The following is a 72089-nucleotide window of genomic DNA, read 5'->3' as shown; positions in this document are numbered from 1 at the left end:
TAGGCCTATAGTGGACCTTTAATTTTAGTAGGCCTAGGGTGGACCTTTAAATTGTTTTACTTTGCAAGCGTATTTAGTCGTTTCTTAAAATGTGCAAATAGCGTAGATTCAAAATGTTGTTTTTTACTTTATAGAATTTTAACGAAAGAATTACATCGAAAATAATAATTTTTTTTGCTTCTTTTCAGATTCCAGTTTCCGGGATTTAATTGGAAGTTGTGATTTAGACTCGAACTTTCATTAATTTTTCTGATTATAACCCGTGTATGAATACAAGAAGGTGGCCTAGACTCAAAATAATGACGAGGCGTAAGCCTATAATACTTGACCAAGCGACTCTCAGACTTAGGCTAATTGGACCATAACTTTCGTTGGTTGACACTTTAGATTTTAACCCTTGGGTGTTCATTTGTCATGCGCCATTTTGCTTAATGTTGGCAAGGTAGTTAGTTGGGGAGATCGAATTTTCATTTTTGCAAGACTAGAATCATTAGTGCGGCTTCCCTCTTGGTGTGTATCGCTTTACCCCAATGGTAGCCTTATGGCATGCCGATTTGGGTACTTTCATGGTTCGTCATGTTGCATTCATGGAAAATCTTTTAGTCCGGGCTTAGGAGTATTTCAAGGAGCGAGTGGCTCGAGAGGACTATGATAGTCGTGACCCAATGTGATCATAAGCCTTGAGGCCATTAATTTTTTTTTCCAATGGTATTAACACCTTAGGTTCACTTTGGGGGTTGTGCGACTATGGAGGAATGATTTTCAGAATGTGACTGTTTCCATTTTGCAAATACTTGAATTATATAATATATTCTTGTTATTGGTGAGAGAGAGTATTGAGGCCGTAGATTCTTAACAAGGGATGACAATTACATATGGGCGCTTATTGATTTCTTTTAAATGTTAGGAAGGGAGACTCAATATGGTTTAACCTTTTAACTTGTAGGACGACACCAAGCATTAGGACCGATTCTATGTATAAGACAACTAAGACTTAGGATTTAGATTGTACTTTGGCATAGCCTAGTCTAGACTCAGATTTATTTATTTTTTATTCGAACATTATTTTTCCTTGAAAACTTTATTTGAACATTATTTTGTTTGAATACTTTGCCCATGTGACATTCAAGGTCATTTAATTAGCGTGCTCGGTTTTGGTGCCAAACATTGTCGTCATAGGAGGCCTAATGACGACACAAAGAGTTGTTTATTTTATAAGTCGTTCTTAGAATCGAGTGCGTTTTTCATACGTCCTCGTAGCAAATTTGTTACGAATTTTTTATTGCTACGTATATTTTGTGCGCGGGCCAAAGGCCAAGCAGCAACTTCAGCGCCCAGCAGGGGCGTTGAAATAATTGGCGCCCAGCCAGGGGCGCTGAAAATGCGTCCCTGACTAGTACTCGTATTCTGTTCGTCTATTTTTTTCGTACATACGACTTAATTTTGCGTGCTTGCCCAATAACGTCCTTTGCGCGTTATTCAGCGTCGTGGGATCCGTTACAGGCCGTCCTGGGCGTCGCTTATTTTTGTGGCGATCGCCCGGGATTGCAGGACACGTATTTAGGTATAACTCTTTGGCCAATTGGTGTTTATGAATGTTTGGGCAATTTTAAGGGTCGTTGGTTTTCTAGCGTTATTTGTCACACACAATCACAACACAATCACGTAATTCGCTACACATAACTAACATTACAACATGAAGCAAAAATAATATGTCACGTAGTTTATAATAGGCTTCTATGGGTAATATTTGCGCCGGCTTGGTACCGCTTCTATCGTAGATCCAACACATGCCCCAGTCGAGATAGTGCATTCAACAGACGAATTTCGTCCCAAGAGGCCAATCACGATGTAAGCCAAGGGGGCATGCACCAATGAGAGGGACCTTAGTGGGCGAGCGATTGGGTTTGGGACGGGTGTATTACTAGCGAAAAGTGCCGAGTGGACAACGTTCGAAGCGTATGCACCCCCCGGTTGGCGATGGGTATCCTTAGTCCCAACTTCCGAGATGAAACATGCCAAGGGAGCCGAGATTCGTTATGCGGTTCTGTCCGTTCACATTAATATGTTGATTTTCAGGTCGTCCCAACTTGATAAGGAAATAAACGCGGAATAGGATCGTTTCACCCTTCGGCTATTTTGATTACCTACGAGCACGAGTATTTCATTAACGTCCCCCAGCGGAGTCGCCACTGTGAGGGGGTCGAAAAAGCACGAGGCTAATGCATTACCTCGTCCCTCGTGGGCGTGACGTCGTCAGATCAAGTGTAGTTAGATTTCCTGTGAGTTTACACCCAATCGACTAGTAACATAGGAGTCGCCATTCAGTTTTTAACGACAATGAGAAAAACTGACAAAACCCGGTTATCGTGACATAAAGGGAGTGCAATTATGCTCGACCACGACGGCCATAGGTTCCCTTGTGATCCCTGGTGTGGGGATCGCTCAACGTACACCCGCAGGGCAGAGATTGGGAGTTCGGGGGACTGTAACTACCGAGAGGAGTGCTTATCGATAACTCTAGAGGCAGGTTATCCTTACTAGCTCAGCATAAATAATTGAAGGTACATGCGTTTAAACTATTAAACTATTCTGAATTGATTTTAGCAATATGCAACACATAATACTAAATCGATCGTGATTATCTTATTTAGATTGATTTAAGATACCTAGCATGATAATTCAATTGTCCAAGGTATTATCTTATTAGGCGTGACAGAGAAATCAAATTAATAGTTTAATAATTTTATAAAAGGGTGATGAAAGCGATTAAATCATGCGAAGGGACACATTACAACGCACCCTTGAGAGGTGCGTCACGGTTCTCAGAAAACTAACCACTTGGCCTTGCTATTTCTCCTTTTATTTAATGAATCTCGGGTTTCTGAGCAGTGTTCCAGTATTTAGGCTTAATTCATCAACTACAAGAGATAGGATACGTTCTGTTCGACTTTTGGGTCGATTGCGACAGAACGCGCACTACTACATAAACGAACTAAAAAGCATTAGAATCAAATAGATGAGCTTTCACATGATTTTCTAGTTTATGGTGCAAGAAACCCCTAATTCTATTTATCTTATACTTCATGTACAAATGTACAATAATTGTGAAAGTAGAAGAAGTTGTCTACAACTAACTAGTCTGCCAAAATAGATGTGTCCATATAGTAAGTTATGTTGACTCAAGAATTATCTCAACATGATAAAGACCGTACCATGACGACCAAGAAGGCAAACAATAACTCCAAGAATGACATTTTCTCCTCACCTTACTTTTCTATACGTTAACTTTCACCATTAAGTTTAGTATGCATCATATATTTGTCAATGATCTAATTGGCAAATTAGTTTGGTAGTTTTGTACCAAGCAAAATGATAAAAAAAATAAACGGAGCATGTACCTGGCATGCCAATCAGACAAGATGAAATCAAAAGGGCTTTTCTTTCGAATATACGCTCCAATAGATATGGATAATTATATCCAACTCCACCAAAAAAGTAATGCGTAAAAAATCAGATCAAAGGCAATAAATGGAATTTGGTCACTGAGTTAAATTCTTGGAATGCCAATTAATACCATAATACTACTTAACCTAGCAGTGTATTATCAATGATAATTTGGTCACTCTGATCTAGTGGCTAGTAGTCAAGCTGAAATCTCCCTACTTTGAAGTTTTAGACACAGGTAGAGAGCAATAGCATGATAACTAATCTTACAGCTTTGAGCAGCATCAGAACAGGACTGTAGAGTCCATCAACTTCAACAAGCTAACCCTACACCAAATATATAGAGAATATGTCAAGTATATCAAGGATGGAATTAGAGAATATTTTAGCAATGAGAGGGAATTTGATATGTGGTATGATACTTTCTTTGAGTGCGAGAGTCGTGAGGTGAATACCCCTGCGCAGACATTCAAAATAGAATAACACTGAACTTATTTTCAGACCAAATGTTTACAAAAACTGTCTGAAGCCAACCTTAGAGGTAACAAAAGAGCAAGAATTCAGGAATCCATCCACTATATCTAGCTCAAAATAAACCAAGAATTTGAGAACATGTCCAGACATATCCAAAAACAAATGATTAAAACTTCAGTGCTTATAGGAGAAACAAAAGGGTACTTGGTCTAATCATATGATTATTAACTTTCTTTCTTTGGATGAAATTCATGAGCTCGATTCTCGGAATGCCCCAATCAATTAGAGTAAGGCAAAGTTTTTTATAATTTTCGTAATAGATCATTCGGATCTAAGCTAATTTTAGGCACAATCATAATTTCACATTTAGCATAACAATCCATACCAAATTAAACCACATGAAGTTCAATAAAAAATAAAACTCACACGCATTTTCCATAGGAAATCATCAATTTGAACAACTTACAAAGAAGAGCTTGTACCTTGATACACATGGGTTAAAACATCCATGAGCTTCAAAATAATAACTATCTTAGTCGAAATCATCTAAACAATAGAAAACCAAAGAACAGTATATCAAAAAAACAAAAAAAAAAAAACCACCTCGTCTACAATAGCATGACCAATACGATTCCTTAACTTTGAGACTTGTGGTTTACACTCTAAAGACCATAGAATTGATAACAAATTAACAACTAGGCCAATTCATTTTTTTAAACTAAACTACTATACCTTCTTAACTACTATGAGTCTCTAAGAAGCATAGAGGAACACAAAGTAATTCAGAACACTTCTATTGAAATTGAAAGAACAATATTACAAATCAAATATTCGAAACTTCAATATTGGAGTGTTAATTGAATTCAATAAATTTAAAAAACTAATTAAACATTAACCCTAAAACCCCCCAAAAAATGTTTAATTGAACAAAACCTGAAATTCCCAAAACAATCTACGTTACTATATCATAATTGAGCACATACACAAGGGGGATAATTAAATCTAAAACTAAGCAATATTATCAAACTGAACAAAAAAATCAATTTCTTAACAAAATTAAGATGGTGATAAACAGAAAAAAAAATACCTCGTTATTATCGAAATTTGAGACTCAATTTTCTCCAATATATAGGAATTTCTAAGGTTAGCCTCCATCAACATCATCAACTTAACCTGAAAACAAGTCATTGATTCCTCAATTAGAGAGAGAATATTATTTAAGGGAAACTAAAAATTAACACTGAAAATTTCAAATTTATGAGGGAAGAGAAAAGAAAAGAACTTGTATAAGGGAGAAGGAACAACTAGCGGCGAGGACATGAGATGGTATAGGCTGAGAATGAACGACTGAAATGATGATCAGCGAGTAGGTGTGTGAGAAGGGAGGGCTTGAGGGAGATTTTAGAAAAGATGGTTCTGGAACCTATGAATTTTGCTCCAAATAAGAGACGGAGTACTTGTATGCTAAAAAATTAATATTTCCTAAGGTGTCTCGATTTGTCCGCCCATTTTAATATTTCCACCGGGGTGCGATGATAACCGTTGCAGTAGATAAAACAGTAGTTGCATTTGAGTGGCTAATACAACGGTCTACTATTACCCGTTGCAAAAGACCGTTACATAAACTTTACTCGTTGCATAACCGGTTGCAATAATCTAAGTTGTTGCATTAAACCGTTGCAATAGCTTTAACCATTGCACTTACCCATTGCATTAGCTTTAACCGTTGCAATTACCCATTGCATTAGCTTTAACCGTTGCAATAAAACGTTGCATATGCTCGTTTATGTAGTAGTGGCGGGATCAATTTTGCAGCGTGAGGCTTAGGCTTAGGGTTGGAGTCAATACTCAGATTATGAATTGTGTGTGGTGTTCACGTCGGTTTTGAGGCTATATTTATAGGGAAAGAGTTCGTGGAAAGATAGATCTTTAGAATCCGGATCCAAAAAGAATTCGGAAACGACACGGCCCCAGGTATTTTCGGCGCCCAGACCCAGGCGTTGAAAATAGGATCTGGGCCGAGCCTTTTGTCAGATCTGGACTCTTAAACACGGAGCTTTTGAGACTTATCCGAGTTTCTTAGTGCGTATTAAATTATGACGGAATGCGTCTGGGCCCGTTACGAACTCTAGATTCGTTAGGAATTCAATTAATACGTAACTCTTATTTTCGAATTATAGCAGGAATAGAATTCCTTTTGCCAATTCTATCTCTTTTAGGACTTATGTTGGAGTGTAACACCTAATTCTGACAGATTTCTATCTTTTATGACTTTGCCACTTTTAAAAACTACTTCTTACGGCAGTTACTATTTTTAGCAGGTTTCTATAAATAACAGTTTTGGCTGAAATGAAAGGGTGATTGAGATTCGTTATTTTATAGGAGATACGTTGCCAAGTGGAGATTTACATTCTCATCATCGAACCTTCCCTTTCGGGAATGGGAACAAAAGTAGGTGTCTACACCCCTTGAAGTATGGTGGCTTAACCTTAGCAAGTCTTTCAAAAATATCCCGTGCAGAATCGGGGCGCTCAGTTCTTTCCTGGGTCAGCTCTTCCGCCAAGAGGCGAATAACAGCAGCTAGGTCATTATTGTTGGCCATCCTAGAGCGCGACCTCAAAGTAATATATTCTACTTTAGGTTCAAACATCACTTAATAGTATCCTATACAACGTCACTTAATAGTATCCTATACAACGTAATATCGCCTCAACGAACAAAATTCACGTAAAATAAACAATCATTTACGAATATGCAACAATCATTTACAAAGGTAGTCCCATCGATCATTCATGAACGATATTCACATAAAGGACATTCAATTGGGGAATAATAAAAATAAAAATTCAATCATCACGAATAATAAGGTAAAATAAAAGAAGAAAACATTTCCCTTCGCGTGCCCAAAATAAACTCTTGGTCCTTTGGATAATCAATAATCTAACTTTTATTCCTCAAAAGAATGTTGATAACAATCCCTAAATCATAACACTATACTTGTCCTAAATAAAATAAAGGTTTTGTGACATAACTTTAAACTACTATTGGGTGAATTGTCCAACATTATTTTCAAACACAACTAAATAAGTAAACAATGCTATAGGGAAGCATCGTCATTTTTATATTTTGACTCATTGTAGTTCTCTGGGATAAATAGTTCATAATCAGTTTCATCCTCACTGTCGGCATTATAATAATAAGCTCGTCTTATCTCTCTTGCGGAACTTCAAGTTGAGGCTCGTCCTCTTCAGACACGGGAGCAGTTTCAACCCTCATAAAAGCATGGTAGATATCCCTTTTAGTTTGACCTATAACACAATCATAATCACGAATTGACTCATCTTCACTATCAAACACACCTACTCGCGCCAAATGCGCTCTCGCTCAAGATTACTATTGTTGCCAGATTCATAATTCATCACATTTTCGTCATCGCTCAGAACGATAGGGTTGGAGTCATCGTCGCTCAGAATGATAGGGTTGGAGTCATCATCACTCTGAACGATAGGGTTGGAGTCATAATCACTCAGAACGATAGGGTTGGAGTAGCTCCTACTCTATTTTCTTCTATGTCAGACATGGTTAGTGATGTATAGCAATCAAACATGATTTATGTTAGTAATTAATACTTTCATTTAAGTACGATCCCACAATACATAATAAGTAAGAACAATAGCAATCATAAAGCATAGGGATGACACAAACAGTAGCAGATAGAGAAAAATACAATCACGTTGAACTAACTATTTAATGCAGACATAATGTTTTTATTCTATATGCCCTTTCCTGTACTAACCAACTCTCATAATAAATCAGAATAAGTAAATCATTGAAGCATTTGAATAATAAAACAAGAATGATTATTAAGAAAGAAATTTTTATTACATGAATAAATAAAATAAAGAATTTTTTTTATACGGCACTGTAGCAGCAGAATTTTTTTTTATTATTAAATTCAAATATATTAATTTAAATTCGAAAAGAAATCACACTTTATTCATATAAATGAAAAATTTTCGAATCACATAAAATAAAATTTGAACCTCACTTTTTTTAAAGATAAATTCGCACCCGTTTTAAATAATAAAGAAAATGTTTCAATCTATTTAATTTAAAATTTGCAGCTTAATTCAACGAAATTCGTTTTAAGTAAATAATTAGTTAGTTAGGCGCCTAAAAACTTAAAACGTAGACACGAAAAGTCAATAAAACCTATAGCTCAAAAATACCACTTTGTAACACCCCGACAATTCTCCCGTTTTCTAGAATAATCCTTTTTATAAATATAACTATAGAGAATTATCAAAGTATTATCGCCCGTGTGAAAACGTAACGACTTATTCAGAATTTTGCAGCGGAAAACATAAACTAACTTTAAATTTTTAAATAGTTAACTACGGAGTCAATTCCCAAAACCAACCAACAAAAATAAAGTCAACGCAACTGATTCAACAAGTTTAAACACCAATTTAAAAAAACCAAAGTTACTTTAACAAATCAAAACTAAACTACAAGCTCTCCAATCCCGAACCCAATGATGCATCATCTTCAAACCTTTAGATGGACAATGGTTATTGATCCTTAGAGACTGCTCACCAAAATGGGTCATCACAAGATCAATAAGGCATAGCCATGATCAACACACACAAACAATGCACGTAATCGGCAAAGCTGAGTACTACATACTAAATCAATGAATAAATATTCCTAACATGATACTAATACGCACTGTGATACTAATAAATCAATGAATAAATATTCATAACATGATACTAATATGTATGGACAACCAAAACATATTAACTTGAAGACCACAGTTGACTAGACTAGAGTAGGCTGGACTAGACTTGACTAGACTTTTATAACACTAGTTGTTGGACCGTGCGCTAGCGCGCACGATCCCCCAAGATATACAAATTTTGTTTCGAGATGATGTTACATAAATTCCGGACATTTACAAATTTATGGTAAATGCAAGAAATATGCTAGCTGGTAGAAAAGTTATGCTAAACCTTAATTTCCATGTAATAGACAATTTGAAACCGGAAATACGTTTACTATGTAGGTGCCAATGAAAACTTGGAGGCACAATAGCAAGCCAAAAAGCTTCCATAATATTGCTAGTGTCAAACTAATTTATATATATATATAAATTATGAAACTTATACATGAAACTATTTTATCTGAAGTATGGTTGAATTTCCTCCGGTTCTTTTGTTTTTTGTTTCTCGAAGCCACGCCGCCACAAACACAACAGTTATAGCAGGAAAAAATGTATAAATTGTAAAGGTTCCTGCAAAGCATGAGGGATCAAAATTAGTCAAGAGATTAATATGCTAGTTAAAGATTACGTACTTTCTCTATCATTTCTTCCGATGCATTAGGAGTACGCTCCAAGAGGGTATTCTAGCGCTATTCAGTTAATTTAAAATCGGGTAAAGAGAACAACATGGAAATTGACGGAGAAAGAAAGAATCACTTCCGCTATTCCAAACAAGTAGCAAGTTTGCAGTTATATATATTGTGACATCCCATGAAGTCAGAAAGTTGGCCATTGTTACTACACTCCCAGAGTCCCATGCTCCCAGCAAGGCCTTTTATACTCGTTGGAAGCATATGTTCAAGTCCAAATGAAAATACAAAAATATCCAGTTCATTGTTATTGCACTAAGAATATGAATATTAGATAGGTTACCAATAACAATATACATCAGAAAATACGAAATGTTTCGAAGTTTTCATGGCTTTGAACAGCTACTCCACAAGTTAATAACAGGAAGTATTTGAACAGGTCGAAGATTTGAAAATGAGTAGTACATGGAATTAAGCATTCATTAAAATCTTATAATATAAAATGGTTTACACAGTAATTCATTGGCATTCCTCATACATAATAAGTCGGGGAATGGATCCCATTCCTAAAGAAAAGAAAACCACCATGGCGAACCACAATTAGAAGAGGCCTTAGTTATGCATAGAGTTTTCATTTTTCCTATAATTAATTTAGGGGTGGGGATGAATTTGATCCAAAAGCATACCATAAGGCCTACTACACAGAGTATGCTAAACGTGCTGTGCAAAACTGAGTCTTTTGGTATGACATGCATCCTGTAAAAATGAAACACCAGGAGGCATTACACAACTGAGTCTATTAGGCATGTACGGGCTGATCTACTTGCCCTTGGCCAACCCCATGATCGGATCAAGATGTATGAATACGAAAAAATGAAGTAATTCATACTGACCTCGAGAAAAAATGCAACTGAGACGAGGAGGAGGCTAACAGTCGTTCCGACAGAGGATACCTATTATGAATCAAGTGGTTAATACTAATATGAATACCACCAACCAGATTCAATAATATCAAGAACGTACTATAAGCAGAACCTTTCGGCCAGTCCTGTCCATCTGCCAAGTTGCAACTCTAGTAGCCACTACCTGTTTAGTTTCCCAAAATATTGACGGTTTAAGCTTTTACCAGTAATAATCAGAGATAAGAACAGGAATATAGATCTAGTTACCTGAATGCTTCCAAGGCCAAGTGTGGCAGCAACACCCTCAGAGATTCATGTCCAGATTGTAGTAAATTAGAGAGCAGCATACTTAAGTAAAGAGTAAAGCATATATTACAAGTTTCAGGATGACATAGAAAATTTTCCAACTTCAACATGTTTGATAGTTTAATACATCTTTTTCCTAACAAATTAATTGGGTGGATTTCAAGAACTTCAGTTGCCTACAGTTTCTAACTTGCCTTTTCAAATATGGTACGGAAATAGAACAAAATGCCATTAGTACCACAGAGATGTTGAAGCAAAAGTAGTCCAATTCCCAATTGCAACATATCAATAGAGCATTAAAGGAGATATTTCAAACAGCCTTGGACGATAATAGAGGAAACACAATCATAGTCCCAAACAAACCATTCTACCATCTATGGGAACCAATATATTTTTCTCTTGAGATATGAAATGTTAATTGTTGTTATTTCAAACCTGGAGTCCGATACTTCCATAATGGAAGTTGTTGCACAAAATTGGCAACAAGAATTCACGCAAGCGTGATGGATCATTTCTATGCAGTATTATGGACATTGACATTAGGAAGAACATAAGATACCGAGAAGTCAGCAACATCACATCTTGTTTGTCACGTTAGAATTGAGTCATTGGTTTATTGACTCCCGGGAAAATGTTGATCATCAAACTCATTAAACAGGCAGATGTTATGACTTAGATCAAGAATATAATACACACGACCTCTTTACAGTATTTAGCGTTGCGCATGGACCTTCTTACAGATCTCTAGGCAATACTTTGAAAACTAAAGGAAAACTAAATGAAAAATACACCATATTGAAAGGAAGACAATCACTATGAACCAAGAATAACAATAGAATGTGCGAGGACATACTGTGATTAATCCTGCCCGAGTTGGTTGTAGTTCATCATTGTTCTTCCTTTGTTTAACCATAAGAGTTTGATTCATAGCTTCCAAATGATTCACGCGTTTAAATCTTTTCATCCAACTTAAGTGTCATCATCATTTCCCAGATGCTTGGTGACTTCTAGGTTTCTTTTTAACACCCTAATTTCCATTAGAAACTTCTGCTTAGCATCCAGCTCCTTTTCTAACAGGAGAATCTTCTTCAAGACTCTGACTGCTCCCTCTGCAATTTTAAATCATAGTAAGTGAGCGAAATAAAATTGAACATGCTTTGATGGCAACACACATAAAATGAACAATCACTTTCAACTCAAAATCTCTTAAATATAGAAAGATAGATCCAAAAGTAGAATATGATCTCATCATAAAATTAACCTTGTATTTGGCTTTTGTACATGATTAGGGATGTTCTCGTCAAAAATTACACATTTTCTGCAAATAAACACAGAATAACACACATTAACACAAGATTTCAACTAATAATTCAAAATCTATTTTTTTATTTTGCAGTTCGAATGAGGAGAGAGAAGAAAGAGAATTACTGGGAATTTAACACCCAATGCTCTTCTCGTTCTTTTTGCCTCATGCCCGAATTTTTTGACCTCTTCAAAATTAATCACAAATTCAATAATCCACCTAAAAAGTAACTAATTTGTGCTATTAATCAAGAAAAAGAAAGAAAATAAAAACGCAATCAATATTCCAATTCAACTAAACCAGCCACAATTCAACAAAATCAACAATTAAAAGCAATAAACAAAACCCTAATTCGAAAATTGCAGAGTAAGGAAAATCATACCAGGCAGAAATAGACGAATTGATAGTGAGGATATTCAGAAGCAGTACGCGTAGTGAGGAAGAAAATGTCAATCGCCGTTCATATCAACGGTCAGTGATTGGTGAGAAAGGTGGATGTGGCAGTGCATAACAATGAAGGAGAGAGGAAGAAGAAGGCGAGAGGAGATAGAAAATGGGGGCGGAGGAGATCGGAGAGAGAGCTAGTGGAACCAGCTGTGAAAGAAAGAAGAAGGGAAGTAGAGAAAGATGCAAGCGTCACATAAACTGAAGAGGGGGTAGAGAAGGCAACGTGGAAGGATCAGGAGGAAGGGCAAACCATGTAAAACAAAGGAAAATAAAGGGCATTATGGGTATTTCACTGTTACAGGAATAGTAACTCATGTTCAAGCCTTTATATGTATTATGATTAATATTATTTTAATTGAAATAGTCAATGGACCGAGTTGTCTAACTAGAAGCCTTCACTTGAACCTGGAGTTTTCCATGATTTATATAGCGGCGGAATTTAAGCAGCGGCGGTGGCTGCGGCGAACAAAATTTGTGTATCGACATCTTGGAGCCTACCAATCAACATACGATATCCTATTCAATTGTATTTCTCAATTTTTAATTTTTAATTGTTGCAAAATCCCAGAATTTTCGTTTGAAAAGATCAACAAAATTTTTGAATTTTCGATCTGAAGGAGAATCACAGGGGTTGGTGAGGAGAGAGAAAATGAAAGGGTTGAAGGCGGCTGGGTGTGGAGGAGAGGGAGAGATTGAGGTTTTTCTAAGGAGAGAGAAATATTAGGTTTGTAGAGATTCAGAGAAATATTATGACGCATAGCCGTTTCTTTTTTTGTTTTAATAAATTTATTATTCAATTATCAAGGGTATAATAGATTTTCTAAAAGGGGACACAAAAAGTGTTGTTACCAAATTTCCCCTCCCTTCTTGACTTATATAATAGAGATAGATACCTCATTATCATTTATTACAATTATTTATTCCACACTTACGCTACACTTGCATCTTACTACCTCCGTTTCGAAATAATGGGGACAGTTAACCTTTCACGCTTGCAAATGTAAATATTTCGACATTAATATCACTAACTTTAGGTTTGTAAAAATTATAAAAAGTAGATATTTCGAAAGTACATATCGAAACGAATCAAACAATACCCTATACGACTATATTTTTCGTTACCCATACATCGCAAAATGATAGTCAAATTGAAATTTGTGAATAGTGTCAAAAGTCAAAGTTTCCATATTATTTCGAAACGGAGGGAGTATTTTAATACTCCATAAAATCTACTTACAAAACACACTTATAAAAGGTCATTTCTAACAAAAATACACTTATAAAGGTCATTTCTAACAAAAGACCTTAATGATGCACTTTCAATTTCTGGCATGTTTTTCTCTTCTTTTAACATTTTCTCCTTACATCATGGGCCCACTCTCACCTACAAAGTATTTTTATTATTTTTTCTTTACATTTTACTTTCTTTAAGTCTTTTAATACCTCATTTATCTTTTATTACAATTGTTTATTCCACACTTACCCCACATGTATCTTATTTTAATACAATTAACTTACTCTTCCTAGACATTTTTTTTTTTGCAAGGTAAGATGAAAAGCCCTACCGGGTCGGAACCCCGCACGGGTCAACCCGCCCGGGTTAGCAGGCTAGACAATTTGAGAGTGGGGGGAGTGATAAGGGGAACCCTCCCTCAAAGTGCCACTAGTGGGGATTGAACCCCAACCTTTTGGTTGGAGGGTGGAATCCTTTCAACTAGGCCAAGACACACATAGTTCTCTTCCTAGACTATGTATCTATCAAAGTGCACTATTTAATAAAATACGGAGGGAGTAATCTATACATCTATACATCTATACCTAGTCTATACCTAGTATTTAAAAAAGAAAACCAAACTTTATAAGAGGACATGTGTCTCAACAAAATCTATATCTAGAAAGACACGTGTCCCATCTATTACTCTCACTTTTAAAAAAAAAATAACACAAACTCCTTCATATTCTGATTCTTCCCCTTTCAATATTCCAAACCAATTAATTCTCCATTAGATTGGCTCATTCATTCAACCTTTAAATTAAGTGTTTATTTATTTTAGTATTTAAAAAAGAAAACCAAACTTTATAAGAGGACATGTGTCTCAACAGTACAAAATCTATATTTAGAAAGACACGTATCCCATCTATTACTCTCACTTAAAAAAAAAAATTAAAAAAAAAAAAAAAAAAAAAAAAAACAACTAACACCAACTCCTTCATATTATGATTCTTCCCCTTTCAATATTCCAAACCAATTAATTCTCCATTAGATTGGCTCATTCATTCAACCTTTAAATTAAGTGTTTATTTATTTTAGTTAAAATTGACAATTACTTCGTTTCTCCAAATTGAAAAATTATTCGTTTCTCAAACTTTACTCTTCTCCTCCTAATTATTTATTGCACCATTTTAGCATATCAATTAGTTGATTCATCAAGGAGATAAATTCGAGACGTTTGGAGTTTGTGAGGTTTGGAGTAGTTAGCTATTAATAGGATTGACTAGTGAGAATATTGAATTGTTATTTTCAGGTACGTGATTAAAAAAAATATAAGTAACTGGATATAACCGCTACGCAAAAATCATATTTTTTTGTGGCTTTGTCTTTAGTATTACCTAAAATTAATATTTTTCCATGGTTTTAATTAGTGCTTTATTTAGTTTGATTGGGCTTTTTTGTTGAATAACCGAGTTTTAGAAGAGTATCGTCATTGTTCTTTTAGAAATTTGGTACTTTGTTGTAAAAAAATTCTTTTAATATTGAAACTTTAGCATACATGATTCAATCATAGAGAAATGTTGATCTTCTCCTGTGTCAAGGGTAGCTTTAAAATTTAAACACATACACAAGAGTACAAGACTACTATTGGCTAAAAAGTACGAGTCGATCATCATTTTGCCTTGGCTTTGTCGAGACAGATATCAACGGAAACATGGGTCAATTAACAGTGGAAGAAGGTGGTGAAAGTTCGGCAAGATTAATATTGATGATAGTGGTTCACCTTCTGGCCTTTTTTTTGTAAGAAATGAAGTTTCAACATTTGAATAACACGATTTACATACATATTCAAACAATTTTAGGTTGTTTCTGTTCACAATTATGCTTTTGGGCGTCTACTTTAGTGAACCACACTAAATAAATTTTTTGCAAGCAAATTATAAGTGAAATTATTTGAGTTAATGGCCGTATTAGTATTACTACGAAGAATATTACGTACCAAATCACATCATGTATACATCCGAGATGGATGATAATAGTACGCACAAAAAAGTTGTTTATAGACCCTTCATTGATTTGAATATCAGTTAAAATATTTAACAAATAACACACACATAAGCTAGATATCCTATATTCTAAAGCTAGCCCGTGCTTTGCACGGGTCAAAAGACTAGTAATGTTTAAAAACTCAAACCATAATGACATGTGGGACATGTGTCCACCTTCTCATCATCTCCATTTTCCCCCTTTATTTCTATTTTTTTAATTGACTCATTATTCAATATTAGTACTTGTATTAAAATTGTGGTAAATCAAAAGACAACTTTGAATATGAAAACAATAAACAAGTCAAAAGTCATCCATAACATAAAACACAGATTTAAATAACCACAAATCAATAAGAATTAGTGCATATACTTAATAATCTTTTTAAATTCTTAACTTAAGAAAATAATAAGAGTGTTATCAATCTCTCATCTCCCATGCCCGTATAAATAAATTTGACTAACAACCTTTTTTGGTTATATCATTTGAACAATCAAGTAATCAACATACATTTTCAGAGGTAATATGCCTTTATTTTATGTATTTTCTACCTTTTCAATAACTATTTTTTTGTCGTACCTTTTTAAATGATTATGTCTTAATTTTTGCATTTATTTTAATTATTTTGATTAACGACCATTTTTTTTGCTATGGTAGAAGAAATTATATTGTATATCACGTTTTCACTATAGTTGATTACTAGATTAGATCCGGTGCACGCACGGATTATGATAATTTTTTTACAAAATATTTAACTAAATATCCACAAACTACTGCATAATTATAAAAAAAAATTGAACATAATTATTTATATTTATTCATCTAATATGCATATTATATATGTGTAATACTCCGTATACTTTGACCGACATATCGAGTGAATATAATTTCCATTATTAATGTACCGATTTGACTAAAATATTATAAAAAAAAAAGTATTTAGCAAAATTATTATTACGTGGTATCTATTATTGCCATATATTATAAATTAATATTTTTTTCATACATAGATAGTTTATAAAAAGGGTAGAGAATAAAATAAAATAAGATAAGATATAAATTTTAGGAAAATGTTTTAGGCGGGAAAATTTTACACCAGGAAGTGACATGTGTCATTCCTGGTGTCTGTTTTAGTATATAGTAATAGATTACTTCTGAATCTTGTTTAGGTTGAATTTATAATAACTTTAAAGTAGAAAAAGAGTAATAAACATAAAGTGTTTCAATTTATTTATAACTTACACTAACCAAATATTTGTGAATGTACCATAATTTTTTTTTTTATACTATCTAAAAATTGTAGGTCGAGGGATGAGAGTTTTCACAGTTATATATATATATATATATATATATATATATATATATATATATATATATATATATATGACCAGGTTCTGGTGAGAATCTCCCTTAAGATGAGAACTATCTTATAATGAGAACCTCTGACAACCATTGGATTAAAATAAAACAGACGGCTGAGATCATATGTTGCAAATTAAAACGGAAGGTTCCTTTTCTCCCTCCTGATTGAACTGACATTTTCTCTCTCTACAACTCACTCCCCCGCGAATTTCTCTCTCCTCACTCGATTTCAAACGCACTCATCTCTCTCCTCACGAATTTTCTTGTGCAACGCTCAAATTCTTCACACAAATCTGCAAACAATTAGTAAATCAGGTATTATTCAGAATTTCTTGTTTAATCTGGCGGTTTTACTCCAAATTTCTTCTCCGAAGACTCAATTCTTCACTGCAAATTCGAGCTCAGAATCTGGTAAGATTATGCTTACAGTAGACAATTCTCAAGCTTATAGAAAAATCAGCTAAAATTTTATGTTGTTCTTATACAATTTGATGGTATGCGTAGCCTAATTTTGAATTAATTGATTTTAGTCAATTTTGTGGAGGTTTTTTGTGAATTTTCGTGGATTTGCGAACAAATTAAGTGAATTTGAGTGAATGTTGTGAATTTATTTCAATTAGGTTTTAGGCTTATAATTTTGTTACTCGTTGCTGTGAATTTACTGCCGGATTTTAATGTTTCAATCGGTTTTCATCTTGACTTTTTTCTGTGAAATTCCCACGCATAAGCCTGGAAGCTTATGAACTTGTTCATGTGATGACACAATCTGATAAGTAACTAAGTCACTCCTAAGTCCTAAAAGTAAACTAAATCTCTCTTAAAGTAAAATAAATGTCTCTTAAAGTAAATTAAATCGGTCTATTTTAAATTGTCTCGTGATACTATTGGTTCTTGAAGTAAATCATTAAGGCTCAAAAGTAAATCATCGAGGCTCAGAAGTAAATAATTGAGGCTTAGAAGTAAATCAATCAGGTCAAAAAGTAAATTCATGCAAAACTATAACATAGGCTTGTTCTAGGTCCTGGTTGTGTAGTTATTTAAGGGTGATGCAGGCTCAGTTGCTGTTGTTGTTTACAATCTGTTGCTGCATTTTAGCACTTGGTTTTGGCTGGGTCTGACTGCAGGGTTCAGGTTCTAAGCTTGCAGTCTGTCTTAGGGTATTGCGATTGGGTTGTTGTTGTTTTTGTTGTTGTCGGTTGTTAGTCAGTTAGGGGTTTCTTTTATTGATGTAGCTGGGCAGGGACTTCTGTGTTTTTGGCTTGTTATCGAGGCAGGACAGTAGGCAGTGCAAGATAATCATCTTCAGTCTCACCGAGTTTTTTCTTCTTGCTTCTTGGTTGAGTTAGGGTAGATAGTTTGTTATGAACGTCAGTATTGTGCCATCTGAACTTCATGTTAGCATTGTCAAGTTAGCTGGTATTGTTTGTAGAATTGGTTGTTGGAGATGTATTCTTGTACTACAGTCTGATGATTTAATATGTCAGTTGGAGGTAAAACTACCATGTTTGTATATCTAGTTTGTTAGATTGTTTTTTATAATGGTTTCTGCTGTTTGAATTTTTTTTATGGTAAACTACCAGGTCTGCTAACTCTATGGTCCTAGGAACTAGAAAGAAATATGGGTAGTTGATATCATCTATGATTTAAATTGACTTTTAAATTAGTTTCATTTACTTTACGGAGTTATTTATCTACTTTTGAAAATGCGATGCAACTTGAGATATCGTTTATGAGATTTGCTTTTAAATTAGTTTCATTCACTTTTCTTAGTTATTTATCTACTTTTGAAAATGTGATGCAATTTGAGGTTTTCTTGCACTGAGTGATTTATCTAACTCAAAAGTAAAGCAAAAACTGAAAAAAGTAAATAGAAATGATCCAAAGTAAACAAAATATGGCCAGGTTATGTTTGGTGGGTACTGTAGATCGCGTGTAGATCGCGTGAAGCAAGTTGATCCGGTTGACTTTAGGCTACTGGCTTCTATTTCAGTCAGGCTGCTTGCTGGTTGTTGACCTTGGTGCATAGTCAGTGCTAAGATTAGAGTCTTTCCTGTTTGCCGTGCTTCTTGTTTCATGGTTAGCAATAATGGTGTTACTGCCTCTGAATCCATCAGAAATTTATAATGCTGGCAGCTTTAGCTCTTTGGTTAAATCATTTCACAAAAAGATATGTATTTATATTGCAAAATCACAAACACAACTCATGTTCTTTTCTACACAACCTAAGGTTGCTAACCTCATTCCCTCTCTCAAAATAAAGTTTCAGTGAAATTTGTAAACTAGAAAATTTAGGAATTAGGATCACCTAGCCATATTTAACATCTTATAGTGCCAAATCACTCGATCCAGGGAAGGAGCTAAGAAGTTTTTTATACTGCAATCTGATATAAGCCCATAAGACAATATTAGCTCTAAGTTATTAGCTCTAAGTTAAAATATGCGTGTCTTCTTTAATAAATCCGGTTTCAGTATCATAAATTCCTGAACTTGTGTAAACTATCATCTATCATTTCATTTCTTCATTACCAAATTTGTAGCTATTGTGACAGTAGTACCTGTCTACCTGATTAATAAACACCAATTTCCGTGCAATAGCTTCGAAACTTTTACACGAGTGGCAAATAGAGGAGTTTTATTTATTTTGGTTTTCATGTATGGCATGTCCCCCTGTGTTACATGCTGCCAAATTGTTGTGGGTTTATTTGGTACAGGTAAAAAGAAACGAAAAGATTTGGGGACACGGTAGGTAAGTCTTCATTGAGGGTGGATCTTAACAGTAGGGTCTTGGATTGTTGTGTAGGGATGATGGTTCGGTTTTTAAGTCAACTTTGGTAGCCTGGCGAAAGTTGACTTCTTGTTTCCTGTTTTGTTTTCCAAAATTAAACTAAATTAATCTAAAAGTTAATTAAATCTCTCTCATAGTAAACTTAATAATAATAATGAAGCGTCAATATTATTCTTCCTTTAAACCTATTAGCTCAAATGGTAGAGCACTATGCAGATGCATAGGGGATGTAGGTTCGATTCCTACATAGGTTGTCTCTAAAAGTATATGAAAAAGAAACTCAAAAGTAAATAAAAGAAACTCAAAAGTAAATCATAATAAATCAAAAGTAAATCAAAATATTTCTGGAGCAAAAAATAAAATGAAATAAAAGTAAAGTAAAATTCAATATAAGTAAATCAAAAAAATTCAAAAGTAAATCAAAGTATCTCAAATATTATGTGGCAGCCTGCTGACTATTTTGGGCCTGCACTGTACTAGCTTGCAATTGCACGAGTTGACTCATATTGACTTGATACTACAGTCAATCATCTGAAGTTGCAACCAGATTTGCAGGAACAATGAATGCCCTGCGTGTCGCTTACATTGTGCTAGTCGTCAGTCTTTAAGAGATGATCCCGATTATGATGCATTGATTGCTGCGATATATCCAGATATTGATCAATATGAAGAAGAGGTATGCTTCTCGAATAGCTATTTGTTTGACATACTTTGGTTAGATGCATTGTAAACGTGCAACTGTCTGTTGTTTTTAGTATGGTTTCTAGTGTTTCTACCTTTTGGTAATAAAATTCTCTATTTTACCAAAAAAAACTCAAATGTAAATAATATTAACTCACAAGTAAATTAAAAAATCTCAAAGTAAATAAAAATAAAGTTTTAAAAGTATTTACCAACAGTATCCCAAGAAGATTTGAAGGAAACTCAAATGTAAACAAACCTACGTGGGATTCGAACCCACATATTTTGTGCATTTGCACAATGCTCTACCAATTGAGCTAGTAGGATAATGTTTATAAATAGAACAAATAAAAGTAAAGCAAAAACCCCAAAAAGTAAATCAAAATAATTCAAAGTAAAGGCCTCGATTACTTCTGAAAATTTGCTTAGTAACGTTATTGATGCAATTACAACTCTGAATTTGAGGTAGACTTGACGTTTTAGAGCCCTGAACTTTCTGTATAGCCCAACGATTGCAACTACACCCTTACCCAGTCACTAACTTATACCCATGACAGAACCACCGGACATCATCATAACCACAAAACCTAACCCATATGACACCAAGGAACTGAGATGGCCAACAGAGCCAAGACACAAACCAAGAACAGAACAAGAACTGACTTCTGAATCCCATACCAAAGCAGCCAGCACAATCCAAGCAGAACAGCATATCAGCCATACCATACCAGCCAGCAGAGAGAACGACAACACATCAGAAAGCGTGGGACAACTTTGGTCATGCTGACCAAATTGCAGCACACAAATTTAGCAAGAAACAGCCCAAAAAAATAAACTAGCTCAAACAAGAGCATCAACACAACTCAACACTGACAACAGAACTGCACCCCTGAAGCAGGCAACAGAACATCCAAGCCAACAGCAAACAGACATAGCAGATCACAATACCAAAACAAAGAAGAAAAACAAGCAGCGAGGCAACATCATCAACTAAAACGACATTGTTACTACTCAAACAGACAAGCCTCTTGATCCCAAATTTCAACAGACATTGGTAGGACTCAAAATACAAACTGCATCAACATCTTACCAGAAAAATAACGCAAATGTAACCAAACTAAACGCTTGTAAACAACTTGCATATTCATGAAAGAACAAAACAAGGATTCAATGAAATCAACTCAAATCGATCAAATTTATCCAATTCGAGGAAATCTAATGCATAACCCTCATTCAAGAAAAATAAGAACAAAAATCAAGTAAAACGCACAAAATTCAATTGAAAACCCTATTAAATTAAATGAACAATTAAAATTAGAATAGAATCACCTAATAGAATGAAATTGCGAGAACGACGAAGATTGAAACTCTAAAAATACAAGTCGAGGAAATCAAAAGCAAATCCCTAATTCTAGTAAAATCAGAACGAAAAATCGAATAGAAGGCAACAAATTTCAATTGAAAACCCAATTAAAGAAAATTAACAATAAAAAGTAGAATCAAACTCACTTACCACAACAGAATTTGCGAGAACAAGAATCGAAGTTCAATAAGAAAGAGCGGATGAGAATCTGGAAAGGAAGCGCAAGAGATGAGAAAAGAGGAGAGAGAAAGTCCAGAATAAAAAATGCGGGAGGAGAGAAGGAAAATCTCAGAAAAGTTGAAAGGTCATTCAGTAGAAAAATTACGAAAATACCCTTAATGGATGAATTGAGCGGGGGAATCGTGAGCGGTAGGATTGAATGGATCCGACGGCTGAGATAAGTTCTCAGTTCTCATCTTAAGGGGTGGTTCTCACCAGATCCCGATTCTATATATATATATATATATATATATATATATATATATATATATATATATATATATATATATATATATATATATATATAGTGTGTGGTCCGGGCGTTGCTCCGGGTTTAATTTAAGCGCGGTTTACTTTTTGTAAATATGTGTCCATATAGGTGGTGTCGTTAACAGATTGTCGTCGTGGCGTAAGATCAGTGGCCGATCAACAACCTTCCAATCTGAAGCCCCGTATCCGAAAATCAAAACAAAATTGAATCCTCTTATTTGTGATTAGTTGATTATTATACCTTCGTTAATGTTTTTCTCTTCCGTACTCATAATTACACTCCATTACCCCATGTTTTTTCGTTTTTAAAGCTTAAGATGGAAAATTGAGAGGGAAAGAACTGTACATTTTAAGTACAGTAATTATTCCCTTTTGTTTTTTACTTTCATTTTTCTTTAATTTATTTATTCATTTTTTAAAGATTACATTTGTATTTATATGAAAAGATATGACATGATGGTAGGAATTGTAACTTTTAATTGATGAGTTCCTATGTTCTATCCTTATTACATAATTTTTTGTTATCAATGTCATGTCATGATGTTAATTAATGGTGATGTGGCGTTAGGAGGGGTCTACGTGGCACATATACGTTTTTATAAACGTCTTTTAATATAATAGTAGAGATGCTTTCGTGCATTACACGGGTCAAAATACTAGTTGTTTTAATAAATACTCTAACAATATTTTTGCTATATTTACATTACATTGTAATCGTATTCTCATTCCAATTGATTTCTTACTATATCTATGCTTTCGACTCCTATTCTCATCTCAATTCGGATTATAGAGCTATGTAATCGGGTATTCGAGAATCGGATGTATCCATTTTGAGTTTGGATAGTAATTTACTTAGCCCCACCATATGATATAACCCCCCCTCTCAAAACTTTCCTCCCAGGAACCTCGGCTTTCTCTCCCCCAAATAATAATAATATAAAATAAAATCAAAGCTATAGCTAATACTGTGGTAATTTGGTCGCCTTCAAAAAAACCCCTCTTTTCTTGCAACAGTTTTTCTGGGTCCGTTTAATTTTCGCAGAATTTTTCTGGGTTGGTTCAATTTTTGCAGAATTATTCTGGGTTTTTGAAATTTCAGAACAATTCTTGGTGGTTTAGGCTATGATGGATAATAGTAATTATAATAATAGTAATAATAATCGTGTTTACTGGAAGAAGAAACCAAAGGAGGAGAATTTCAATGGTGGTTCAAGGTCGAGATCACAGAACAATAACAAGAGGTCTTCTTTTGGCAACGGTAATTTGTCAGACTTTCTATTTTTGATCTTTGTTGTCTGTATTCTCTGATAATTATCTGTTTCTTTCAATTAATTTACTTTCTTTTGGGTGTTTAACTTTAAATTTGAGCTTACTGCCCAGAAAAATTGGATTTGGGTTTCTTGAAATTTCATATTTTTATTGTGATTATAGTGTTGATGGCTTATTTTACGACAATTACACGTCCTGAAATCGACAGCGCCCTAGTGGCTCGTTTTAGTGTGTAATTAAATTTTAAAAAATATATGTTGAATTTAGAAACAATGAAATCGAGTACTCCGTAATAGTTCATAAACATACGTGTTAAATTAGGAAATATTGTATTGGTGTATCTGACATTGATATATTTGGAAGATATTTCCTGATTTATATGTATTTATTTGTTGAAAACTTGAAATAGCAAGGAATAAAGTGTTGAGAATCTTTTTGGACACTATTTTTGGTGTTTATGTTGCGTATTCCCTTATACACAACCTTTGTCTGTGCTATAAAAGGGTTGAAGACTAAAGCTGCTTATGAAAACAAACAACTTTTATGTTTGATGGAAAGACCGAAAGAGCAACTTATGATATGGAATATTTGGATTTGAAATCATCATTTTGGAAAGTCTAGCCTAGTTGAGCAATACCACATGAGAATGTTGCAAGGCAATTCAGATTGTTGTCACTTAAAAGTCGCAAGCCAGCGATAGCCGATAGGGAAGCGCTGGTCCCCTTCCCTGTGAGGAATGGCCATGTTTAGGGACTGTGCGTTAGTGTTTGCGCTATAGAAGGACAGTCCTAAACCGTGTCTTTCCATATTCTAAGTGAGACGATCATGATAAAAACTAATCAAATTCTGTAGATTAGATTGGGGTATGCAAATATAGAGAATTCATAATGTGGCAAGATAAGTAGAGTTAGGACTTGGGACTTATCAGATTGCTGTATGGTTCTTTTTTGTTTCTAATTCTATAACCTAGCAAACAATGTGGTCATCCTCCACTTTACTGTGTAGGTTGGGAGCAGCAATCTGTTCTTTCACTGGAGAAGAAATTCTGTGCAACTGTTGGTGGAGTTTCATGGAAAAAGGTATTAGATACACAAAAATACATGTTCCAGGATGAAAAGGTGATAAATTGGAAAGACTCTGCAGTGGAGGAGGCTTTTTGGAATGCCAAGAAGCGGTTTTGGGCAGATATTCTCGGCCATCCTTGTGACATTGAACTTCCGGATCCTGACATCTTCATCCACGAGATTGACTGGGATACCAATGTTGACTCTGAGCTCATGTTGGACTTGGAAAAGAGAGATTCAGATAACTTTTGTGAGTCAGATCACAAGTACAGTGGTGTAGTTGTTGGGATTCCTGTGGTTCCTGAGCAATATGTATTAGCATCCATGGGATGGGGGGATGTTGAAGAAAAGGATCCACAGTCGAACAATCCTGACAGTTTGAATAATGCAGAGAAAGGTTGCTCGAATAATGGCTGGGAAGATGATCATCACCATCGGGGTGACAATAATAATGCAGAGAAAGGTTGCTCGAACATTGGTTGGGAGCATGATTATTATGATTATCGGGGTGACAATAATAATGCAGAGAAAGGTTACTCGAATAATGGCTGGGAGGATGGTTTTGTTTATGTTACTAACAATATGGTTAACCACGAAGAAAATAATTATTATGGTGGATCAACATGGAATGGCTACAATAACAAGTCGGACCATGGAGGTTGGAATTCATCCAAGTTGAACATCTCCCAATTCAACCATGGTAATGACAGGTCATTCACTGGTGGTTATGGAAGCAACAGGAGAGGCAATTTTTCTAATTTCAACCGTCCTGTGGTAAAGTGGAAACCCGTTTCAAGGCAATGGTAGATTATCAGGACTCTGAACAATTTTTGCAGCGCGCTGTTGAAAGAACATTAGCTGGTGGTATTTTGTTAATACATAATAATCAAAATTCTTTTGTTAATCTAGAACCATAATGGCGTACGTAGATGGAGATGATGGTACTAATTACAGTACATAAACTATTTTGTAATAATACAAGGTTCTTTAGTAGCTTGATGGTAACCAACTAGGTGAACGACCTTCACCTGCTGTGTTTTATGTGTGTAACACAACGATATATCATATATGGATGATCTTGGGGTGTAAGCACTCTTAATAATCTCGTGTTCTCGATAATTTTATTTCCTTTTTCAAACGAATCATCTGTTTACAAGAAGTACAGAGTCATTTGTTCCAGAAATTCAATTAGCTTCACTAGTCACAAGTTCTTATTGCCTATCATTTCCCCCCTTGTTCGTTTCAGATAAGTTTGGTTCTTGATGCCCTCAAATTTGCAAAATCCAATTAATTAATTAGGCTCTCTTTGTCAATGAAACTTCACAAATATATGCCAAAGAATATCTCATTGTTACATTGTTACATTGTTACATTGTACCTCCCAACATGCCTTAACAAAAATGGAAAAGAAACTTAGTTAAACAATAATCAAAAGGAGTTGCTATGGAAGTAAGCTATAATGCTTTTACTATTCTACCCTTCTCAAACATCGGTATGTAACAACTAACAAGCATGACGAATCATGCATACGAGTATTTTTAATCTTTGTAGCATAATAGAAGTAGACAAGTAGTTGACTATCTTTCTAACCATATAGAAGGATATAACATATAAGTACGGGAAGGAAAATGATAAAGACCGGATTCTAAGTTCTTACAGTCGTGTATTGCATCGTGTTGGACTAAACCCTTCTCCGTGTGAGCGTTAACCATCAATTTACATAGGGGCATTTTGGGCAATCGGGTTAGTTTAAAACTTTTAAGCATTACTTATCCTCTTTTAGGAAGCAAAAGTAGCAAACTAGACCACTCATAACAAAACTACCTCAAATTGGTAGCAGTCCAAGTCTAGCAACATAAGGAGGGAGGGGATCCTCTCGATTTCCTAAAAGAAATGGAGGGGCAAAATGGAAAACATAAAAAATTCTCCGTCCTTGTTTTGGTTCTACTCTTGCCATTAATAAGTTTTGTTTCAGTGGTGGTTGTTAAGCCAAGTACAGGAAAAAATCTTCAAGTACGGAAAGGCTCGACCTTCAAGATTACAATCTTTGCAGACTTGCATTTTGGTGAAGACACGTGGACTAGCTGGGGCCCTCTTCAAGATATCCACTCTACCAAAGTTATGTCTTTTATCCTTGATCAAGAGAAACCAGGTGATGATCTGTTGTATACCTAAAATCTCTGTTTTATATCCGGATGTAATTTTACACTCTCTCACGTTCTCTGGTGTACAGCATAACGGATACATTAAGCCGTACCCCATTGGTCTAGTTCATATTTGTCATATGAATTTTATGATATATGATCTGAGAATTTCCTATATAAAAGTGAACAATTTTCTACTCTTTTAGGCACTGTATTTTACTTTTTAAGAGTGACAACTGACAACTGGCAACTTTTTTTCGAACATATGTGTGGCTCTTATTTTCAAGTGAAGTTGTACAATGCTTATGCTTATCTATTCACTTCACAGCTGGCCCTCATGTTCCGCATGTATAACAATAGTAAATAGAGGATTAGAGGCTAGCTGTAGACCTGTAATGTTGGTACAGTTTTTATACAGCATTCTAGAGTCTAGTTTTTCACTATTTTCGTCCCAATTTAGAGGAAGTTGATACATATACCCCTGGGTATGGAATAATGTCATACCCTGAGCTCCCATTGGTTATTTTAATTTCACACAAGCAACTCCACATGGGATTTAAATTTAAATCTAAAATAGCAACCCCACATGGTATTTATAAATCTAAACTAATCACAGCACAGAGTATGACACTATTCCATACCCAGGGGGTATATGTAGCTTTTTCGCAATTTAGATGTCAGTATGTCACGTTAATAGTTTAAATTATACTCCCTAATATCAAAGTAACAGTAAATTTTGGACTGAGAGAGTATTCTTTAATAAGTCAATTCCTAGTTCGATCTGTCAAAGTTCAAACTAACTCTACCTTTTTAGTGAGCGTTATTGTTGGTTTATGGTTGTTTGTTGTCATGCCATATGTCCAAATGGGGTTATTATTTCATTAGAACAAGTTCTGTTCTAGTTAAATATAAGCAGAGTTGGTAAAGGTGAAAAATCTAACTGGTGACGACCAAAACATTTGGTCAGACCGTCTAGCATAATACCTGCTCGGCTACTCAACCAATTTTCTATCACTTTGAACATCAATCTTGTTTTGGTCTAATACTGATTCAGCTAGCTAATAAACAGTTTTACAGAGTTATTTAGTTGACTAAGTTATCACTATTTTGTTTAATTGCCTCAGGCATCTAATACCTTGTTTATCTGTATGACTGTCTGCTTAATGCTATTTGCGATCAGTACCATATTGTTGTTCTGTGTTAGTATAAGCATGATTTCGATGAGATACTGAAGTGATCACGAGTAGTCAGTCTGCTGCTTGAATTTATAACTACCATTACGTATGCAGACTTTGTGATATATCTAGGAGATGTTCTCACAGCTGATAACATACCGATTGCAAATGCAAGTCTGTATTGGGACCAGGCGCTCTCACCAACAAAAGATAGGTGCATTCCTTGGGCAGCTGTTTTCGGAAACCATGATGATGCCCATTTTATATGGCCAACAGAATGGTTTTCAGATAGTGGGATTCCCCCTCTCAAGTGTTCATCACTAATTTCATCATCTTCAGGTGATCAATTAAGTTTCTTCTCAAACAAAAAATGATACTCCGTAGTTTAATTAGTATTCTTTGAGATTCCAAACATTGATTTAATTTGATTCTTCCTTGAATTGAAGGGGAGGATAATTGCATCTTCATGGGCACAACCCGTTTGCAATTGATGAATCATGACATCGGGAGCAGTGCATTATCATTCTCTCAAAAGGGTCCTAATAATCTATGGCCTAGTGTATCCAATTACGTCCTCAAAATCTCATCGTCAGATGATTCAGAATCACCAGTAGCCTACCTATACTTCCTAGATTCTGGAGGAGGGACTTATCCGGAAGTAATATCAACTGTACAAGCAAAATGGTTTAACAGCACAGCTCAGGAAATCAACCCTGATTCGAGGTACAAAAGACCTGCATTTGTTGATTCATTTTCTTCAGGTTTACCAGTAACTAAATTGACATGTTTAAGCTACACTTTCAGGGTGCCAGAAATAATCTTCTGGCACATTCCTAGCAGAGCTTATAAAACTGTGGCACCTTCTGGTGTGATTAATAAGCCTTGTGTAGGATCGATAAACAAAGAGAGTGTTGCTCCTCAAGAAGCTGAACACGGGATCATGAAGGCCTTAGAAGCTCGACCTTCAGTTCAGGTATGCAATCAACTACAAACTATATATCCTAGTACTTGGACATATTTTTAGAATTTACATGACCTTACTATGTAGTTTCATTGTCTGCTTCTTGTTATTTTTTAGGCTGTTTTCGTAGGGCATAACCATGGACTAGACTGGTGTTGTCCTTACAAAAAGTTTTGGCTTTGCTTCACACGCCATTCTGGTTATGGTGGTTATGGAAATTGGACTAGAGGAGCTAGAGTACTCGAGATCAACGAGCAGCCATTCTCTCTCAAGTCGTGGATTACGATGGAGGATGGTTCTCTACATAGTCATGTTTTCTTGAGCTCTTGATACCATTTAATTAAGGCTCTCTTTGGCAACACTAACTGAAATGAAGCTGAAACTCATAAGTTAACTGAAATTGATAAGGTAGTAACTGAAACTGATAAGGTAGCTGATTAGATAAACTGTTTGGTAAATCTGATTGGTTAAGTTATTGAATTTTTAGCTTATTTTTCATATACTCATATATCAACATTATATATTTTTATTCTTCTAATGAATTAATTAATAAATACGGAGTACATGGTATTTAATATCTTTGGTGCTTAATTTGGGTCTATGAAACTAAATCTATTACAATATATTGAAAGGAGTCTAAAAGAAAGTATACGTGTCACGTGACGCTCTGCTTATGGGTCGTTCGCTCCATGTAATCTTTTATGTACATTAAAAAAAAGGTCAAACATGGTTTGAACCTCCTGACCCTTGAGTTTAAACAATAAAACTTTTACCACACTACTACATTTCTAATCAGATGCGACGCCTAAAATAATTGCAGTAGGCATCAAAATCCGTTGCATTAGACCTAATGCGACGACAAATAACCCTTGCATCCGGTGGCGTTGCATTAGGCCTAATGCAACGGAAAATTGATACAGTCGCATTACGTGAACATCTAATGCGACGTTCCTTAGATGGGGTGTCGCATTAGTTCTTTAGCTAATGCGACGGGTATTTTAGCTAATGCGACGGGTATTTTAACTAATGCAACGGGAGTTTTAGCTAATGCGACGGGTATCTGAGATAGCTTAATGAAATAATACAACGCATTTTTCCCTAATGCAACGGTAATTTATTGTCCAAAAAATCTGTTGGACATCTAATGCAACGGGTTCATTTATTCGTAATAATAATAATAGTAATAATAATAATAATAATAATTATTATTATTATTATTATTATTATTATTGTAATTTTAGAAAGGATGCCAAAACAAAAGGTTTTCATTGACTTAAATAGTAATATTACAATTTTGGTGCCAATAGGACACATGCATTACACAATAGTTGTTCACAAATTAATTTAGTGTTTTTAATGGCAAAAATACATAAAATCCATAGAAACAAATTAAAGATTACTAGAAATCACAAAATGACCCAAAAACAAACAAGAGCCTCCACCGTCTCATTTGCTAGATCTACATTTCTTCTCCATTTAGCTCACCCTGCTACTGCAAGTTTAAATCACGAATGGACACAAGTTAAAGATGGTACGCTAGCTAAAACATGATAAATAATATAATAAAATTCATGTTTACTCAAATAAAAACATGAAATTTTACAAAAAAAGTAAGCAATACCTAGATACAACTATTTTTAAATGAAAATCTCAATTCCTTAAAGTTGCATCTGTATTTGACAACCATACAATTCAAATAAGAAAAAACAGCAATATCATAGATAATCCATCACTATCTCTCCTTAAAAATGCAAAGTATCTGTTCTTTATGAGAGAAATTCAGTGGGAATATGCTAATGAATTCAAAATGTATAACACCCAACTAGCCCAGAGACAAATTTACCAATCAGTATCAGGCCACTCAAAAAGCAGAAGAAATCAAATTGATACAAAATAACAGCAAAAATTTTATTAGAAAGAAAGGAAAGTATATATATGGACATAATGAATATACATGTACACCAGCTAGCACAGTGCTGGCAGACCACCAAAGAAGCATAAGCTCATAAATGGAGCATCTGCACTATGTTTCCACACAAACACAATAACAATTAACAGCTGCATTAGCCCAACTATACACTACCAAAAAGAATAAGCAGTTAATACAAAGCAAAAAATACTGCAATCTCAAGAACAAAAAACAAATCAGCTAACAAGCTGAGACAACAAAAACCTGTATGTTGTTTCTGGTTTGATTGCAGACTTATATACGTAGCTGGATAATGACATCGTTAAATAAAATATTAGTGGGAAATGTAAGAATAGAGGTGTTTTAAGTGTTTGCTGGGCATGAAGGTGGTGATGATGAGACAGTGGAGATCTGTGGCATAATCTTAGTGAATTCTGGGATAAAGGCTATACTTATATCTTCCAAAGGGATGAACACTGTCCTGAAAACTTGTCTGGGCGGTCTAACAAAATGGTATCTCTAAAGGGACTTGCCACTCATCCTGATACTACATTTACCTATGTTTGAAACTCAAGGATGTTAGGGGTGGCAACCGTGTAGACATTGACAATGGTTTTGCAGAGTACTACTACGAGTACGAGTGCACAATAAGAGAATGACTAAATGATGAAACATAGCCATCATGATCCAAAAAGATAATCCAACAATACCCTTAATCTCAGTACAGTCACAGACTGTATACCTGGTATGACAGTGAAAAGGTCAGTGACAATTCAAGTTTTCAATTTTCCTGGAACTCCTGCTGTTATTGTGTTATGTACAGTATATATTCCAAGTTTCTGAAATATATCTTGGTGGATGATTTGTGAATGTTTTTTTGTCTTTTTTTCTTTTATGGAGAAACAGGTTGGTGGATGGAGCAAAGTATATGATGGACTAACCTATGTGACAGTCAGGGGTGCAGGGCATGAGGTTCCGTTGACTCCCCTTGACTTACATTGCTTCTGTTTCACCAATTCTTAAGGAATCAGCCCATGCCCTAGATAACACTTACAGATTAAACTTTGTTGCACCAAAAAGTTTGACTTTGCTCGTAGCAACATATCCCCTAGTGAAGTTTCCTTATTAAACCCATCCAAAGACCCTATTTATATCACCAAAATTAATATGACTTAAACATATGCATAAGTAGTTGCAATGAATTGTGGAAATGTGGAGTAAGAGGATTACCTTGACATCCAAATGAAACTGAAAGGCGAGTAAGCATGCAATGGGCATGCGGATGAGATAGAATGTTCCCAACTTTATGTACATAGCAAACTGCTGCCAGCCACATCCCCTGCATACCCCTGTTTCGCGGCCAAAAACAACATCACAATTGATTATTAACTACTGACAGAATGAAAGATAAATCGCAAAGGCGTGTGAAAAGAATTTAAATTGGATAATGTATGACCTGATAATATGCCTTGAATTGAGTCAAAGAATATTGAAAGGCATGAAGGAATTATGTCCTTAGACATTTCCGGCAATTACTAAATACAAATAGGAATTAATTATGAAGATAATAAGTTAATTATTTTAGTAATCATATTTGCTTGCTAGAGAATAAATGTGATTAGTAGGACAATATTGATTGGACCTACAACTAAAATAATTTAATCCTATAAGGTCACACATATAAGCACTAATTGGAATGGGCCCAAAAGGCCCGATGGCAACCGGTCTATTAAGGGAAAGAATGTTGGGCCTTGGTTTTGTGTTAACCTAAAACTCTCACATTATAATAGTTATAATGTCAGGGATTTAGAAATCACGTTCATTCAAAATATCTGACAAAAAGAAAAACACAAAAACCCTAATTCTAATTCTCTAAACGCCGTACATCCCAAACAAAGCAAGAGACAGATTGTGATCGTTCTCTTCCGTACTAGCATACGTGGGATTCAATTCGTGCTTGTGGACTGAGTAGAGGAGCAACAAGTGGGGCTCTAAGATCTTCGAAGCTTGCATACGAACGGGAGAACACGCTTCAAAGGTGATTATTCTTTCGACTTAATCTGATCTATACTATTGTTATGCATGAGATCCTGTGATAGATGTTAGGAAATTGTTTCCTGAAATTCCGCTTTATGCATCTATATGTTCCTACAGTGGTATCAGTTTTAGCCTCTTGTATAATATTTTATGATCATGATTGTATGCAACATTATTATTTTGATTCAATTAAGGGAAGATTTATTTATGGCTTGAATTTGCACAATTAATATATGATATTAATTGATTGGAATCATTAAATCGTGATTTAATTAATTTTTGCTCAAAATAAATTTATAAAATTCCGAAATTTTTATCACAGGGTCAAAATTAACAGTTAATATCACATAAAAATTTTCGGATTTTTTAAAATTAAATTCGTCAGATTTTAAATTATTTAATGGTTAATAAGATTAATCATGGAAATAATTTGATAACAATTAAAGATTTGATTTTTAATTTGTTAAATAAATCTACTGATTATCCCCTAATTTTTATACAATAGCCGAAATTTTTTGGTAATTTTTTAACTAATTTTCGGAATTTTTGTATATTAATTATTGAATTTGGTTAATTTTTGTGTTTAATTCGATTAATCATAAAATTTAAGGATAACAATTAAAATTTTTGATTTTATTTGTTAAGAAAATTCAATAGATCTTCCTGGTAATTTAATTCGAATTTTTCGGATTATAATTGTTATTTTCTTGAATTATTTGAATAAATAAGATAATTATGCCTTAAATTTTGAATTCTTGTTAGATTTAATTTTAATAAAGAGTTTAAATTGAAATCTAACTTCTAACAACCCTACAATTCAGTTTAAGGATTGTTAATTTATTCAAATTTTTTGCCATTATTTTCGGATAATTAAACACCTAATTAAATTTGTTAATTTTTAAACAAAAGTTGGATAAAGATTAATTAAATTTGGGTAATTGTTGCACAAATTTACAAAGAATTATCCACCATGGCTGGGTGGCCCCACCTGCGACGGTGGATCCACGGTGGAGGATGAATTAGGGCGGTGCAAAACCGGTGCGGGTGGCTGAGACAGGCGGTAGAGCAGCGACGCTGCTGCTATTGCCTCGCTGCTCTCTGTTTGCTGTCGGCATGGCCACTGTATGGCCTTGCTGCAGGTTTTCCGATGGTGGCTGCGTCGACCAGTGTGGCTGGATGCTAAGCCGCGGCGGCTGGCCGGCGGTCCTGATGGCTGCTGGCTGGCAAAGCCGTGAAGGTGTTTGTTTTAGATACTGGGCTTGTCGAGAGTTTTGGGAAAAGTGTGATGCTGCATTTAATAAAATTAAATTAAAAAAAAAAAAAAAAAAAAAAAATCCTAAATCAGTTATTCAGTTTCACGTGAACTTGAAAGAAAATCTGATTTCCTAAACAAGGCCCAAATTGGAAAAGTTTATTTTAATTTAGTTTCTCTAAAGTTAAAATAATTTTATTTTGGTAATTTTGGAAAATAAGATTTTCTAAGTTGAGCAATTGATAAATTTCTATTAAATGCAAATTCTTGAATAATGAGATTATTGCCATATTTAAATAGTAATTGAAATTAAAATAATAAAGATTCATAAATAATGTTAAATTTAAATTGTTTAAGTTTTTATAATTATTTTGGAAATATTATTTGCTTATTAACAGTTAATAAGTAAATAATTTGTGTTTAATATTTTTTGATATTATATGCGTGTATGGAACATATATGATATTTTGTTACAGGCAAGTGACTAGTATGGCCCAAAATAGGATAGAAAATACGATCTGCGTATCGTTTTGTATTCTTGTAAATTTTGAAATACGATCTGCGCATCGTTCTGTATTGTTGTAATTTAATTTAAAAGTTTAAATTAGATTATAAAGTTCGTATTATGAGTTCGATGAAGTAAGAAGGTTCAATCAAAAATTCAAGGATGGAGATCCAAGAAAGATGTACAGGAACCCAAGAAGATTTGAGCTTATTTTTTAGGGGCCATACTAGGATCACATTTATTTTTATGCATTTTATATTGCCTTAAAATGCTTATTGAGTTTATGTATGTGGTTATTTAAAGCAATGTGTTCACTTTTAATTAACCAACATAGTAAACTTAGGTCCCAAAATAATATTGAGTTTAAGTGCTTTTCCATACAACACCTATAAAGCCTTAGATCATGAGTAATAGGTTCTGCCAAAGCAGGGTGTTGCTTATAATTCCGGGGATAGTAGGGTAGGTTTTTTGAAACTTACATGTTAATGTTTGGTTTAACTCAACAAAACTATCAAAAGACAAAGTTTTGGGTTTTGAAGCTAAGAGATAGGAAAATACAAAGAGTTGTTAACCTGTCTACCAAGAGTTATAATCAGTTATAATTAGTAAAATGTTTACTTACCTCGAATACTATAAATTAAAGTAGCAGGGCCAAAGTCCGTTTAATTGTAGTGGGAGGGGATCTTGGTTAATTCTTTATTCAATGGGGACTTCTAATTTTGAATAAAGGGTAGTAGTGAATTGAATTTGTTTAATTGCTACTTTTGATAAACATTATATTGAATCTTGCTTTACTTTTTATTGTAGTTATCATGTCTGGTGCAAACAACTCTACTTTTAACTTGCGCCCTCTAATTGAAAAAGACAAACTGAATGCTACCAACTTCCTACAATGGCAAATGGCTGTGAGAATTGTTCTCAGAGCGGAAGGAAAAGAAAGTGTTCTTGACAATCCTCTCCCTGAACCCTTGCCAGAAAATGCTACTGCAGCTCAAAAGCGAGCTAGACAAACTCTAGAGGATAACTCCTTGCAAGTAACATGCTTGATGCTTGCTTGCATGGAACCAGAGTATCAAAAACGTTTTGATGGTCTGGATGCCTACAGCATAATCCAGCAACTGAAAACTTTGTTTCAGAAAAATGCTAGATTGGAGAGATTTGAAGCAAACTGCAAACTTCTGGATTCCAAGTTGGAAGAGGGGAAGCCCGTTGGTCCGCATGTGTTCGATTTGATTGGACATTTTCAGACCATGGAGAAATTGGGTTTCCCTTATCCTAAGGACCTGGCAACTGACATAGTCATCAGATCCTTGCCTGAAGATTTTCATAACTTTAAGTTGAACTTCTACATGCAAGGAGGGGAGGCTACCCTGCAAGAGTTGCATGGTTCACTAATTCAGGCTGAGAGAAACTTACCAAGTAAACCTAAACATAAGGATGTTCTAATGGTTAGTAAAGGTAAGCAGTTCAAGAAGAAAGGGGCTCCCATGAAGAAGAACAAGGGCAAGGTAGTTGCCAATGAGAACTCTTCAACCAAGCCAAAGGCCACTCCCAAGGCTAAGGTAGCTGCTCAACATGAGTGCTACCACTGCCACAAGATTGGTCATTGGAAGAGGAACTGCCCCAAATATCTGGAGGATAAGAAGACTGGTGCTTTAACTTCAGGTATCTATGTCATAGAAGTTAATTTAGCTACAACTGCTTCTTGGGTATTTGATACCGCTTGTGGATCTCACATTATTGGTAATGTGCAGGGACTAAAAAGAAGTAGGAGCTTGAGCAAAGGCGAAGTGGATCTCCGAGTAGGCAATGGAGCAAGAGTTGCTGCTTTAGCTGTAGGAGATTATAGTTTACGCTTGCCTTCTGGTTTAATATTAGAACTTTATAATTGTTATTACGTTCCAGTTATTACCAAGAACATAATTTCTATTCCGATTTTGGACTCGGAAGGTTTTTCATTTCAAATTATGAATAATTGTTGTTCAGCATATTTGAATGGTATGTTCTATGTCTCTGCTAAATTATCAAATGGTTTGTATGTACTAGACTTACAAAACCATATCTATCACATAGAAAACAAGAAACACAAACCAAATGATTTGAACCCTACTTACCTATGGCATTGTCGATTAGGCCACATAAGCTCAAAGCGCATAGAGAAACTTCATAAGGATGGAATTCTCAAATCATTTGATTTTGAATCATTTGAAGTATGTGAGTTTTGCTTAATGGGGAAAATGACAAAATCTCCTTTCACAGGCTCAAGTGAAAGGGCCAATGATCTTTTAGCCCTCATACATACTGATGTGTGCGGACCTATGAGTACTTTGGCTAGGGGAGGGTACGGGTATTTCATTACTTTTACTGATGATGTGAGCAGATTTGGATATGTTTACCTCATGCGACATAAGTCGGAATCCTTTGAAAAGTTCAAGGAATTCCAAAATGAAGTACAAAACCAACTTGGAAAGAAAATTAAAGCATTGCGATCCGATCGTGGTGGTGAATATTTATCTCAAGAGTTTGGTGATCATTTGAAAGATTGTGGAATACTTTCGCAATTGACTCCACCAGGGACACCACAATTGAATGGGGTTTCCGAAAGAAGGAACCGAACTCTATTAGATATGGTTCGGTCCATGATGAGTCTTGCTAACCTTCCTGCCTCATTTTGGGGATTTGCGCTTGAAACAGCGGCATTCACACTCAACAGAGCTCCGTCCAAAGCAGTAGAAAAGACGCCATATGAGATGTGGACTGAAAAAGTTCCAAAATTGTCTTTTCTAAGGACATGGGGTTGTGAAGTTTATGTAAAACGTTTACTTTCTGATAAGCTTTCACCCAAGTCCGATAAGTGTCTTTTTGTGGGTTACCCAAAACAGACTAAGGGATACTACTTCTACAACCAAAGCGAAAACAAAGTGTTTGTTGCTCGCGATGGTGTCTTTCTGGAAAAGGAGTTTATTTCCAGAAAAACAAGTGGGAGTAATGTATATCTCGAAGAAATTCGAGATGAGCAACAAATGGATGAGGTTCACACCTCGTCAGAGACGACCCAACATGAAAATGCTCAGGAGGCGGTGCATTCCATTCATGCGCCTTCTACCGTCCCACTTGGAGATAATCCATGCGAAGTCCCTCAACCTAATGAGGTGGAAACTTCTCCTGTTGTTCCCCAACGTAGGTCTAGTAGGACTGTCATTCCGTCAAAGAGATATATTGATTTCCTTTTGACTGAAAGTTCTGAAATAGAGATTTTAGAACATGAGGAACCTATTAGCTACACAAATGCTTTGACGAGTCAAGACTCCGAGAAATGGCTTGAAGCCATGAGATCCGAAATGGATTCGATGTTTGAAAATCAAGTATGGGACTTGGTTGCTTTGCCTGATGGGGTTAAACCCATAGGTTGCAAATGGATTTTCAAACTGAAAAAGGACAAAGATGGAAACATTGATGTCTTTAAGGCAAGACTAGTGGCAAAAGGTTTTAGACAAATTCATGGTATTGACTATGATGAAACCTTCTCACCAGTAGCCATGCTGAAATCCATTAGGATAATTCTTGCGATTGCTGCCTTTCATGACTATGAGATCTGGCAGATGGACGTCAAAACCGCTTTCTTGAATGGGTTCTTGAAAGAGGATGTGTACATGACACAACCACAAGGTTTTGAAGATCCAAACAGTCCAAGAAAAGTTTGCAAGCTTAAGAAGTCCATTTATGGGCTTAAGCAAGCATCCCGGAGTTGGAACCTCAGATTTGATGAGGCAGTCAAATCTTTTGGCTTCCTCAGAAATGAAGAGGAATCTTGTATATACAAGAAGTTGAGTGGGAGTAGTATTGCTTTCCTAGTCTTGTATGTGGATGACATACTTCTCATAGGAAACGACAAGACCATGCTTGAGTCAGTCAAGGAATGGCTTAAAAGTTGTTTTTCCATGAAAGACCTAGGAGAAGCTGAATACATCTTGGGAATAAGGATCCATAGAGATAGATCCAAAAGGATGATTGGACTTAGCCAAGAGACTTATATTGATAAGGTTCTTGCAAGGTTCAAGCTGGAAAACTCCAAAAGAGGTTTCATTCCCATGCAACATGGCATTTCACTTGGCAAGACTCAGTGTCCTTCGACACCTGATGAGGTCAAGCGCATGAGTAATGTTCCTTATGCCTCTGCAGTAGGGTCCATTATGTATGCCATGGTATGCACTCGACCGGATGTTGCATATGCTTTGAGTATGTGCAGCAGATACCAGTCAAACCCAGGAGAGGCGCACTGGATGGCAGCAAAGAATATCCTTAAGTACTTAAGAAGGACTAAGGATGATTTCTTGGTCTATGGTGGAGATAATGAGTTGGTTGCCACTGGATACACCGATGCAAGCTTCCAAAGTGACAAAGATGATTTCCGATCACAATCTGGTTTCATATTTTGTCTCAATGGAGGGGCTGTGAGCTGGAAGAGTTCTAAGCAGAGTACCATCGCAGATTCTACAACAGAGGCTGAGTATATTGCAGCAAGTGATGCAGCAAAAGAAGCTGTTTGGATCAAAAAGTTCATTAGTGAACTTGGTGTAGTTCCTAGCATTGAAAATGGCATTGAGTTATATTGTGACAACAATGGTGCCATTTCCCAGTCCAAGGAACCCAGATCGCACCAAAAATCCAAACATGTGCTCAGGAGATTCCATCTTATTCGAGAGATCGTTGAAAGAGGGGATGTGAAAGTAAGCAAGGTTCATACTGAGGATAACGTAGCTGATCCTCTGACTAAACCGCTTGCTCAACCTAAGCATGAGAGTCATACTAGGTCTATGGGGCTTAGGCATATGGGAGAATGGCTTTAGTTTGTTTACTTTATGTTTACAATTGTAAAGACATTTATTATGCTTTGAATGTTTATCAATAAAAGTTCATTCTTATTTAATTGTTTGGTTTAGTATTAAATAAAATGTCCAAATAACTTGTGTTTTCAAATAGGATTATCGAAAACGTTTTGATAATGGAACCCTATAAAGTGAACTGAAATCACAACTTATTAAGTCCCTAGTCTGAATCACTAAATTGGACATAAGTGATTTATGAGAAGACTAGCATGTAATTAATTGATAGTGCAGTTCCATGGGCTATGGAGACATAGGGATGTCTAATTGATTATATGGATGTATACTTGATGCATTGAGACTTGACCTAACTAGATTCTAAAAGTAGAATCAAAATTCTATATTTAGTGGATTCCTTAGACATGAGTATGTCTTAATAACCATGAGACAATTAGTTTAACCTTGACTCTGTTAAACGCCGCGCCGTAAAAGGAGGTTATAAAAGCAGTGATCAGGTGGGCTAAGAATTGAGTGGGAGTTATGGTCATACAAGAGTGAATAAGTCCTCCTATTTGATAGGAATGGTGTCTGGGCCTCTTGATGAGCGAGAACTGAAAAATTGCATGGCCATGCGGAATGGGATTAAAATGTTAATCTTTATTTGAACAGTTCGAACTCGGCGATCAAGAAACTAGAATTTGAGAATAACAGTGTGTTATCAAATTTTGGCATTAAGAGACTTAAGGAATTTAGCATTGCCTTCTTGTCTTCGGACAAGTGGGAGATTGAAGGAATTATGTCCTTAGACATTTCCGGCAATTACTAAATACAAATAGGAATTAATTATGAAGATAATAAGTTAATTATTTTAGTAATCATATTTGCTTGCTAGAGAATAAATGTGATTAGTAGGACAATATTGATTGGACCTACAACTAAAATAATTTAATCCTATAAGGTCACACATATAAGCACTAATTGGAATGGGCCCAAAAGGCCCGATGGCAACCGGTCTATTAAGGGAAAGAATGTTGGGCCTTGGTTTTGTGTTAACCTAAAACTCTCACATTATAATAGTTATAATGTCAGGGATTTAGAAATCACGTTCATTCAAAATATCTGACAAAAAGAAAAACACAAAAACCCTAATTCTAATTCTCTAAACGCCGTACATCCCAAACAAAGCAAGAGACAGATTGTGATCGTTCTCTTCCGTACTAGCATACGTGGGATTCAATTCGTGCTTGTGGACTGAGTAGAGGAGCAACAAGTGGGGCTCTAAGATCTTCGAAGCTTGCATACGAACGGGAGAACACGCTTCAAAGGTGATTATTCTTTCGACTTAATCTGATCTATACTATTGTTATGCATGAGATCCTGTGATAGATGTTAGGAAATTGTTTCCTGAAATTCCGCTTTATGCATCTATATGTTCCTACAAGGCAAACTAGAGGAGTCATGGAAGCATAAGCTTAGATTATAGTGCTACTGCCATTGAAGAAGCCAGCCCAAATGTTATGTCCTAAGCTTAGACCCACATAATTGGGTCTAATGCACCACTCTTTACTACCAGTGGTACAAACTCATCTCAAATAGTCCAATGTAGCACATAACAGAAACATTAAATGCCAAAAAGTAAAGACGACAGCTTAATTATGCTCAAATCAATATACTGAAAAACCACAAAAGCTCCAAACTCTATCAGGAAACAAACACATTATCCTGTACATTTTCGTTTCTCCAAATTAAAACTTTGAAACCAAAATCAAAGGTGCATTCCAATTGACTAGTATGAAAACAACTATAATTCAAACAAAATTTGACCAACTTTGTGTCCTCTGACTTTTTTATTCAGTTTTCATCAATAAACAAACAAAATCAGATCATTTACTTAGTTGACTTCAAACTTAACAGTCTCACCATTATAGTATTATTGCTAAATTAAAAAAACAAAAATTTCGCTCACAAAATAAGCAGCAACGACAGTCCAGTTTGGCAGAACTCCTTGCTATAATTTGCCTATGGTGCCTATGATTACAGTGGTAATTCAAATGCAACTCAGACTTAGAGATACATGCAGAACACGTGGATTGCATTTTTCTTGAGGTTGTTGTATTTTACTTCTATTCCCGACTCCATGGCTCTTTTGTTTCGGGATACTATTTGTGTATATTGTAATATTTTGCAGTCCTGATCATATTAATCTATACTAAATCGCATATCCAAACTCTTCGTTTCTTGTTTTTTCACCTCAAACACTTTATATGAATACAAACAAGCAACATAATCACCTCAAATATACAAGAAAATAGTATGATTTACAAGAAAACACTTTAAGTTTTAGTAACGTCTCAATTTCAGTCTATTTATCCAACTTAAATTTTACGGTTTTTTCATGAAATGCTCTCGAGGTTTAACAAAATGCACCGTATATCCCTGAGTTTTTCCGAATGCACCAAATACCCGCTAGGTTTAAAAAAATAACAAAAATTTCCCACAAGACTAAGGGACGTGAAGCCTCCGTTAGCGTATATTTACCCTTTTCCCTTAATCAACCATTTTATCTATTAATTACTTCTAGCATTAACCCTTAATTAAAGTAATTAAACCCCAAAAAAATGTGAATTGTTATTTGACACCCTATGATTACAGAAAAACGCCATATTTTATCCCTCATTTCCTACTCTACCCTTACTAATTATTAAACCCAATTACCCCTTCCATTCATCTCCTTCCCATGTTCACTGATATTCTCTCTCCTCACCTTCATGGCTTCGGGTCCACCAATAGCCCCCCTTGGTTGGTCCCCTCACCCTCACTACACACACAACAACAACAAAAAACCGCCCTTTGTTGATGCATATTGAAGTCGCAACCCTCCCGTCCCATCTCGTCAATGGAGTTTTGTTTTGGTATATTCATATTTCATTTAAAGGCAATCCTGAAATTCTCACATGAGATTAATATTTTGAAATAGTTGTTGTGTGGTTGTTGGAGATGAATTAAACCCTCGGACTAGGGGTTGGAACGTTCGTTGAACTTGAAGCCCCAAATATATGGTTCTCATAAAGTAGGAGCTCCAAGTATATTTTCTGGGAAGGGGAAAGACTAGCTTATATCTGGCCTCGACCATGGCCATGACTATGCATATTTGAGTCTGCACCATTGGCTAGACTACATTAGAAGTAGTCTCGCCAATGGTTCAGACTCAATTGATCTCAATCTCGCCAACGGTCCGAACTGATTTTTGGCTAGTCTCATCCTAGGTGTACACTCATTGAAATGTAGTTATATCATTTTTACCGGAAAAGGACGACTTTTAAGGAATTACCTCATGTCCACTTGTTGTATGCGGTCGTTTTGAACCATGTGGGTCAGCTCTGGCAAGTAAGAGAATTTGGGAAAAAATACAAGCATGTTATGGTGGTTCTCCTAAAGTTCCATGGTGGTTGAAGTTGGTTAGGCAACACCACCGAGTGAGTCGAAGAACGACAATTTGGAGCTAGTCACTACATCGAACTAATAATGGTGTTGCCATCAACTATATAAACTAATTTTTCTGGTTTAATAGACAAGATTTAATTAGGATTTGACAACAAATACAATTTGTGGCATTCTATCCACTTGAAATGAGTAACATGAAGGAAACAAGAGGAGAAAGAAAGCTAAGTCAACCTCATTGAGTAATAAGGGAAAAAGAGTAATTGTACATTAAATTTATAAATTCATATTTTCTCTAAGACATTTAAAAACCTTAAATAAAAACTTATACTTAGCTACACACATTATTTCATAAAAAATTATTAATAAGCTAATAAAAAATAATTATCCATTAATAAGATATGCTAAAAAAAACAGAGCTAGTACACCCATGCACACCCAAGGAGCACTGCTCTATGAGTAGGGGTCGCAATGGATCTGAGGTGGATCGGGTAGAGCTTCATCCGCCTCCATCCTTCAAGTTTTTATCGATCATCCAACTCATACATCACCCGATTTACCCGCCATCCACATCCGACCCATCGATCATCCGCGGATGAATCAGGTGATCGGGTGATTAACGAGTGTAATTAAAAGCATTATCAACTTTATTTATAATATCAATATAAAGTAATATGTATTGATATAGTGGAAAATGAAGTATGTGTTTGATACATCTACATTATATAATAGGGTAAACTGTTAATAATAAAAACTTATTAGGTAATACATAAAAGATTCTACGAAAATTTCATGAAATGCCCTCGAGTTTTGCCATAATTCACCAAACGCCCATCAAGTTTCAATAATTCATAAAATACCCCTCACAATTCGTACAAATACCCAACATACCCTTACTAATAACGGGCCGTTAGTCCGCCGTTAGCCAAGTTTCCAATTCACCCAAATGCCCCTATTCTGAAACTTATTTCACCAAATGCCCCTATTAGGAAACTTATTTCACCAAATGCCACAAATTTAAATATAGCTATTCTGATGTTCCGGCGGCTAGTTTTTGTGTTTGAAAAGTGGTTCTTGGTCATGGTTGGCTATAAAAACCCCTTTGCTGAATGGTTCTTGTATTTTAGATGTTATTTTACTTTACTTTGCTAATTTCATAAGATTTGTGTCATGAGTTTTCTTTCAAAATCATCTTCCACACCCAATGAGTCCACATATATTAGGGTACCTAACAAATTTTGTTATTGTGGTAGGAATAGAGGTTGAAGTGGTGTTCCACAAGCTCTTCTGGATAGCTGCTAATGCTTTTTGGGGTAGTTTTTTGCACATCTGTTTTGATCTTGCACATATTCATTGAGTACAAAATAACATTAAATGTAGTTGGTGCAAAGATGTTTTGTAAGTGAAGCTAAAAACAGAAATGCTTCCCAGTTTGGTATTTTGTGCAGATTATGCAACATCAATTATTTATGAAATGTGAATTTGTTTCTCATTACTTGTGTTTACTTCATGATTACAAACAGTAAAATTACAAACATCAATATCCCCATTTGTATTACAACTTTGACTACTTTTTGTTGTTGTTTTAGCTTCTTCTTCATTTGCTTCAATTCTTCTTGCATCTTACTGTTTCGCCTGTTTTCAATACTTTCTCCTTCGTCTAAGCTTCCCCCGCATTGTCCTTCGTGTTGTTGCCCCTTGTTTTTTTGCTCAACTACTCCCTTTCACCATCTCAGATTGTTTCAAGGATCACACTTGTAGTACAACCTTTGTGGATTGAGTGTTGTATCAGAGCTTCGAATGACAAATTTCCTAGCACAATAACAAAATTTGGTAGGTACTCTAATATATGTGGACTCATTGGGTGTAGATGATGATTTTGAAAGAAAACTCATGACAAAAATCTTATGAAATTAGCAAAGCAAATCAAAATAACATCTAACTTACAAGAACCATTCAGCAAAGGGGCTTTTATAGTCAACCGTGACCAACAGCTACCTGTCAAACACAAAAACTAGTCGCTAAAACATCAAAATAGCTATAGTTAAGTTTGGGGCATTTGGTGAAATAAGTTTCACAATAAGGGCATTTGGTGAAATAAGTTTCAGAATAGGGGCATTTGGGTGAATTGAAAACTTGGCTAACGGCAGACTAACGGTCCGTTATTAGTAAGGGTATGTTGGGTATTTGTACGAATTGTGAGGGGTATTTTATGAATTATTGAAACTTGATGGGCGTTTGGTGAATTATGGAAAAACTCGAGGGCATTTCATGAAATATCCGAAGATTCTAATAATAATTAAGTAATTTTAGTAAAAACCTAATAATTTTAACGGATAGATGGATGAATGGATCGGATGATGGATCGGATGACGGATTAGATGATCCTTCACCCAAATCCGAACGATCCATCACCCGGTCCACCTGCCACCCGTTTAACATTTGGTAGTTTATCGATTTTCATCCATACAGTTGGTTCGGCTGGTTCGGATATCCGTCAGACTTGGATGAAATTGTCACCCCTATGTGTGAGGCCAATTCCTTAAGCAACGACCAACATAAGTGCCTCCTTTGGATTTCCGGCCTTCCAAAAAGCTTGTAAACCTCCACTCCACGTCTCCTAGCCCCTCTCGGACTTACAGGTAGATATGGTGTATCGAAATGGAACTCAAGTCCACAAGAAGCGCCTTCCTCCACAAAAGTGCCATGCCCCCCGCTCTCCCACAACTATCCACCGCAATGTCATCGCAGCCCACCGGCTTCGCCGTAACTTTCGCATCTTACCACTACTAAGTTTTGCCTCCGACAGGAACACCAAAGACGGAGCCTCTCTCCTCACAAGGTTATGAAGGCTATTAACCACGGGATATTGTGCAACCCCCTGTAGTTAAAACTTGGAAGACTTATTGGGCGGGGTTGAGTCTTGCCAACCTCCGCCAAACAACTCACCACACCTCGACTACTTACTAAAACTTCGATCGCTATATTCTTGCAATAGCGAAGGCATGGTTCATCCTCTAAAATATATACTAGATTAGGTCTCGTGCACGACCTGCACGCATGGATATTATAAAATTATAATTTGAGGCTAAGCTAACTCTATTCTATAAGGGAACTCCTGAGGTCAATTTAGTAATTGCACTTTTCGTGTCCCCTGTAGAATAGTCTATTATACCATCACTCACAATAACAAATCTTTTCTTAAATTACATCAAGAAAAATTATATCATAATTGTCAATTTGGAAATAAATTTAAAAAGTTCTAAAGATGTGCAATTATAATTTATGATTAAGCTAAATTTGGGGATAACAACTATTGACCCATAATTCGCGTCAATCACCTCACAAGAAGCTAAAAATAAGTATCATTTGTTTACTATATAAACTTAATGAAGGAAATAATGCCCTTGGTCCAAGTATGCATTCTATGTTAAGTCTAATAAATGCGGTTCAGTATTAATTAACAAGTTAATAATTCAGTGAGATCAAGTGAGCTGAATGCCTAGCTAGAGGCCGCTTCAGTTCAAGTGGAATTAATGATATTAATCCACAGCTTACTCTTGACTGAACCCGTAGGGTCACACAAATAGTACGTAAACGGATCAAGTATTTAATGGCATTAAATACTCCATCTATGAATATTCGGAACCGACGGATCTTGGTTTCAGTGGGAGCTAAGATCGTCACAGGCAAGAAATGAATACTCCGGAAACGATGATATTGCCGGAAACGGAAATATGGATCGTATCGGAAATATGAATATTATCCAAGTCGTAGATGTTGCCGGAAACGGAAACATGGTACGTATCGGAAAATATTATTGGAAATGGAAATATTACCAGAATCGGAAATATTGCCGGAAACGGAAATATTGTCAGAATCGGTAATGTTACCGGAATCGGAAAATAATTCCGGAAACGGAAATATTAAATATTTGTTCGAAACGGAAATTAATTCCGGAATCGAAAATATTAAATATTGTTCGTATCGGAAATAAATTCCGGAACTGGAAATTTAATCGGAAGCGTATCGTACGAATTAGCTTCGGACGAGGCCTGCCGGACGAAGGCCCAGCACGAAGCCGGGCCATCGCCCAGCAAGCACGCGCGCCACAAGCCCAGCCAAGGCAGCGCCCAGGCCTACCGCAAGGCAGGCCCAGCGCGCGCCAAGGCCACGGATGCGTGGGCCGCGCTGCATGGGCTGCTGCTCGCACGCGCATGGGCAGCCCTTGTGGCTGCCGTGTGTGTGTGAGTCTGTGCTCATGCGTGATTCCTAAATCTACAAGTGTTAGTGTATGATTAAATTTCTATTCCTAATTGGATAAATTAATTAATAGAATTCATGTAGGATTCTAATTTCAATTAATTCGTATCCTACTAGGATTACGATTCCTTTTCCATAACTCTATAAATAAAGGCCTAGGGGTCATTATTTATACACAAGTTTTAAGTATTCAAAACTAAGATTTTTAAGCAGAAAAATCAGCCAATATTCTTGCCTGCCTAACCGAAAATATTAGAACCTTAAGGGCGATTCTAGTTGGTCAATCTTAAGGCGGATCCGGACGTGCTGTGGACTATCTACGGAGGGACGACACTTGGAGTCCTAAAGACTTGTTCTTGTTCGGTTCGGGCGCAGCTAGGGAAGGCACGCAACAAAGAGTATGCATCTAAACTTTGCTAAATGATTATGTGTAAATAATATGTTTCCTGGCTTTATGGTTTTTCCGCATGATTTATGAACTGTCATATGAATCATAACCTAACAGTGGTATCAGAGCCCCTTATTATTTTCATAATCTAAATTGCATGAACATGGTTAAATATTACAAATTTGCAAGAATTAAAAGGGGTGATTAATTTTCGTAATTGTTAATTAATTGCAAATTGCATTTATTTAATTATACGTACGCAGTTTTTCGGCAGTTTCTTCGTTACTCATCCGAATCGAGTGATTTTTGTGTCAATTCCGCATGTAAAAGGCATTCTAAAATTTTGACAAAAATAGTTTTTTTCTGCCGAACCCAGAATTCTCAAATTCGAAGCCTAACTATGACTTTTCGAAGGTTTTAGTTTTTCGAATGCAAAATTTCGTAAATTTAAGATGTTAAATTAAATATTTGCGATTCTTGTTGATAAATCTTGAATTTTTGATTGACCTACTGCATATGTTTAACAAGTTTGAATGCCTAGTCTTGTTAATTATGCAATCTAATTTGTAATTATGATTAATTTGTTGAAAATTAGAATAATTTAGAATTAATTTGATTTTCATAATTAATTGTAATTTAATTAGAAACCTATGATTAAAAACCACCATAAAAATTGTAAATTTACGATAAATTTTAAATTTTTATGACCTAGACTTGAATCCATAACAATCGGAAATCAATTGGATAATAAATTTTCGATTTTTCGCCCTAAAATTATGAAATTAATAATATTTATTAATTTGTCATTAATTTTAAATATAAATTTTAAATTTTTATGCGATTCGTTCATATAACTTGCACGCACGAAGCAATGGACGCTTCGTGTTACCCTTAAGGGGTGTTGTATAATGCGGGCATGCGACGACGAGCAAGGGAGCTTGTCGCCCGTGCGGCACGAATGCAATGAGCAAGGGCGTAGTGCACGAGCACAAGGCAGCAGCCCTGCCTTGTGTCGTGTGCCACGAGCAATGAACGAATGGGCATGGGCGAAGGGCGAGCCAAGGCAGTCGCGTGTGGGCAGCAAGCGAGCTGCGCCACAGCGCGCGCTGCCTCGCACAAGAGCGCGCAGCCTCGCGCGCAGCGAGCGCAAGCTCGCGTGCCACGAGCGCTGCGCCCAGCATTACTCGCGCGCACAGCGCGCGATGTCGCCCGCCCAGCGAGCGATGTCGCGCCCCAGCGAGCGATGGCTCGCGCGCGCAGCGAGCGATGTCGCGCGCCCAGCGAGCGATGTCGCGCGCCCAGCGAGCGATGGCTCGCGCGCCCAGCGAGCGATGTCGCGCGCGCGCACTGCGAGCGATAGCTCGCGTGCGATGAGCGCTGGCGCGCGCAGCGAGCACAATGTGTGCGGAGGCTTGCGATAGGGAAGCAGCAGCTATGCGACGAGCGCATGGGCTGCGCGCACATGGCCAGCAATGGCTGTGTGCGTACGGTCCATGGGCGTGCAACGCGTAGGGTGTTTGCGTTACGATTAGATCGTTTTGAATGTTTAATTTGAAAATTTCAGTTCACGTAATTTTAATTGATTTTAAAATTAATAATTTGAATTATTTTCTTGGATTTTAATTTTGAATATTATAATTATAATAAATGTTATTTATTCTAATTATTTTACTAAAATTAAAATCATGAATTAATTTAAATACGACTGAAATTAAATTAAATTTTTGGATTCAATTATAAATTGATATGAGCTTTAAATTTTAATTAAATTTGTATGTTTCCGGTTGGACTAGAAATACATTTTTATGTTTAAAATTGGTAAAGCATATGAATTTATTGGTTTAAGTGGGAGCGCTTTTTAGTCATAAACTCTTGATTAGGTCTACAAATCCTTAAGGTTAAAACAACTTGATTAGAATTAATAAGGACTGAATAATTGGTAGATTATTGGTGCCCTTGATTAATTGCTGCAAATGTTTACGTGATGCATAATGTGTTTTACTAACCAGCTATGTGGGCCATTCATGATAATGAATGGGTGAATGGTATATATTGTATATGTACTGTTTTGCAGGTTATGAAGTGACTAGTATGGCCCAAATAGGATAGAAAATATGGTCTGCGTACCATTAATTTGAATGTAATTGGTCTAAAGTACCAAAGTTATTTTTCAATTCAAATATGGTCTGCGAACCATCAAATAGTTGTAATTAGTTATAGCTTATCCTATTTGAAGAAAATGGTGCCTCCCACGGAGATTTTCAAGACGGACTTTGAAGTCAAAGCTTCAAGATGAAGTCGGGCCATACTAGATCACAAATATCTTATGCATGTTTTAAGTTATTTATTGCTTTAAATATGTCTTAAAATGCATGAGATCAAAAGCTTGATTATGTTGCATGATTAAGAATTTTAGTTCACTTAAAATCTAACCAACATAGTAAGAGCCTTAAGTTCCAAACTTAAAAATTGAGTTAAAAGGTGCCATGCCAAAATATACACTTGCTTGGATATCCTTTACATCAATCTAGTAATAGTTTTCGCTCAGCGAGGTGTTACTTATTGGTCCTAAAGGGGCAAGGTACACAAATAATTGTGAGTACATGTTAGTTTTGGTGAAACTCAACGATATAAGTAAGGAGTCCTTTTATGTCGTGGCAAATTCGATAGGTTTACCTAATAAGTTCTTAGACGTACCTATCAACCAAGAATAGTTTCTAGACTATTAGCAAAAGGCTTTTGCTTACCTAAGATGTTCTAGGATTAAGTCGACAAACTGTGCTTAGTTCTTCAATGATTTTAGGATCTTGGAATCATTTTATTCACACCTGCCGGAACACATAACTTGAATAAAATGCTTAATAAACATTGAATTATGCATGTATGCTAGAATTTAAGTTTATTAAGAGAAACTGTGAATGGTTATTTATTTGTTTATTCTTTTCAATTGTAGTTTTTAATATGGCAAACAACAATTCATTCAACATTCGATCAATTCTCGAAAAGGAGAAGTTGAACGGGAAAAACTTCCTTGACTGGCAAAGGAACTTGCAAATAGTTCTTATGCAGGAAGAAAAGGAGTATGTCCTAGATGAGGCGATGCCCGAAGCTCCAGGCGACGGGGTCACTCAGGCAGCCCTCAATCGTTGGATTGATGCCAACAAGGATGTGAAATGTCTAATGCTCGCCACCATGAGTGCAGATCTGCAGAAAACGTTCATCAACTCAGATGCTTTCACAATCATCAGTGAGTTGAAGAACATGTTCCAAGATCTGGCTCGAGTCGAAAGATTCGAGACTCATAGGCAAATTCTTGAGACCAAGCTTAAGAAAGGCGAGCCCGTAAGTCCACATGTTCTCAAAATGATTGGACTCATTGAGAATATGAGTCGGCTGGATCAGCAATTTTCTCAGGAAATGGCTATAGACACCATCCTCCATTCTCTTCATAGCGGGTATGATCAGTTCAAACTGAACTACAGTATGAATAGTCTGGACAAAACGCTCACTGAGCTTCACGGTATGCTGAAGACCGCTGAAAAGACGCTCAAAAGTGATAAGCAGGATGTGCTTATGGTGCGTGGGGGCAAGTTCAAGAAATCTGGAAAGAAGAGGAATGCTAAGAAAGGTGGCAACAAGGCCAGCCCAACTAAGCAAACTGGCGCCAAATCTGCAAAGAGGAAGGTCAGTCAACCCACTTCTGAATCCGAATGCTTCTACTGCAAGAAGAAGGGGCATTGGAAGAGAGATTGCTTGAAGCTAAAGGAAGATCAGAAGAACGGAACAGTCGTTCCATCTTCAGGTATTTTCGTTATAGACTGTATACTTGCTAATTCAACTTCTTGGGTATTAGATACAGGTTGTGGCTCACACTTATGTTCCAATCCACAGGGACTAAGAAGAAGTAGAAAGTTAAGCAAGGGTGAAGTCGACCTACGAGTGGGAAATGGAGCACGGATTGCTGCATTAGCCGTAGGAACTTACTATTTGTCGTTGCCCTCCGGGCTAGTTTTGGAACTGGAAGAATGTTTCCATGTTCCAAGTCTTACTAAAAACATCATTTCAGTTTCTTGCTTAGATGCTAAGGGATTTTCCTTTATAATAAAAGACAATAGTTGTTCGTTTTATTTTAAAGAGATGTTTTATGGATCTGCTAGATTAGTCAATGGACTTTATTTATTAGATCACGACAAACAAGTATATAACATAAATACCAAAAAGGCCAAAAAGGATGATTCAGATCTCACCTATCTGTGGCATTGTCGATTAGGCCATATAAACTTAAAACGCTTAGAAAGACTTCAAAGGGAAGGAATTCTAGAACCATTTGACTTAGAGGATTATGGTAAATGCGAATCATGTTTACTTGGCAAAATGACAAAGCAACCTTTCTCTAAAGTTGGAGAAAGAGCAAATGAACTATTGGGTTTAATCCATACAGATGTATGTGGACCAATGAGTACAAATGCTAGAGGTGGTTTCAGCTACTTTATCACTTTCACTGATGACTTCAGTAGGTATGGTTATGTCTACCTAATGAAGCATAAGTCTGAATCCTTTGACAAATTCAAGGAATTTCAGAGTGAAGTAGAGAATCAATTAGGCAAGAAGATTAAGGCACTGCGGTCTGATAGAGGCGGTGAATATCTGAGCTATGAATTTGATGACCATCTGAAAGAATGTGGAATTCTATCAGAATTGACTCCTCCTGGAACACCACAATGGAACGGTGTGTCAGAACGGAGGAACAGAACCTTGCTAGACATGGTCAGGTCAATGATGGGTCAGGCCGAACTTCCATTAGAATTTTGGGGACATGCACTAAATACAGCTGCACTCACTATAAATAGAGCTCCGTCTAAAGCTGTCGAAAAGACTCCATACGAATTATGGTTTGGAAAGCCTCCAAATGTGTCTTTTCTTAAGATTTGGGGATGTGAAGTATACGTCAAACGATTAATTTCAGACAAACTTCATCCAAAATCTGACAAATGTATCCTTGTGGGCTATCCAAAGGAAACAAAGGGGTATTACTTCTACAATACATCTGAGAACAAAGTGTTTGTTGCTCGAGATGGTGTCTTTTTGGAGAAGGATCACATTTCCAAAATGACAAGTGGGAGAAAAGTAGACCTCGAAGAAATTCGAGTCGAACAACAAACTCTAGAGAATGCTCAAGATGACATTCAAGATGAAACTCAGAGATCTTTAGAAGAATCTGGTGAGAATCATGGTCAATCTAGAAATGTTACCCCGCGTAGATCGCAAAGATATAGATCTCAACCGGAAAGGTACTTAGGTATTTTGACGAACGAGAGCTATGACGTTCTATTACTTGAAAGTGATGAACCTGCGACTTACAAGCAAGCTATGACGAGCCCTAGCTCCAAGCAATGGCAAGAAGCCATGCAATCTGAATTAGACTCCATGTCTGAAAACCAAGTATGGGATTTGGTCGATTTGCCAGATGGCTACCAAGCCATTGGAAGCAAATGGGTTTTCAAACTGAAAAAGGACAAGGATGGGAAACTTGAAGTTTTCAAAGCTAGATTGGTTGCAAAAGGTTACAGGCAAGTCCACGGTGTGGATTACGATGAAACCTTTTCACCAGTTGCAATGCTAAAGTCTATTCGAATAATGTTAGCAATCGCTGCATATTACGATTACGAAATATGGCAGATGGATGTCAAAACTGCTTTCTTAAACGGCGTTTTAACAGAAACTGTGTTTATGACACAACCTGAAGGTTTTGAGGATCCGAAGAATGCTAAAAAGGTATGCAAGCTAAAGAAGTCAATCTACGGATTGAAGCAGGCATCCAGGAGCTGGAATATACGTTTTGATGAAGCAGTCAGTGACTTTGGTTTCATCAAGAACGCGGACGAATCTTGTGTATACAAGAAGGTCAGTGGGAGCAAAATTGCTTTCCTAGTATTATATGTCGACGACATATTGCTTATCGGAAATGATATTCCTATGCTGAACTCTGTCAAGATTTGGCTTGGGAAATGTTTTTCGATGAAGGATCTAGGAGAAGCACAGTACATATTGGGCATCAAGATTTACAGAGATAGATCTAAAAAGATGATTGGACTTAGTCAAAGCACTTATATCAATAAGGTGCTTGATAGGTTCAAGATGGCGGACTCCAAGCGAGGCTACCTACCCATGTCTCATGGAATGACTCTAAGCAAGACTCAGTGCCCAAAAACACTTGATGAGCGTAGACGAATGAATGGGATTCCGTATGCATCATTGATTGGTTCAATAATGTATGCTATGATATGTACACGCCCGGATGTTGCGTACGCACTCAGTGCTACGAGCAGATACCAGTCAGACCCAGGAGAGGCGCATTGGACTGCTGCCAAGAATATTCTGAAGTACCTGAAAAGGCACAAAGATGACTTCCTGGTCTATGGTGGAGATGATGAATTAATTGTTAAAGGCTATACGGACGCAAGTTTCCAAACCGACAAAGATGATTTCAGATCACAGTCTGGGTTTGTCTTCTGCCTCAACGGAGGAGCAGTAAGCTGGAAAAGTGCTAAGCAAAGCACCATTGCGGATTCTACAACTGAAGCGGAGTACATTGCTGCACATGAAGCAGCAAAGGAAGCTATATGGCTAAGGAAGTTCATAGGAGAACTTGGTGTAGTCCCCTCCATTAAAGGACCAATAGCCCTGTATTGTGATAATAACGGAGCTATTGCACAGGCAAAAGAGCCTAGACACCACCAGAGAGTCAAGCATGTACTTCGTAGATTTCACCTTCTACGAGAGTTCGTTGAAAGAAAAGAAGTCGAGATAAGCAAAATTGGAACTGATGACAACATATCAGAACCATTAACTAAACCTCTGCCGCAAGCGAAGCACAACTCGCACACTGCAGCTATGGGAATCAAGCATATTGGAGAATGGCTTTGATGTCTCTGTTTAATGTTTTAAAGTTTTAGAGTTTAAATCTTTGTAAAACATTATTGGTTAATCATTCACAATAAATGAAAGGAATTCATTTTTCCATTTAATTTGTGGTTTATTAAATGATGAGTCCCTTCAACTTGACGATATATTCAAGATAGACTGTCAGGACCAGTCCTGTGACTAAGAAATGTCTATCAAGTGAACTTGAATGTCAAAGGATTGAAAATGGTCCCTAATCGGAGTTTTCTATAAAATTGGACGCATAGAAAACGTTAGACGATTAGAATGCAAGATGACTAGTAGTTCTGTTTCTTGAACTATGTGGACATGGCAATGTCAGAATCATTTGCATAGATACTTACTTTGGGAAGACTAGTATCGGACAAGACCTATGAAACTTTACTGTAAGAGATGAAAGTCTGTCATAAGTAAATTTCATTAAATTATTAGACACTAAATCCTCAATACCTGAGTGATTTGAGATTACTTGTTTGAGAACTGGTTGCTTTGACGTTGACCAACCGTCGCACCGTAAAAGGAGGCTATAAAGGCAACGCTCAGGTAATCACCTATCAAACGAAGTCTAATCTCAAGATCGCAAGATTGGGATTGTCCTCCCATAAATCGGGATGAGATGCTTAAAAGTTGTACAAGGCCACTCGGAGAGCTAGAAACTGTGAAATGCATGGCCGTGCTCGGATGAATCATAGGCTATGATTATCTGTTTATTTGATCAGTTGAACTCTGAAACCGAGGAACACCTCTGGACATAATAAGGATGACAACTCTTACCTTATGTTCAAGAGCAAGCATCGAGCGACAAAGGAATTAGGAAATGCACACTTGTCCCTAAGGACAAGTGGGAGACTGAAGGAAATAATGCCCTTGGTCCAAGTATGCATTCTATGTTAAGTCTAATAAATGCGGTTCAGTATTAATTAACAAGTTAATAATTCAGTGAGATCAAGTGAGCTGAATGCCTAGCTAGAGGCCGCTTCAGTTCAAGTGGAATTAATGATATTAATCCACAGCTTACTCTTGACTGAACCCGTAGGGTCACACAAATAGTACGTAAACGGATCAAGTATTTAATGGCATTAAATACTCCATCTATGAATATTCGGAACCGACGGATCTTGGTTTCAGTGGGAGCTAAGATCGTCACAGGCAAGAAATGAATACTCCGGAAACGATGATATTGCCGGAAACGGAAATATGGATCGTATCGGAAATATGAATATTATCCAAGTCGTAGATGTTGCCGGAAACGGAAACATGGTACGTATCGGAAAATATTATTGGAAATGGAAATATTACCAGAATCGGAAATATTGCCGGAAACGGAAATATTGTCAGAATCGGTAATGTTACCGGAATCGGAAAATAATTCCGGAAACGGAAATATTAAATATTTGTTCGAAACGGAAATTAATTCCGGAATCGGAAATATTAAATATTGTTCGTATCGGAAATAAATTCCGGAACTGGAAATTTAATCGGAAGCGTATCGTACGAATTAGCTTCGGACGAGGCCTGCCGGACGAAGGCCCAGCACGAAGCCGGGCCATCGCCCAGCAAGCACGCGTGCCACAAGCCCAGCCAAGGCAGCGCCCAGGCCTACCGCAAGGCAGGCCCAGCGCGCGCCAAGGCCACGGATGCGTGGGCCGCGCTGCATGGGCTGCTGCTCGCACGCGCATGGGCAGCCCTTGTGGCTGCCGTGTGTGTGTGAGTCTGTGCTCATGCGTGATTCCTAAATCTACAAGTGTTAGTGTATGATTAAATTTCTATTCCTAATTGGATAAATTAATTAATAGAATTCATGTAGGATTCTAATTTCAATTAATTCGTATCCTACTAGGATTACGATTCCTTTTCCATAACTCTATAAATAAAGGCCTAGGGGTCATTATTTATACACAAGTTTTAAGTATTCAAAACTAAGATTTTTAAGCAGAAAAATCAGCCAATATTCTTGCCTGCCTAACCGAAAATATTAGAACCTTAAGGGCGATTCTAGTTGGTCAATCTTAAGGCGGATCCGGACGTGCTGTGGACTATCTACGGAGGGACGACACTTGGAGTCCTAAAGACTTGTTCTTGTTCGGTTCGGGCGCAGCTAGGGAAGGCACGCAACAAAGAGTATGCATCTAAACTATGCTAAATGATTATGTGTAAATAATATGTTTCCTGGCTTTATGGTTTTTCCGCATGATTTATGAACTGTCATATGAATCATAACCTAACACTTAACCCCCACCCTTTTCCAATCACTCAAACACAATATATGTTTCGCTCTCCCTTCATGTGATCTCTAATGTATGACCATGTTAGAGCATTATTATTGGTTGTAGTTGAATAGCTACTAATTATATAAATACAATATCACTTTCTTTTATAGTTACGATCTTAAAATTATCACACATTTGGTGGATCTCAATATATCATTTCATTTTAAAGTTTTCCATCTATCCCTTTATTTTGTAATATTTTCAAATTGTTTATTACTCCGTAATAACTAATCTGAAAAATTGACATAAATAATCCAAACTTTCACACATCTTCTAAAAATAATCCCAACTTTGAATTATTTTGGAATAATCTAAACTTTAGGGGCTACCTTCTCAAAATAATCCGAAGTCTTTTTTTCTTGCCATTACTAATCCATTTTGGGTCTATTTGAAGGAAATAATGCCCTTGGTCCAAGTATGCATTAAATGTTAAGTCTAATAAATGCGGTTCAGTATTAATTAACAAGTTAATAATTCAGTGAGATCAAGTGAGCTGAATGCCTAGCTAGAGGCCGCTTCAGTTCAAGTGGAATTAATGATATTAATCCACAGCTTACTCTTGACTGAACCCGTAGGGTCACACAAATAGTACGTAAACGGATCAAGTATTTAATGGCATTAAATACTCCATCTATGGATATTCGGAATCGACGGATCTTGGTTTCAGTGGGAGCTGAGATCGTCACAGGCAAGAAATGAATACTCCGAAAACGATGATATTGCCGGAAACGGAAATATGGATCGTATCGGAAATATAAATATTATCCAAGTCGTAGATGTTGCCGGAAACGGAAACATGGTACGTATCGGAAAATATTATTGGAAATGGAAATATTGCCGGAATCGGAAATATTGCCGGAAACGGAAATATTGTCAGAATCGGAAATATTATCGGAATCGGAAAATAGTTCCGGAAACGGAAATATTAAATATTTGTTCGAAACGGAAATTAATTCCGGAATCGGAAATATTAAATATTGTTCGTATCGGAAATGAATTCCGGAATCGAGAATTTAATCGGAAGCGTATCGTACGAATTAGCATCGGACGAGGCCTGCCGGACGAAGGCCCAGCACGAAGCCAGGCCATCGCTCAGCAAGCCAAGCGCAACAACCACACGCCAAGCATACGACCAGGCCCAGCGCAAAAGCCAGGCCCAGCCGAAGCTTGGGCGCGCGCGCGGACAAGGCTGCGACAGTGGGCAAGGCCTGCGTGCGGGCGTGCGGTGCTTGTGCGCCACTCGTGTGTGTTACTCGGAATCCTAAGGCTACCGGGATTCGTAATATGATTAAATCTAATCCTAATAGATAAAGTTTGTTTAATTAGAGTCCTAGTAGGATTATAATTAAATAGATTTGTATTCTAATAGGATTATAATTCCTTTCCATAAACCCCTATAAATATGTGGCATGGGTTCACAATTTATAACGAGTTATTCAAGTATTCAAAGTGAGTTTTTGAGAGAAAAATTCAGTCACACATCTTGCTCAAAAGTGCCGAAAATTTATAGTACCTTAGGGGCGATTCTAGTTGGTCAATCTTAAGGCGGATCCGGACGTGCTGTGGACTATCTACGGAGGGACGACACTTGGAGTCCTAAAGACTTGTTCTTGTTCGGTTCGGGCGCAGCTAGGGAAGGCACGCAACAAAGAGTATGCATCTAAACTATGCTAAATGATTATGTGTAAATAATATGTATTCCTGGCTTAATGGTTGTTTCCGCATGATTTATGAATTGTCATATGTATCATAACCTAACACTATTGTACATAGGCAAATTTATAGTTTGGCTTATTTTGAGAAGGTAGCCCCTAAAGTTTGGATTATTCTAAAATAAACCAAAGTTGGGATTATTTTGAGAAGATGAGTGAAAGGTGGGATTATTTATGTCAATTTTTCCTAACTAATCAAGTTCTTTATATTTTTTTTTTTGAAACTAAAGAGCTAGATGAAAATGATGTTCATATGTCATTTGTTACTCTGGTCTGTATAACATTTTTCACATTATAATCAACCTTTCTACTATTATTTTTTAATCATCTATCTCAATTATATAAGTAAAGAGATGAGGTTATTTTAGTAAATCCACTTTTGGTGTCCTCTTGGATTACTAAAATACCCTCCATACTTATAGAATAGAGAATATAATGGCAACCTACCCAATAGGAAAGCACAAAGAAGAATTTTAATCAATCTAGCCCCATAAATAAATTCTTGCCATTTTAATCAATCTGTTTATATGCGTTCGCCTCTATCTACTAACTGTTTCTTATATTCGCACGCATCGCATTTATATATATATATATATATATATATATATATATATATATATATATATATATATATATATATATATATATATATATATATATATATATATATATATATATATTATATTTTTTACATGTTATTTTAGTTTAATTGTAATAATATGAATTAGTTTCTTATATTCGCACGCATATAAGACTAGTATTCTATAAGGGAACTCCTATGTGTCAATTTAGTAATTTCACTTTTGGTGTCCCCTATAAAATAGTCTATTATACCCTCGCTCATTCACTTTTGGTGTCCCCTATAAAATAGTCTATTATACCCTCGCTCATAATTGAATAATAACAAATCTTTCCTTAAATTAAAACAAGAATGATTATATCATAATTTGCAAATTGGAAATAAATTATATAAGTTCCATCATCTTTATGATTATTGTAATTATAATTTATGATTAAGCAAATTTTGGGATAATAGCAATAACCTCATAATTAGCGTCAATCAACTCTCAAGAAGCCAAAAATAAACAACATTTATTTATTATATTAACTTAACCCTCTCCCCAGCCTAATCACTCAAAACACAATATATGTTTCACTCTCCCTTTATGTGATCTCTAATGTATGATCATGTTAGAGCACTATTAATTTATTATTTATTGTAGTTGAATAGCTACTAATTTATACAAATACAATATCACTTTCTTTTATAGTTACCATCTTACAATTATTACAAACTTGGTAGATCTAAATCTATCATTTCATTTTAAAATTTTCAACCTATCCCTTTTATTGCTTAATATTTTCAAATTGTTTATTACTTCGTCATAACTAATCAAGTTCTTTATTTTTCTGTTACAATTTTTTTGTAGAAACTAAAGAGGTAAATGAAAATGATGTTCATATGTCATTTACTACTCTGATATGTATATGATTTTTCACATTTTAATCAACCTTTCTACTAAAATTTTTATAATCATATATTATTGTTAAATCACTGATGCAATGGAGATATTATCATTCTCATCCATCATAATGCATGAAATTGTAAAAAGAAAAAAAATAAAGTACTTCATAGTACTAAATTGCTTATTGATGTGGCCTAAAAGAATGTCACCTGACTGTACTATCAAAGCCCAGAAAAAAAGGCCCAAAAGCCTGCCTGCGGGCTTTTCTCAACTTCACACGGCCAAGGCCCAAACGATTAAGAGGCCCACTTGGTCCAAACCAAGCCTCCAAAAACTTAGCAGGACACGTGTCCCGATCTTGCATAACACCCAATCACGCAGGACCAGTTCCCGAGAAACCCTAGCACTATAAATAGTGCACATCCCTAGGTAAAAGATATTCAATTCATTACCACCAACCTAAGAACTATCTTTGCTCTGCCTTCTCTCTACAAATTACTTATCTCTCTAGCTTATACTTACTTAAGCATCGGAGGGAATATTCCTACGGGAATATTCTTGTTTTGCAGGTTGCCAGAAGTTCGTGCCAGGTCATACTTGATACCTCCGAGGAACGCGTGCCACGTCAGCACCGTAAAAGATCCCACAAAATTTGGCGCCGTCTATGGGGAGGTACAGTGTCATGGCCGATCTACACTCTGAAAGAGAGTACGCTGGTGGAGAAGAAGAGAGACGGCACATTGAAGAAGCCAATCGAATCGCAAATGCAGGGAACACACCGCGACGGATGCAGGCTGAGGTGGTTGTAGAAGAAGAACCAATAACCGAGGCGTCTCCTCCAGGCGGCCATCTAAGCCCCAGCGTCCGAGACGCCGTGTTGGACGAGAATCTAGATTTGCCAGTCTCGGTGGGCTCCCTACGCGAGATCTTAACAGGATTCCAACAGCAAATGAATCAGACCTTTCGACAACAGATGAGCATTACACTGCAAGATGAAATTCGGAAGAATATGCTAATCTACTGCGCTGAGAGGACGGCTCCGCAGAGGCCCCTCAGTTTAGGCGTCAATCGGATAAGCAGAATGCCGCTCAGATCCAACGTTTGGAGGGCTGGAGAAGGTTCTCGTCCACAAGCAAGCAGGGGAGTCAGCCCTGTGCCTGAGCACTCGGTAAATGGCTGTGACCCCCCCACCTTCTTACCTCGAAGGGACCCGGTCATACGACCATCGTCTAGGGGAAGCCCACCAGCCGTCTTACGGCCAGCCTCAAGGCGTCAAGAACATTATGAGGCTGAATCTGAACTATCAGACACCGGGTCCACTCCTGTGATGGAGGATCCGCCATTTTATCCCACTACACGTGGAGCGACCCAGATGACGCCCCATAGGGTAAGCATGCGCCCCCGCCTGCTATCCAACCGCCATGAACCAACCTATCATATTCAGCAAGGGCTCAACAACCTGACGTTAAGGCACATGAGTACCCCTTTCTCTGACGAGATCATGAACGCCCCGAAGGAACCCAAGGTAAAAACTCCTACAATTGAAGCTTATGACGGGACCACCGATCCCGATATGCACCTTGTCGCATACCGCCATCACATGTACGTTCAGGGAACCAATGAAGCCACTTGGTGCAAATACTTCCCAGCCACGCTCAAAGGAGTAGCGTCTAAATGATTTGAACGGCTGCCCCCAGGATCAATTGCCTCTTTTAACGAATTACAGACTTTGTTTTCTACGAGGTTCATGGCACACAAGGAAGAAAGGAAAACCAGCATGCATTTGGGACGGATCCAACAAGGGAAAGACGAGTCCCTAAGAAGCTACGTGAAGCGTTTCAATCTAGAGGCTGGACAGATCCCAGACTTACCTGATGGCGTCTTTTTTGATAATTTTATCAGGGGATTGAAGAAGGGATCCTTCAAGTTTGACCTGGTTAAGAAGAGTGTAAGGACTATGGCCGAGGTCCTGGACGAGGCTGAAGCATTTATCCATGCAACAGAAATATGCAGCGCGTCAAAGGAAGGAAGGATTGGAGAAACAACAGACTCCTTCGGGAAGAAGGATAAAGTTGACCGAAAATCCCCACGAGTGAATGGCACATGGGCTCTCTCAAAAGAGCATGATACCAACTTTCCTGGGCACAAGAGAGAACGACCGCAAGAAAGGGAATATTTTGAGTACAACACAGATCTTCTCACCATACTAAAAGATGTGGGGACAAGGTACGACCTTGATCGACCTTTCCCCATGAAGTCTCCTGCTGAGACTCGAGATCCCAAATTATATTGCCAGTTCCATGAAGATATAGGACATGAAACCAAGAATTGTAGAAGCTTGAAGAGGGCTTTAGATGGCCTAGCCTCCAAAGGACACCTCAAGAACTACTTACAGAAGAATGCTCATGGCTTTGGAAAAAACCAATACAAGAAGAACAAGTCACCTGCCTCGCCGACTAAGGGACAACACAGCGACGGAGGATTTGTAGCCGTCATATCTGGAGGACCGGCCGCTGGAGGACCCACCATGAGAGGACAGAAAGATTATGCTCGCCGCTTAGGACAAGTGCTGCTGTCAGCCAAAGCACCCATGGATCCATTCCTAAAGATAAAAATATGTGAGTCAGATGGCGGACGGATAGCCACGCCGCATGATGATCCCCTTGTGGTTGAATTCAAGATATCTGACATGAGAGTTAAACGCATACTAATAGACACGGGAAGCTCATCCGACATAATGAGTCTAGAATGCCTCAATCGCCTAGCGCACGACCCCAAAACCATCGAAAGAATTCATTATCCCATCATTGGTTTTGGAGGGAGTATCATTCACCCTGTTGGCGTCATCACTCTGCCGGTTCGAATTGGGGATAGGAAGAATGGGAGAAAGATGGAGGTGGACTTCCTAATTGTTAAAGACTTGACTGCATACAATGTGATCTTGGGATGACCCACCTTAAACAAGATTAAGGCTGTAGTCGTCACCCATCTGATGCTTCTGAACTTTGTGTGCGATAATGGAGTTATAGGCACCATACATGGAGATCAACAACAGGCTAGGGACTGTTACCTGACGACCCTCAACCCGTCAGCATGGAAGCAAGATTCTGCCGAAGTCAGAGGAAAACGAAAGCATGAAGATGAACCCGAAGTCGCCAAAGAAACTAGACCCGTCCAAATAGAAGCGGTCAAAATTGAAGAAAGTGTCTGAAAGTAGAACATCATTAGGGTAACTATTGTACTCAGAGCCTACAAAACGGCCTAGCTATTGTACCAGAGCCCCACAAAACGGCATGTAAATGCCCGCCTAAGACGCGGTGAATGTAGTAAGTAATTTAGTAAATGAACATTTATCTGACGAATACAAGTCTCAGTTGAACCTTCAAAAAGGAACACTAAGGGGTGAAGAAACTCACCAGAAAACAATCCCTAAGATAGTGGCGTCAATATCTGCTAAATAAACAATACCCCGTGCTAATAAACACGAAGGATTTGGACGTACCCAGTGCTAATAAACACAAAGGGTTTAGACATCCAGCATGACGCCTTTTCTTCGAAAGGCACCCAAAAAAGAAAAGACTCAAACAAGAGCAAACATTCAGACATAAGACCTCCTCCTTGGATGGCGTCTAAAAAGACTAATTATTTGATGGCCTGAGAAGTGGCCTAGATTAGCGCCTCAAGTTAGGCTGATCACCTAAAACACTGAGGTTTCCGTCCAACAACTGGACCCAAAGAAAGAATTCCCAAGAAATCAGTAACGAACTGATGGAATCAAAATAAAATAAAGTGCACAACGGCACGAATTGTTTATACATAGCGCCCAAGGCGCAAAAAAACCAAATCAAATAAATGCTAAAAGGCACCAAAGTTATTACAAACGCCCACGACGTCATTCAAACCAACTACAAGAAAAGCCTCTCAAGGATGAGGGGCAATAGAACTCCCGTCCTTGACGTCTTGGCCTTCAGGGGAGTTCACCTCGTCTTCCTCTATGTCCTCCTCCCCGTCACTGACGAACTCAGGGGGATCTAAGCCTAGGCGCCTAGCCGTCGAGACGGCTATCTGGTGGGAGATACGGAGTTTGAACCAGGAAAAGTCCTTCCCGTCCATAGATTGATCCCGCGCCTTTTGGACACTCTCCAAGATGGACTCCTCGCCCAACTTGAAAGAGCTTGCAGCCTCCTTGCGCACGGCCTCAATCTTTCCCTGCATGGCCTTGAGCTGACCTTCAAGAACGTTCACCTTGGAAGAGAAATTAGTCACCCGCTCCGAGACGGAAGAGTACTCCTTTCTCAGCACGACAAGCCGCCCCTCATGTTCCAGCAACTTCTCTTCATACTTCTCGGTGTCCTCCTCGGCCTTCTTCAGATCTTCCGTCTTGGATTTGATCTTCTTGTCTGCGTCCAAGTTGATCAATTTGGCCGTCTTCTCAGCATATTGCTCATGATTCTCGATCTGGTCCTTGTGCTTGAGCATCTCATTGTGCATATCAAAGCGATAGTTCCTACTCTCGGCACAGCGAATGAAAAGCTGCCAAAGACAACATAGAATTAAAAATAACGTACATATATAATCATAACTACAGAGATCCAGGAGTAAGTGTCTCACATCAAGGACGAGAGACTGAATGGACCCAAAGAATCCCAAGTCAATCCCGGGGAGTGACCTTACATATTGCTCAGGGATGGCCGCATACACGTCCGCAAGGATCTTATCCTTCGCCTCTGAGCTAAAACCGGCAGAAGGGGGAATGCTCGCCACCTCGGCCCGCCGCATCCGCTTGAACATCTCAACTGAACCAAACGCCAAGATTATCAAACATCGTACAAATCCCAACTTAACATGACAGATTTAAAGTACAGAAACACTAACCAATTGGCGAAGCTGCAGGAGAAGTAGAGGCATTATCAGTAGAAGGAGCCTCAGCTTCCTTGCCTTTACCCTTGTCCTCCTTGGACGAGGTGGTGGCGTCAGCCGCCTCAGTTTGTTCGACTACTACTTCGTCAGCAGCTGCTCCGGCAGTACAATCCCTTTCGGTGTCCACCTGGGAAGGAACCTCCTTTTGCTCAGGAGGAGGAATGAACGTCTGGGTAGGAAGAACCTCCCCCTCAGCTAGGGGAGCGGACGGTTTTGGTACCGACGGCTTGGTGACAGCATTGGCCGGACCCATCTTCTTAAAGAATGGCCGTTTTGGCTTAGGAGCCTCCGTCGAAGATGCATGACGCTTCTTTGTAGCTGGCAAAGTGGGTTCCTAAAGATGAAGGAAGTCAGCGACCAAATCATGATCAGAAATGAACAGAGGCAAAAAATAAAAAATAAAAAATAAAAATTACCTTGGCGCGTCACCAGAGGCACCCTCGCTGGACTTCTTGGAGGAGTCCTTTTTCTTGGCCTCCACGGCCTTGAGAATGTCCTCAGTATACACATCGGACAGCCAAGCGGGTACTTCCACTACATCCTTGTCTTCGGAGGATAAGCGATCCATGGCAGAACCTACAAAGCCAAGGGTTAGTAAAAAAAAAAAAAAAAAAAACCAACGGCCGAAAGAAAGATTATATTGGTGAACTGGCCGACATGGGAAAGCCAAGCATTAGGCACCCAGGCATGGCTCTTTGACGACAGCCGATACATCTCAGCCTGGAACAAGGGCTTCACTAGTCCCCACTCTCTGGACGAGAGGCGAGGGTAGGCGTCAGCTTTAGACAAATAGCGGGGCCGACGGTTCCACCTAGAAAGACGTCTAGAAAGAGAGAGGTCTTCCATTCAAACAATAGACCACTTCTTCCTCCACCAAACCCAACTAGAAGTCTTACCCACCACCGTCTTATATCCCCGACGGTTGTAAAGGGTGAACGAGAAGAAGGGGCAATGACTACGAGACGAAGGAAAGCAGGAAAGGAAGGGGTGACGCCGCTCAAAGCACACTTGGCAATAAAACCAAAAACGTTTCCCCAAGAGTTAGGCGTCAATTGAGCAAGGCCAATGTCATACCCCTCCAAAACGTCCATCACAAAGGGGTGCAATGGAAATCTAAGACCCAGCCTAAAGGCAGCAGTATAAACAGCTACCTCTCCTTGGGAGAGTTGGTCCACGGAGTCATGAGGTCGAGGGCTCCTAAGACTAAAACCTGGGGGCAGAAGCAGAAAATGCTCAAAGTCACGTCCCCGCTCCCTCAGGTACCTCAGCCATTTCATGCTGGGAAAGATATCTGACGGAAATAGATTGACGTCCTCCTTCCCCCGGACCATATGAGGAAGGTGTTTTGCAAACTCCTCGTCTGAAGAGCTAGAGGAGTCATCTTCAAAATCCTCGCGTGGAACGCGGGGACGGGAAGCCACATTCTTCCTTCTTCTAGGAGAATGTGTCGTTCTTATGGCCCCGTCTCCTGTATTATGGGAGGAACGGACTCCACTCCTACTTCCTTGGGACGGGTTCGAAAAAGGAACCCTATCGTCCCCCTCTCGCGGTGCAGCCCATGCACGCACGTTGGCTGTTTGTCTAATTCGAGCCATGCCGTCCTACATAAGGGACAGGACGTCTGACTTTAGCAAAAGAATGAAAGAGATAGGCGTCGTAACCCCCAAGACGCCTCCACATAACACTATAAACAATAAACAAGAGAGGTCCCACAAGCATACAAAAAACAAAGTTTTGATAGAGAACTTACCAGAAAATGATCAAACCGATGAGAAGTCTTGACAAATCCTCTAAACCCTCAAGCACACTGGACAGTGAATCCAAGAACACTCAAGCGCAAGCACAAGCAGATCCTTGGCAGGACGAAATTTGCTTTCTCTCTCTAAGAAAAATTGCTCTGAAGTAACAAAAGAAAAATGAAAGAGGAACTGAAGCTTTTAAAGGAAAATCTAAGCTCTGAAAAGCCCTCACACGTGGCGCTCCCTCCGATCAAGCAGCCTACCCCACAGGGACAAGGGGCATCCTCCTTGAGGGGAAAATGATGTGGCCTAAAAGAATGCCACCTGACTGTACTATCAAAGCCCAGAAAAAAGGCCCAAAAGCCTGCCTGCGGGCTTTTCTCAACTTCACAGGGCCAAGGCCCAAACGATTAAGAGGCCCACTTGGTCCAAACCAAGCCTCCAAAAACTTAGCAGGACACATGTCCCGATCTTGCATAACACCCAATCATGCAGGACCAGTTCCCGAGAAACCCTAGCACTATAAATAGTGCAGATCCCTAGGTAAAAGATATTCAATTCATTACCACCAACCTAAGAACTATCTTTGCTCTGCCTTCTCTCTACAAATTACTTATCTCTCTAGCTTATACTTACTTAAGCATCGGAGGGAATATTCCTACGAGAATATTCTTGTTTTGCAGGTTGCCAGAAGTTCGTGCCAGGTCATACTTGATACCTCCGAGGAACGCGTGCCACGTCAGCACCGTAAAAGATCCCACAACACTTATGACTTATTACTACAAGAAACGTCTTTCAAAAGATATGGCAATCTGGCTTTTTTTTTCTTTGATAGTGTCAATCTATCATCTATAAAACCAAAAAAAGTATATGACCAAAGAAATTACGTTTTTCATAAAAATATATTATTTATTTATTTTTAAACCAAAACCGTGATGATAACATGTAGGAGTATAACTTTTATTTGATAATAAAAATTCACGTACAAATTGGATTGTATAGATATTTTTAACAATTTTCCTAACTTTTCGACCATGCATTTGTGATGAAATCTTCCAATAGGTATTAAATCATTGTTTAAAAATACTTTCTGAAGAAAAATAAAGAGGCAGTCATTCTACGATAATAAATACTATACTACGATAATAAATATTGTTACATTAATCTTGGTTTACATGCATTCTAAAATTCACGCACGCATCGCTTGCATAAAATAATAGTATTATATATGAAAATTATATTTCTCATTTTTTTAGATTTATGGATGATATGATTTACAAATATATTATATATGACAATTATCTTTCTTATTTTTAGATATATGTATGATATGGTTTACAAATATATATCTTAATAAATAATCGTGCATCGCACTGTTTAATTATATATGTGAAATATATACCATCCATATCAGCTATATAACATCTATATTTAAATTACGATGATATTTAACATCTACTGCGAATATCCTGTGAAATTGTACTAATTTATATATAGATATTAATTTACTAGATTAGGTCCCGTGCACGACCTGCAACCATGAATATTATAAAATTATAAGTTGACCATTTTTATAAAATATTTGAGTAACACAGAATTGTTCGAAAATAAAGTAGTATGGATTACAAAATATTTTGACATAATTTCAAAAGATTGTTAAAATTTTAGTCAAATATACTGAATTTTTTCATAAAAAATTATTGAAATAAAAAATATATATAATTGCGAGAAAGTTTTTCACCAAGAAGTGACACGTGTCATTCCTGGTGTCTGTTTTAATATATAAAAATATTATATCGTAAATATATTAAAATATAGGAAATCACTGTGTATCACTCTCTGATTTGCCTCTATTTTAATATAAATAATTAACATATAATAATATAATTAATATACTTCATATATTTTTTTTTACCTAAAAATTCCAATGATTTATGGTGACAACCGATTATACTATGAATTATTTATTTAGTTATAGCAATAAAATTTTAAATTAAATATACTAAAATTATCATACTTTGGTATATACGCAATATACATCAAGATCTATGATTGAAAGAATTATACCGAGAATCTACTTCGATATATATTACAATATTCACGACCATATGACAATGATTTTTATAAAATAAAAATAAAAATATGCTAACATCTTTGAAATAATTAAAGGCAAAAATTATTTACACCATGAATATGGAAAATATAACCGTGTGAGATTTTATTAAATTCGTTCAACGTGAGATTTAAATGTTAACAAATTGTTAATATTTCATAACCCCGACTAATAAAATCCTACATAATTGGAAATAATGTTGTTTAAAGAACTACGAATCATAACATTGCTTGGCAAATTTATACCTATAGAATACATTAAGGCTTTATTTTATTTACCTTATTTCCACTTATTTAAGGAAAAATAAGTTCAGTTGAGTTCGGTTAGTATAAGTCCATACAAAATAATTCCAAAGAACAAAGCCAAAGTATAATTTATAAGTAAAATAAGTTTATATCAATTTTAATAAGTTCAGATAAGTTCAAATAATACAAGTTCAGAAAAATTAAGTGAAAAGCAGGTGAATAGAACGCACCCTAAAAGACAGGCAAATTGGGTGGAGCTAAAAAATGTTGTTCTTTCATTTGTCTTTATTATAATATAAATAATTAACCTATAATAATATGATTTGATATATTTCGTCTTTTTTTTACCTAGAACCTTTTAATTACTTATGGTAATAATTGATTATACTACGAACTACTTATTTTTTATGGAAATAAATTTCTTAATTTAAATATAGTATTAATTTAATATGCTATCATGATATAGATTTGCAAAACTTTGTGAATTTTTTGTCTGTATTAGAAAATTATAATCCTATTAAATATATATATATATATATGGCTACCATCAACCCATTTGAGTATTTGAGCACTAATATCACACCTCATATATTTACCTTTTATTAAAAAAAACATATTAATTTCACGATAACACAATAAAAATGAATATTATTACAAATTTATGAAAATAATAAAAAACAAGATATCACTTTTTAAAATAATTTTTTTTATCAATATCATAGCTAATGCAATCAGTTTTAATATTAAATTTATATCCATATATTCAAAAGTTAGTTGAAAGGTAAAGTGAATTATTTTCCAAATATATATAGGGGTACTAAATTGTCAGTTGATGGGGGTTGGGTTGGGACTTGGGAGAACCCCCTCACATCCGCCTCAAGTGGTGAGATGGAGGAAAGTTTGGTGCGTGGGTGATGGGCTTAAAAATGCACTTGCTGCATGTATGGATTTTAAATTGGACATATCCACCTCGCGTATCCTTCATCTAATTGATTTTTTATTTACTCAATTACTCTAATAAGACAACCGAATTGTAAAGACTACAAAATATAGTTTTAAAATTCAAAACTCTTTTACCAAAACAAATATTGATTCTAGGGGTGAGTTTGAGGCGGATGTAGATACATGGGTACGTGGGTGATGGAGCCGAGATAAAATTTATATTTTACCCATCGAGATGGGGATTGGAAGGAGTGGGTACTATTCCAATTGTGGGTGGTGGGGATGGGGTTGAGAATTTTAGCGGGTACGGTGTGGAGACACCAACCCTCTCAAAGTCATCTTTAGCTGAATAAAGTAAATGGTAAGAGTAGGTGCTAAGTGATCGAGTAATGATATATACATGACGAGTATTAAATGAATATGAGTATTGAAGTGAAGGGTGGATGAGAATAACTTTATGCTTGACACAGATGATGAATGAGGATGAAAACAATTTTATCGATGTACCCTTATTTGTTTTTTTGTTTTTAATAAATAAGACACTAATTAGGGCAATAACAAATTTATCCATCATTAATTTTAATTTGGAAAATATCCATAAGCTACATTTTGATGATATTTTTCTATAACTATAGTTCAGATTTAATATAAATTTTTATTAGTTTGGATAATAAATCGTGCATCACATATTCACATGGGTACTATCCTAGTTAAAAAAGTAAAGAAAAGGAACCATAATATAATCAAAATATGAATACAATGTAGTTTTGGGTTGGGGATTGATATCTTCTTTCGGCTCTAAGTTATTTGATCCACCCTGGCCGTGTGGGACGTTGAACAAAAAACTCAATTTGTTTTAGAGGTTGTACATTGTTCCACATACTTCCATCTGGGCCAAGATTTGTTTTATATAATTACTTTGATGATTAATTTCAATTATTTTTTTTAACGCAAAGTTTAATTAATTATTTAATTTGCATGGATATTAACAAACAATGCTTAATGATGAGGAGATGTGTGTAATTATGAAGATTAATTAGTTTTATTTTCTAAATTCTAATTTAATTGCATGAATCTCTTTTTAATTCTTTTCCTTTAGATTGATTATGAGCTCAAATGATTACCATTGCTCTGTATCTTGTAGCCTACTTCATTTCTTGAAGCTAAAGCTACTTAATTAATTAGTTAATTGTCTAACTATTATTTTTGATGGTGTCGGTCTGGAAAAATATTTCTCCGTACTACATATTACGGTAGTATTCTTTCCACATGAATTTCACTTATCTTATCTTATCTTATTGGCCCTGAACTTATCTTATCTTATCTTATGTTATCTTATTGACCCTTATCTTATCTTATCTTATTGTATCTGAACTTATTGACCCTTATCTTATCTTATCTTATTTTATCTTATTGAAATTTATAGTATTACCTTATGCAATATTTACCTCACCTCGTCTTATCTTATTAGCCCTGAACTTATTTTATCTTATTTTATCTTATTTTTATCTTATTGGCCCTAAATTATCTTATCTTATCTCATCTTATCTTATTGACCCTTTTCTTATCTTATTAGATAAGTGAAAATAAGGTGAATAGAACATTCTCTTAATTGGAAAATTAGTTATGATCAAATTGCCAATCATACTCGGTTCTTACTTAAATATGTGGAATAGGCCGAGTAACACGGAATAGGTTGGATAACATTGTAAATTCAATTCGTAACCATTAATATTAAACAAACGAATTGGGGGATTTCGTTACTTCGGTTTTTTTTTTTTTTAACATAGAATTAAACATACAATATTTAAAGAGAGTTCACAAAATAACTACACATACTACGAAGCTCCGGGGGCCATTTAAAACCCTTACATAATCAAAGCTATTTCTATGAGCTCTACCAGCTCTTACAAGCATTTAAACTATAACATTACAAACTAAAAGCGTTGGCCCATGACTGATGCCTTCACCTTGCACGCCCACATTCTCTTTTCTCCTCGGGATGAAGTTTGGGCAATAAACAATAATAAGAACCCTTAATTGGTGGAACATGAAAGACGACGAAAGAAACAGAAGGACATTAACTTCATAAACCGGTTGAAACGACCTTGTGAGCAAGGGGAAATGCTCACGAACAAACTCGAAACCCCCGAGAACGAGTACCTGGAGTCTCCCAAAGAGACTCGCCTTAGTGAACATGCTATGAACCCCAAAAATTTCCATTTGGGTTAGCAGTCTTCATATATGGATTTTTGAATGTAATGAGAGAACATATCACCACAAACCTAAACTGGACAACCGAACTTCGTGAATACAAGATTCTCCTTCCAAAGTTA

General features: G+C 36.7%; 2 protein-coding genes and 2 long non-coding RNA genes across 7 annotated transcripts in view; 2 read left to right on the top strand and 2 right to left on the bottom strand.

The window, feature by feature from the left end:
• Positions 1-5431, bottom strand: part of LOC110780550 (uncharacterized) — a 20884-nt gene extending 15453 nt beyond the window's left edge. Inside the window, exons 1-3 of one of the 3 annotated variants that reach the window (XR_008926536.1) lie at positions 5204-5431; positions 5009-5094; positions 1-3774 (exon numbers count right to left, since the gene is read on the bottom strand). The exon at positions 1-3774 is cut by the window's left edge and continues 15195 nt beyond it. This is a non-coding gene — a long non-coding RNA (uncharacterized lncRNA). Of the gene's footprint in view, positions 5095-5203 lie in introns of all 3 variants that reach the window. The other 2 variants (XR_008926535.1, XR_008926537.1) reach the window with 2 other exon arrangements.
• Positions 5432-22974: 17543 nt separating this feature from the next.
• LOC110797710 (uncharacterized) lies at positions 22975-25592 on the top strand. Its single transcript, XM_022002814.2, has 2 exons — positions 22975-23428; positions 24445-25592. The coding sequence occupies exons 1-2, from the start codon at positions 23293-23295 to the stop codon at positions 25308-25310; spliced, it is 1002 nt and encodes a 333-aa protein (XP_021858506.1). The 5' UTR covers positions 22975-23292; the 3' UTR covers positions 25311-25592.
• A 583-nt stretch (positions 25593-26175) lies between these two features.
• On the top strand, positions 26176-29353 carry LOC110797709 (probable inactive purple acid phosphatase 16). Its single transcript, XM_022002813.2, has 5 exons — positions 26176-26655; positions 27937-28161; positions 28269-28545; positions 28627-28795; positions 28901-29353. The coding sequence occupies exons 1-5, from the start codon at positions 26397-26399 to the stop codon at positions 29111-29113; spliced, it is 1143 nt and encodes a 380-aa protein (XP_021858505.1). The 5' UTR covers positions 26176-26396; the 3' UTR covers positions 29114-29353.
• A 673-nt stretch (positions 29354-30026) lies between these two features.
• Positions 30027-32184, bottom strand: LOC110787813 (uncharacterized). 2 transcript variants are annotated; one of them, XR_008926532.1, is made up of 2 exons: positions 31923-32184; positions 30027-30275 (listed from the first exon to the last, which is right to left on the bottom strand). It is a non-coding gene; the product is annotated as an uncharacterized lncRNA (long non-coding RNA). The 2 variants fall into 2 exon arrangements; XR_008926533.1 differs by lacking the exon at positions 31923-32184 and adding an exon at positions 30957-31564.
• Positions 32185-72089: the final 39905 nt, after the last annotated feature.

Source organism: Spinacia oleracea, chromosome 1 (assembly GCF_020520425.1).
Source record: "Spinacia oleracea cultivar Varoflay chromosome 1, BTI_SOV_V1, whole genome shotgun sequence".
Taxonomy (NCBI): domain Eukaryota; kingdom Viridiplantae; phylum Streptophyta; class Magnoliopsida; order Caryophyllales; family Amaranthaceae; genus Spinacia; species Spinacia oleracea.
This window is presented reverse-complemented; position numbering and strand designations above follow the sequence as displayed.

Coding starts and splice junctions, on each gene's coding strand:
- LOC110797710 (XM_022002814.2), top strand. CDS start 23,293: ATGATGGATAATAGTAATTATAATAATAGTAATAATAATCGTGTTTAC. Junction 23,429..24,444: donor GAGGTCTTCTTTTGGCAACG/GTAATTTGTCAG, acceptor TTTACTGTGTAG/GTTGGGAGCAGCAATCTGTT.
- LOC110797709 (XM_022002813.2), top strand. CDS start 26,397: ATGGAGGGGCAAAATGGAAAACATAAAAAATTCTCCGTCCTTGTTTTG. Junction 26,656..27,936: donor CCTTGATCAAGAGAAACCAG/GTGATGATCTGT, acceptor TTACGTATGCAG/ACTTTGTGATATATCTAGGA. Junction 28,546..28,626: donor GAAATCAACCCTGATTCGAG/GTACAAAAGACC, acceptor CTACACTTTCAG/GGTGCCAGAAATAATCTTCT.